We start from the raw sequence: 67,577 nt of genomic DNA on the forward strand, positions 1-67,577 counted from the left end.
TCGTTTTCCTCTCGTTGACAGCGCTGCCCCTCCTTCCTGAATTTACCCGGGGTCCTGCTCGTGAAAACTTATAAAGGTGACAGTAAAAAATAACACCGCCCCTTCCCTCAGTGGCAACGTGCTCAGTGCGAGGGCTGATGCCACGCGAGGTAGAACTGCCGCAGAGCGCCGGTAACGAGTAGGAGAGCTCACAGAGGGGGGGCATAGCATCATGCTTGCTCTTCTCCCACACCTGGGCGTTTCAGGGGTGTTATTTAGCACCTCCGCAAGCCTTTATTATTATTATTATTAATATTATTATTAATATTATTTTATTTTCCCCCGCGAGGAATGTGAGCGCAAGTCAAATTTGGGTCACAAGAATTTGAGTCGCATTCATCATCAACATAAATAAATAAATACATAAATAAATAAACACATAAATAAATAAGTAAATGATAAAAGCCCTTAGCCAACACCGTCGGTGGATGTTTTTATTTATTTAAAGCCGCACAGTTTTTACTTAAGGCCCCACCTCCCTCCCCCTCCCCTCACAGTGCCGCGGACGCCGTTGGCGCCTCCCGCGCCCCATTGGCTGAGGTGCCCGGGCGGTGGCGGCGCATGCGCGGGGTGGCAGCGGGCGGGCGGGCGGCTCCTCGGTGGCCGCGGGAGCCGCGCGCTTCTCCACCCTCCTCCCCCCCCCCTCCCTCATCCGCTCCCCGGGCGACCGTTAACCGCCGCCCGCCCAAAATGGCGGGCAAGGAAGGTAGGAGCCGGGCGGGGGGGGGGGGGCACGGGCGGCATCCCTGAGGAGATTTGGGGGTGGGGGGAGGGGGTGAAGGCTGCCGGTCCCCCGGCTCAGCCCCTGGTTCCTCTCCCCCCGCTCGCAGTGCTGGAGGACACGGTGGAGGAGCGCGTCATCAGCGAGGAGTACAAGATCTGGAAGAAGAACACGCCGTTCCTGTACGACCTGGTGATGACACACGCGCTCGAGTGGCCCAGCCTCACCGTGCAGTGGCTGCCTGACGTGACCAGGTGAGGGGACCGGCTGGGCTTGCAGGTCGGGAGCTGGGCTTGTCTGTTCTGGGGTTGTTTGCCTTGCGGCTTCTGGCGCGGGTAGCCGTGCTGCCCGAGTGTAAAACCGCCGGAGGTTTGGTAAAAAACAACCGTCGCTTGCTTTGGACTCCTCCTTAGGAGCCCGTCGCAATTTGTTGTGCTTGCAGTGGTCAAAACCCTTTGGGTATGCGGGAGTTTTGAGGAAGAAAGTCATAATATGACACTCTAGGGAATGCTCGGTTAGCTAAACAAAAGATGTCTTGAGGCATGAGGGGATAAATCTCTACCACTTTATAGATAGGAGACACAACAGTCTTCTGTAGAGAATTCTCAGAAAATGAAGAAACAAACTCAACTTCTTGAAGATTGTTTTTCTTAATTTGCATTACAAATTATTTGGTAGGAGCTGTATCATCTGTCTGTTTTCTTGTTTGTTGTCATTGTTCCTAGTTTGAGCTTACTTAAGGGGTTATTTTTCTGGTAAGGCTGATGTTTGTGCCTGGCTTGCTGTTGGCTTTTGGTATTTTAATTTTCCCATTTTTCCACCTCCCTCTGAAAGTTGTATGCTCACCAGTTAATTTCTTAAAGAGTTTTGGAGATGAACATAGCTTCTGTTCATGCATCAGCTAGTAGAGAGTTTCAGTTGTCAAAGTACCCACTCAGGATTCCAGCTGTTGTAAACTGGATGCAGCCAAGTTTTCAATGACCTTACATGTAAAGTTCATGGGATAACTGGAGGATGGTCACTTCCCGCTTTAAAATTCCACCTTACATAAATGCTAGCTTACTTAGTGGCTAGATAACCAGCTTTGTGTACCAGGATGTTTGGGGGAAGACGTTGAGACATGTGAGCTAACTAATGCTGGCATGGAGAAAATGGAGTGGGGATTTGAGGGTGTGGAGCCCTTATGAGGAACACTTCTGCTTGCCTCGTGTTTTGCAGATTGACTAAATGTTCAGTTTAAAACCTGGTATTTCCAATTATCCAGTGTCAAAATATGTAAGCCATTTAAGGCAAGGACTGTCTCTTTATATGGCACCTGACATGATGGGACACCTGTTCCTGATGCAAGTAAGTGCGCGTGCATTCTGTGTGCATTTCTTTTTTGCTGTCAAAACGTATGTATTGCATTGCACCGCCTTGGAAGCGGTGTAACAATACCTACAGTGGTTTATGATTGCTTAAATGACTCCTGCTTGCTTGGATTCAGACAGCCTAAGTGTTTTATTATTATTATTATTTTTGCTTTCAAGAATGCAGAAGCTGCTTGTTCTTGACTGTTCAATTCTTTCCTTTCAGAAATAAATGACACTGCCCCTCCAGCCTTTTACTGATTACCAAATATTGCATTTAACTGCCAGAAGAGGAGTTGATTCTGGTTAGGCAGGTTTAGCTTAAAAACAAGCGTCTGAAATCTCTAATGAAATAGTAACCAGTAAAAGCACATAAAAGAAGTAACTAAAATATGTTGCCACTTTCCTCAGTATGTATGTCTTACAGAACATAGCATCAATGGCTTTCTAAATCAATACCGTGCAATTGCTGGGAGAATTAAAATAGAAATACGTGTTAGGATCACCCTGTGGCTACTGTGCAAATTTCAGTTGTCCCATTCAAGTAACAGTGGCAGTTTTTACTGACTTGTATCCTCACGCTGGGCTAGCTGGCTGTATCACTGGATTGCCTATGTCGGAGTCTAGCTCACTGTACTGCACAAGTCTCTCGTGACAAAGTAAAGGACCTCTTACGTGAGTCTCTTTTTTTTAGCTGCCTGAAGAAGTTTGCATCTTGAGTGCTATTGATGCTAGCTATCTAGATTCCAGAACTAAGCGTGTAATTTTATTCCATGAATTTATTATTCCGAACAGGCCAGAAGGAAAGGATTATGCACTGCACTGGCTGGTTTTGGGAACACACACCTCTGATGAACAGAACCACCTGGTTGTTGCAAGAGTCCAGATTCCCAACGATGATCAGTTTGATGCATCTCAATATGACAGCGAGAAAGGAGGTGGGCAGCGCATGAGTTCTTAAATTATGTTTTAGCAATAATAGCATTAATAACTGTCCTGTCAAATGCTATTCTAACTTGCTGTTAAATACTAAAGCTGGTGAATCCTTACCAGTTCAAACTAATTCTAGATCATTAATGGCAAATAAAAAGAGGGGACTTCTTATTTTGGAAGAATTTATCTGATGATATGATATGCAATCCCTACTAGCATTTCTGCCGGCTCTTTTTCTTATGATGAAAACTAATATACACCTACCTCTAACAGACACTAAAGCCCTGAAAGAGTTTGCATCAGAGAGGATTCAATGTACCTAAACTGTCAGTGGTGTTGTGCCATGTGCTGTGTGTCTTTCATAGGCTTTCCTGTATTGTTAAGATTCTTAACGCTGTTTCTTGGGGTGGGAGAGAGGCCTGAAATGCTCTTCAACCCATTTTAAGTAGCTGATATGATCAACTGACTTTTTTTTTTTTTTTTTTTTTTTTTTGTGACAAATGTAGAGTTTGGTGGCTTTGGATCTGTGACTGGCAAAATTGAAACGGAGATTAAAATTAACCATGAAGGTGAAGTAAACCGTGCTCGTTACATGCCACAGAATCCCTGCATCATTGCTACAAAAACGCCGTCTGCTGATGTGTTGGTGTTTGACTACACTAAACATCCTTCAAAACCAGGTGGGTCAGACTCCTTGAAGCTAAGCAAAATGCCTTGTACAGCAAGTTAAACTAGTATTTAACTGTAACTGGGAGGAGAAGTGATGGGCTCTGCAAGCAGAACATGAAGCCTCAGATCTTCAGTGACTGTAAACGTCTGGTTATGCTTAATGCCCTCAATCTCCAGAGTAGCACTCTACTGTGAGGCTGATGCATAAAATATGATCATTGTGACAGAAACAGCGATAAAGATTCTGTCATGGATTGATGTGCAAGAAAAAGTAAATGAAGGGAATTTCTTCTCTTTCAGACCCAAGTGGAGAGTGTAATCCAGACCTTAGATTAAGAGGGCACCAGAAAGAAGGCTATGGTTTGTCATGGAACTCAAATTTGAGTGGACATCTTCTCAGTGCATCAGATGATCATGTAAAAAACACATCATTTCCCCTTTTAAAAAAAAAAAGTGCTGTAACAGATAATTAGAGAAAAGCTGGCTGAGTGTAACTTCTGTAGGAAAGTTCTAACGTGTTATATTTCTGAAGGATGTTGGTTGGCTTTTGGCTGTAATCAACAACCAGTTCTTTGTAATAGTCGGGATGAAGTGAGAACAGAATGTTCTTACAGATGTCTGCTGGAAGAAATTGGTGTGCAAAAGCCCTCTAAACTAACTTGGATCTGAGGCCATGTATTAGAATGAAACTGATCCACTGCACTAACAGCTAACAACTTTTTTTGTGTGTGAGTTTTCTAAGTAAATCACAAGGTACTGAAATAGGGATGCTTTTTGTAAGTTGCCATTGTGACCTCAAAAATAATCTTTGGGCCTTGACTTTGCAGAAAACTGATCGATAACTCAGTTGACTTCTCATTTACGGCATATGAAACGTTTCTTTTAAAAAAAGTACTGTTTCAAGAGTGTCATCTGTGTTTATACATAGAATGCAATCCTTTTTTTAAAGATAACACAGTTAAAGTCCAGATGACAATACAACATGGTTCTTACTTACAGACTGTGTGTTTATGGGATATAAGTGCTGGACCAAAAGAAGGCAAAGTCGTTGATGCAAAAGCCATCTTTACGGGGCATTCTGCAGTAGTAGAGGATGTGGCATGGCATCTGCTCCACGAATCTCTGTTTGGATCTGTGGCTGATGATCAGAAGCTTATGATGTAAGTTTGGGTTAAAGCAGTGTCTGGGTAGTACCTGCTGTGTGCTGTCAGTGTACCAGTCCAGAGCACTTGATTTGTTACTAAAAAAATAAAAATAAAAATCTGCAATGGTCTGATGCAGCTTTCTAGTGCAATCAACTATAATAGTGCTGCAGATTCTTCAAAATCTGCATCTCATTTGAAAATAAACTGTAATTAATATGTGTATCAGCTTTCTGATGAGAACTGCTTGTGTACAGCAGGCAAAAATACTGAAAGGTTTTGAAATAAAAACTGTAGCTTCAGTCTTCATTCAGTAAAGTAGTCTCTTAAACTAATGTGTAGTGTAGTTTAAAAAAAAAAAAAAAAACTGAAAACTTCATTCTTGTTCTTTCTTCCTCCCTCCTCCAAACCCTTGACTCTGACAGCTGGGACACAAGATCTAATACAACATCGAAGCCAAGTCACTCTGTAGATGCTCATACAGCTGAGGTCAACTGTCTGTCCTTCAATCCATACAGCGAGTTCATCTTAGCAACTGGTTCGGCTGACAAGGTTTTTACTTGTTTACTTTAAATATGTACATATTCTTAAATGATATTTCTGAAGCCATTATAGGAAAAATAATGTATTTTCCTTCTCCCAGACGGTGGCTCTATGGGATCTTCGAAACTTAAAATTGAAACTCCATTCTTTTGAGTCTCATAAGGATGAAATTTTTCAGGTGGGTAAACTTTTTACACAGCCTGTAAGAAAACATAAATTAGTTACTAATTACTGACTGGGACAAGAACATGGATTTTCATCTAGTGACCAAGCACAATGAATTCAGTGCCTAATATTAAGCACTGAATTTTGGTTCAATTGATGCAGACTAGTACGTAGTTTCTTTAACGATTGACAATGAAGCAAGTAGTCAACAACTTACTGCTATAAAGATACTGGGAGCCTGTAGGTGCCCTCAGTGAAGGTAGAAGTTTTCTCTAAAATGTCTTGCTGTGGAGAGAACTTAGGTTCATGTCTAATATTGTGAACTCTGCCTTTTTAGTAGTGTCCAAGTAACACTGAATTTTAGGCAATTAAGTTTCATCACAGTACAAATCTGTAACAGTGAAATATGTTGGCTGCTCACTTTGGGAAATTAAGATTTTAAGGCAATCTATTTGTGCTGTAAAATGTCTGATGTATTGGAAGAAACTAATGTGTTGAGTCTAGTTGAGAATTGGTGGTCAGGTGGTGTTTATTCAGGCCATCATTAGAAATCAGTAACCATGCTACAGTCAAGTTTTCTCTTGCAATAGGTTCACTGGTCTCCTCATAATGAAACAATCCTTGCTTCGAGTGGTACTGATCGTCGGCTTAATGTGTGGGATCTAAGGTGAAGAATGTTTCTTTTCATTTCTTGTTTATGGACAATTTTTTTTTTAAAAAAAAAAGCCTTCAGAAAACACAAAACAGTTTGTTCTCTATCTGTGGCTTGTAACTTTTTGACAGTGAGGGAAACCAAAAGCAATAGCAAATGCTGGAAACAAAGGCTAGGAACTGATAAGTTAAATTGATATGGGTTGCAATTTTCCTTGTTAATAAAACGTATGAACTACTTTCTTGCAGTAAAATTGGAGAAGAGCAGTCTGCAGAGGATGCAGAAGATGGGCCTCCTGAACTCTTGGTATGCTTTTGTACAGGTTTCAACTGCTGACAAGCCATATGGCAGTATGATGCCTTATGACTGCTACTAAAACTGCAGCAATTCTTGCATCTTCTCACTTACCTAGCTTCTAATCCATTGTTGTAACTTGCAGTGGCTTCCTCTGTTCAGTTCTAAAGACAGTGATTTACAAAGCTGTACTAGACATGATCTACACATCTTCATTTTTGATCATCCTTAGTTTGGCCATGTGCTTGCCAGTACTCTTACAACAAGAAGCGTATAAAGCCATGACCTAAGACTGTTTATCTTGCCTTAGACCAAGTAGGTCCTATGTAGCTAACCTTAATGATGTAGGAAGTCCAAAGCTTAGGTTTTGTTCTTGTTTCCTCAGGAAATAAGCTACTAAAAATGCTTGTACCTCGTTTTCTCTGTTTCCTGTGTAAACTGTACAAGTGCTAGTATAATTAGATGAGAAAGTGGTTATAAGGTGTCGCTGGCTTTCATAGCCCAATCTCGTGTGAAGTAGCACCTTTTCAGGGATGTCATTTGGCTGTTGCTATAACATGAGCTGCTGTCTTAAATGCTGCCTCAGCAATTGCATCCATGTCCATAAGCAATGAATAAAACGTGTTATTTCACACACACCTTCTTTACATCTGCATTGTGAACATCAAGCAACCTTTTAATCTTTGTGCAGTTGTCAGCATAACATTTATCTTCTGAATCTCTGGTTTTGAACAGATTTTTCTCTAGAGATTAAATGGCTTGCTGAAGCTTGTGTTCTTTGTTCATTTTTTGTTGTTGTCTTTAACAGTTTATTCATGGAGGACACACTGCCAAAATTTCAGACTTCAGTTGGAATCCTAATGAGCCTTGGGTGATCTGCTCTGTATCGGAGGACAACATAATGCAGATATGGCAAATGGTGAGTGTCAAAACAGCTCGTGAGTTCCTCTGAAGCTTGTTGCATAAATGAAACTGAAATGGCTTGTTCTTCCTAGAACAGCTTGCGCCTTCAGTGACTGAAAGCAGTCTTTTCTCTGTCTTTCTCACACTGTGATTGGAGAGTAAGGTTTTCAAAAGAAAAAGAGTAAAACAGCCTGATTAAATGCACCAGAGATCTAATTCGTGACCCTGAGACTTAGGTACTAGTTCATGTTAATTTTTGTGGCAGTTGATACTAGCAAAGACTTGACTTCTTTTGCCTGTCGACTGAACCAAGATGCCTTTCAACTCTCCAGTTAGTTCATAGCATGTCACATTACAAGATAACTGATCCTATAAAAATGGAACAAAATCACTTGGCAATAACTGAAGTCCCATCTTTAACCAAAAAAAAAATTATTAGACTTAAATTTGTGTCACCGGTCAGCCTTTCAGTTAGCTTTAATACCTGCTCTTTGGTTTATTTTGTGTTCAGGCTGAGGTGGAAGTATGCCCAAATAAATAAATGGTCGTGTTAAGGAATTGAACGGCTAAGGCTTATCCTACTGAAATAAAATAATGTGGGAGAACAACTGCTGCAGTCTGGCCACTGTATGCATGTTCCAGAGTTTAGCTGTCCTTTAAGAAAAGGCAGGGAGAGGTCCCCTTAAGGAGGGGATGATCTCTATCTTCCTGGTATTATCACCTTTTGTTTTTATGTTAAATGTAGAGGTCTGCTTAAAAGCAGTTGTCTACCACTTGTAATGTAACATTTTGTGTCTTTAGGCAGAAAACATTTACAATGACGAAGAACCAGATATAGCAGCAGCAGAACTGGAAGGTCAAGCGACGTAACTTCTCTTCCTTAAGGAAATACCGGGTGTGACATAGTAACATAATTTGACTACTGTATAAATTGAAGGGGAAAAAAAAAGCAGAAGCATTGCATCAAAGCAAGAATATCCTTAATTGGGCACACAAAGGTTGTATAGTCAAGTTGTCATGGGATACCCTTGGTTATTTGGGCACTTTGAGCTATTGTATACTGTACAGCAGTTAGCATTTAGGGAAAATAAGAGTGACTGAATACCCGTGTCTATATTTTTAAACAAACTTAGTGGGTTCCTGTAAATAAAACAGTTAAGTCTTCACTCTTTCCACAATGAAAATGCAAAAAAAAAAACAAACAAGTTTTTATTAATATGTAAAAAGAGCTTTTCACTTTTACATAACACTTTTGGATTGGCTTTGCATAAATAAAATTTATTAAGTAAAATGTGTTTGTTTATTGTCTGTTAACATGAGGTAAATGCCTTCTTGCCTGAATTTGAGACCTCCTCATAGAGAGGAGTCTCACTTAATTTCTGTAAAGGTATATAAATTCCATACTGCATCTCGTAACTAGAGGTCTGGGGCCACGACGTGTGTTAGTGATGCAGAAGGTATGGAATAGGTAACTATATATAGATATTTTTAAGGGAGATTTAAAGGAGGAAGAGTTTTGATGTAACTTTCTTGTGGTCTGGAGGGGAAGGCTGTAGGCTGGCTGCTTCCTATGTCTAGTAGCTTCATGTTACATTCCATTCTTCCAAGCAGTGATGCTTGGAAGCAAGGTAGGAGGGAGTGAAATACAGATTCAATGAGTGACAATTAACTTTCATGAGACAGTTGGCTACTGGTACTGTACTATTGATTAATGGTTAGCCAAAGCTCGCCCTCTTCATGATGAATGTGGCAGCTGGGATGTGGCGGCTGTGGTTCAGCATTTTGTTCCTCAGGAAGACACGCTTCTGTATACCACGGAGAGCTAGCTTCTTCCCACCATGTCTTCTGCTCGTTGTCTCCCTGTGCTGGTACACAAAGGCACAACAATAAAGCTGTACCGTGAAGACCTCACTAACGTCCTTGTGCACTGCTTGAACAGTGGGCTTTCAGCTCAGAGTCAACATCTGTTGACAGTACATCTAAGCAGGCCAGCAGTCATCTTTTTTGTCCTGCCTCTCGTGCTGTTTGTTGGAGCACAGGAAGAATTCCACAAAGACAGCTGAAGGGAACTGTTGCTAGTGTGGATGTTAATTTAATTTGCAAATGGCTGCAAATTATAAGCATTAAACGTACTTAACTTGGGTATGATTTTTGCTCAGGTCTGACTTCCTTTTGACACGCATTTTGACATATGCAGCTTTTGAAAAATAGGAACTGAAGCACTCAATAGCCTGATTGTTACAGGAAAAAGAGAAAAGGCAGGGTAATGGCTCTTCAGGTGCAGATACTGCTGTGGGCTGTTACGTGACTGCTCCTGTTGCTGGTGCTCTTCAGCATTTACTTTAAGACCTACTGGCTGCTTTACACCAGCATGTGGTGTGTGCTTCATTCCTGTTATTTGTGATTTCAGCTTTGTGCTCCAGCTGAAGTTATGTGTCTTGCTTAAGTCTTCTTACTGCCTTAGTAACTAGAGAGAGGGAGGAGGGATGAATGACTTGGTGCAGCTCTCTCTTCATGGCTCATGTGCACCTTGTTTTCAAACTCCCTACCTGCTGTTACCAGGACCTCCTGGAGTTGTAGGCACTCAGTTATCGTGTGTACATCTCTTTCTACACCTCTTTCTGGAATGGCTCTTCTACAAGTGCTGCAGGCAAGTGCAAAAGCACTTGAATATTCCAGCAGAAGGCAGCTTCAGAAGATAGGCTAACATGCGAAGTCACAGCTGCTGGGGGGCAGATGGAGCACTCCCCAGTTAACTCCACTTAACTCTAGTGGATGTCTGTGGGAGTTTAAACACACTAAAATGTCACGTCCAGGAAGCGGAGGTGAACACGCTAAGTGTGGTTTTGGTCTGACTGAACTATCACAGGGGGCTTAGGGTGGCTGCTGCTGAAGGCAGTGATCTAGCCTGAGAGGGCTGTACAGGGGCTGTGCTCACAGCTCTGCCCCGGCTGGGTGACTCACCAGCTCCAGAAACATCTCAGACTCCCTATGGAAAGTGGAAGCCAGTGCTTCGAGAGCCTGGTGGTGACTCTTGCTGTACATTTACTTCAGCTTGTTCAGGTTGGAACAACACTGTCTCCTGGAGAAGGAGGAAAGCCCCTTGAAGCCCCAACATGTCTGACAAGATCCTGACAGATGGCTGCTTCTCCACTCTTAAAAGCTTGAAAGGGTTCTATTTTTTAATGACTTAGTTTTGCAAAGGGGGTAACTGGGTAAAATACTGTAAAAGCATACCTACTTTAGTACTGATAGTGCTATTGTACAGCTGATTTTAAACCAATATAATCACAGAAACCTTGAATGTCCTGAGTTAGAAGGGACCCAGAAGGCTCATGGAGTCCCCCCATCCCTTGGGTCCTGTCGCTGGCCCCAGAGAGCAGAGCTCAGCGCCTGCCCCTCCGCTCCCCTTGTGAGGGAGCTGCAGGCCGCCATGAGGCCTCCTCCTGGAATTCCAGTAAATTCAAGTTGTCACAAAGCCCCACTGCTCCCTGTGGAGCACTGGAGATTCAAGTAACTGGGGCTTAGGGATGCATGCACTGCTCACTCTCACAGCTGAAAGGCAAGAGTAAGGAGTGGCAGCAGGCTGGCATATGAATCAAGTAACTCATTATGCAACAAAACGAGACGACAATTTTTTTTTCCTTTTTTCCCTGTTCAATTGTCCCTATACAGGGACAAAACTACGATAACATGTAAAATTACTTCATTTTGTCTCAATGAAACAATAAGCAATTTCAGCATTTTTCCTTTACTGTGTATGAAGAAGTGTGTTTGTTTTACTTGCACTGCTTTTATTATTGCATGCAAGACCCTAAAGTATCAACTGTTTGATACTACGCAACTTTTAATATCTAGTCATTTGTTTCATACCTTTATCCATACTACACTTCAATATTATCAGAGGTGTCCATGCTATAGGTTTTCACTTCAGCCTTGAAATAGCTGGTAAGCTCTACAGGGAATGAGAAATAGTTCATCAACACCTAGTCTTTGGCTCCACAGCCACACGAAAGCCAAAGGTGAGAGAAGCTCTTGAGTAGCTTTTGTGAGGTAAAGCCTTAGAAGCTGTATCCTTGGTGTAGCCTTGAATTACATTTGATCCCAGATCATTGTTTTAATGAATCTAAAATAAGATGCAATCTCAAAGCTAGAAGATAAGCGGGTTAAAAGGAAATTAAAGAATCCTTATAGGAAGTACAATAGTCTTAAATTACTTAGAGGTGCAGGTTAAATAGGTGCCAGAGTCAGTAAAATCAATGAAAGCCAGTATGGGTAGATGAGACTAAGGCAACTAAAAGAAAATAAGCATTTATTTCAAGAAGACAGGTCTAACCAAGAAAAAAAAAGGTAGGTAATCGGAATTTTAAATGTAAAAAGTCACAAAGGAGGAAAAAGCAATTGTGAGGAATAACACATAAAAAGCAAGTACCCTTTCCAAGTGCATCAAGAACACTTGTCCATCTGCCAGGGAGCAGGGAGCGAAGCCCAGGCACAGGTGAACTTGAGGGCTCAGGCAGCAGCTGGTGAAAGAGGTTCTCACAGGAGAGCTACGCTTCACAAGAACAGCTCAAACGTGTGCACACATGTGCATGCACATGTACCAGAAGGGACTTCACATCTAACAAAAAATTAATACTCAGAACAAAATGACTCATCTATTAATCGTGATATATATGCAAACTTACCTCCAAAAGGTTACAAATACGCCTTTTTTTTTTTATGTAACAAAATTAGCCTAACAGGAGCAATCAATGCACCTACTGACAGCAGCTTTGACTTCATATCAGTATAAAGGATATAGAAAGAGTAGAGATTTTTATAGAGGCAGCGCCTTTTGTGGAAACAGGTACTTTGATGGAGCTAATTAAGTATAGCAAGGTCAGCAATTCAGCGTGCCTCAATTTCCAAAATACTTGGCACATCCCTAGAAAAGGCTCAGGTGTAGGACTTGTACTGCTCAGCTTTTATGAAATGCTCCCCCCCATACTATTTCCAAACAGTCGGAGTACATTATTACAGTGCATTGATGTACAGAAGAAAAATGAACTTAACTATGATGTATTTTTTTCCTAGGTAGAACAAAACCCACAGTTCTTACAATTTAGGGAAGCTGTCAAATTTTAAGGAAGATGCCAAAGAGGCAGTAAGAACCCTGATCATTATTAGGGCACCGAGAGAATTCTGCAATATTAGTAAAGCATGATGCCATGAGGAACACTTGCAGTTACTGGACAACCCACTGAAGTTACTAGACACCACCACGTTGTTCATGCTGCACACAGTCTAACTGTGGTAGATAACCAACTGCAGCACTCAAGCAGGCAGCCACAGTCCGTGCTGCTGCTGTCTGTGCTCAGACATGCCACCCTCCTCCTCCTCATGCCCGCGGCCTGCTGGGCGCGCATTGCAGGTACAGCCCCTTCTCCGACCACTCTCTGCCCACGAGACTCCTGGTAACAAGCAGTCCTCAAACATCTCTGCAATGCCACCCTTTGTGGAGCACTTAACTTGAGCAGTACGCCTGAACTCACATTTCACATCTTTTAATTTTCATTCTCGAGTTTTCACACATACAGAATGAGTTCGGTAGAGCCGGTCAGACACGAATACGATGTAAAAGAAAAACTCAGAGTCCAATATATTAAGCATACTTATTTACTTAATCTATACAGAATTGAGTAGATAAAATTTCAGATTCACATTAGTGAAAAATCTCTACAAAATGTTTTTGAAAAGCAAAACAAAGACTGCCTGTTCATTTATCATTTTTTCCTCATGAAAGCAGACATGGGTTGTAAAAATAAAGCAGTGTGTTTAGCACAAACTAGATTTCTGCATCACTTTTTTTCACAGTTATTTCCATCTACAGTCCAAAGAGGTAGATTTTCTGCAACACCTGAGAATTGAACTGTAACGTAACCAGGTGTAAATGTAATGAAAGGAAGGACAAAACACTAGATACAGCCCTAACTTACCTGTGTATGTATACACATACTCGGGTCTTGCATCATGTATAATTCAGCTTTTTCGCAGCTTAATCATGGTGAAACTGTCAATCAAGCCCCAGAGTTTTGACAATTAGACATACTTATTCCAGGCTACATCAGCTTACAGCCCTGATTAAACAGTTTATGGTAGTGGAAGAAAGGCATTAATACAAGTTTACTTAAAAACCCTACTGGAGCCAATTTGGCTGCAGACTGGCAGTGCGATAGCCTGCTGTATGGCAGATCAGTTAGAGTGCTGAGCTTATCCCTTAATAAAAATTTGTATGGGGGTGTTATTTCTTATTTAAAACAACACTCTTTAAAGCAATGCATGAAAAGGTACTGACTGGTTTCAGGAAGCAAAGGATAGCTCACCTTGGCCAGATGAAAAGTTGATGCGATACGGGAACGTTAAGGGTAGGTAAGAGAAAGAGATATCCCCATTTTAAAAGCCTCTCACTTGGGGCATTCTGCTTCATTTACAAATTAAGTCAGTAACAAATATAATTATATTGCTGTTCTATACCTCTGTCAGGTCTCTAAAAGCCCTTTAAAATACTCTTGCAGCAGGGTCCAAAATTCGCTCTTGCCCCCATATAGAACAAGCACTAACGAAAGAATCATTAGATACAAATGTCCAAATAATAAGTCGTAAAAATAGAAAACTTCATGTCCTACCTTGCCAAGGGTATGATGCATCAGATACAAAGTTTTTTCACTTTCCCTCAGGAAAATTATTTCATGCTTAGTGTTAGCTGAAAACCAGTTCTTGCAACAACTATTTTTTTTAAACAGTTTGATTCTACAAAGCAAGTCATTTAAATCACAAGTCTGAAATACTTCTTTCTAGTACTTTTAGGCCATATGGTTAGCATGATTAACATTTCAAAGCTCTGAGCCTTCCTTGACTGACTGCTCACTGCTACCTTCTTTCATTCCTGCATTGTGCTTGGACCACAAACACAAAACTTGCACAAATCTAGGAGAAAAATGGCCAGCCTCCATTTGCTCCACCATTAAAGAAATGTCAGTTTCACACCGTTCCTCTCAGTGGTATGAGCTACAACACATTTATCAGGCCTTACACAACCTTACTCTCTTTAAGAGACAGCTACATTATTTCAATGTACATCACTACAGGAAAAGGATCAGGAGCTCAGTGCAGCCTGAACATTCAAGTAATTTAGCCACTAAACTGTCAAGGGCAATGAGGGTGGGAAGCTCATTGAGATGTGCTTGATTCAGAAGTCCCCTCCCAAGTAAGTGCAAAGAACTTTAAGTACCAGAAAAGGCTACACACTTTCATATTCCTTAAAATGACAGCAACCAAAACTAGAAAGTAAATACATGTGAACTAAAGTTAAGGGTAGCTTGTAATTATTTCACACATTGCCTTGCCAAAAAAAAAGTTGGTCCCAGTTTCTCAGAATAAAGTCAAAATATGGATATGACTTTTCTTTTTAAAGGAAAAGCCTACATGGCTTAAGGTTAACAAGGGTGCTTTGCTTGTGGCACGTTAGTGTAGGAATTTGAAGTACCAACTTTACCAGATAGCCTAACTGGGAAGGCACTCTACCAACTGGTACAGCTTCAAGGTTGAGCATGCAATATATTCCACGTTGTACACTTCAGGAGAAGTATCTGACTCTACATGTTCAGTTAAAACAAGTATATACGTTAACTAATACTTACATACATTGCATATATGGCTATTAAAAGCCTATATGCTAGAGGCTTGTGTCTTCTACACATCAGGCAGTAAATGTTATTTTCCCAGCCCTTCAGATAATCCACAGATGTGTCTCAACAACATGTGATTTCTCTAGGCAGCATAATCATGTTATGGACACACCGCAGCTAAGAGGGAAGAATGTGACCAATGCCTGTGTACCAGGACACTACCCAACTGCAAAATTCCACTCCTTAACATTGCTGTATGTTTCCTGACACATTTCTATTTAGCATCCTCACAGGTAGGGCTAATAGTCCCAAATAACCTTTACAACACAACCCTGAGAAGTCTGCAAAGAAGTTGTACACCCTGTTTCACCAGCTGCAAATCAACTTATTTCGAAGCTGTTGTTTTTCCATACCACAAAGTACAAAAAAACCCTTAAACATACATTACTATCTTCTGGACCTTTAGTTTTTCATATATATGAAAACATACTAGAGGGGAAAGCTGACATTTTTTACTGGCCATTAGACATCCTCATGTAGATAAATTTACTGAAAAACTTGGTAACTTTTAGTATATTGAGTGCCAACTCAATGAACAAAACCAGAATGCTGTTCTTTAAACCAAAAAAGTGACAGGCTGTCACTATTTTCCCCCTAATGATGTTACGTCTGTACACAGTCTTCAATGACAGTGATTTGTGTTGTGGGGAGGAAATGCACATGCATCCTTTTATGGAAAAATATTTTCTTTTAAAAAATGAGGCAGATGTGCAACACAGTTGTGGAAAATTTATAGTTTAAGCTATTTAAAGCTGCTATGCAGCTTCCTGTACCACATAAGTCCAGTAGTTCTAAGAAAATACAGATATGGTAGAAAAAGTAAGAAAATTTTCACCACAAAACCAATAGTTACCACCAACAGAGAAAGTTATACACAAAATATATCTCTCAATACAGTGTTTACACTTCATTTTAGTCTACAGATTCAGTGCCAGGAACAGGACTTGTTGAGACAGTCTTTTCAGAACGATTTACCGCTTGTGATTCAACACTGGGCTGGATTCCTGGTTCCGTGTCAGTGGGACTTTCCAGCTCCTCGTGGGAATTGAGCGTGCAGGACTGCAACACCTGCACAGCTAGATCCACATCTGCTTCTCTGAGAGAAACCTGCTCCTTAAGGATCTCCACCTTCTCATTCAGCTCATTCCTTTCTGTCTGAAGGGCCCTGCATAGCTTCTCCAAACGCTCCAGTTTAATTTGAAAGCCTTTGTATTCTTTATCTCTTACTGTTTTCTGAGGGACAAAAAACAAGTTTCAGGATGCAACTATTTTTTTTTTTTCCTAAATTAAAGAATCACCATTATGTAATCCTGGAAATTAAGTGTTAACTAATCCAGTAGGTCAAATCATTGCTCAGAATACTTGACACTGCACTTCAGACAGTTTGCCTAAGACTGGCAACAGACACCTTTAGAAACTTAACAGTGAGAAACATGTAACTCCATAATGCTACTTGGGAGGGCTGAGTATAAGCAGAAATGCTTACTATGAAGTCCCATGGAGCAGTGAATCACTACACAAATAATGGCAACTAGAGGGAGCAGAAGGGAATATAAATGGGAAATCAACAATTCAGCAACAAAACAGGTCGGAAGGTACTACATTCATGGCTCTTCAATTAGCTCCTTAAAAAGGTAAAGATAAACAGTGCTATAGCAGAACCTACAGGAAAATTAGGTATGTCCCAATATAGTTTAGCAAGATCATAAATATAATGGAACTAGAAATTAGGAAATGGAGGAGAGCAACTCAGAACTATATGCTTACAGCCCACGTGAAAACTGTTCTAGGTCTTCCGCTGGACTACAATAAAGTAATAGCACCTCATGACCTCAGAAGCAGCAGCAATGCATGAAAGTAAATGCTTTCTTACCCACAGGTTATTTCCTCCATGTGGGTCTTGCATACTTAAAATATATTTCTGTTGCAGCATTGATTGAATTTTGCATAACATATTTATATACTGTCAATTCATTCAACTTACATGATTTCATACACAGTATCTGACTAATTGTGGGCAAATTGAGCAAGGAAAGATAAGGCTGAGGTTTTTCTGGTCATGAAAAGCTACTACCTAAACCTAAACTCATTTTCCATGCTGGTGGAGAACAGCAGCATCACACAACACAAAATACAATGGAGACAGTCCCAGAAGAGGCTACCATCTCTTACCACAAGTCAGCTGTAATCAAAACACTGTGTGAAGTTCTCCAGAGTGCAGACTCTAGTTTAGCTGCACAGCTACTTGAAAGACAGAAACATTTACCTCTTCAGCCATTTGTAGAAGAGCCTTGTTGTTGTTTTCCCATTTTGTACGCCAGACTATAGTTTCCTTTTCCAGTTTCTTAATCTTCTTTGTCATCTACAAAAGACAAAGGGAAGACTTATGTGTCTTGCTTTATAAGAGATAGGTATACATTAAAAATTTGACTTGCAACATTGCTTTTGAAGTCCAGTTTCAACAGATTATTTTACAGAAAAATCTTTCCGCACAAAATCAACTCCACAAGTACCAAGCTTGCTCTCAAAGAAAACAAGACTGATTCATAAAAGATTACTAACCTTCAGGAACAACTATTAAAATACTACAGGAAAATAAGTTTTAAAACATAACCAAAACAAAAGAGAACCAAATATGTTATATGCCATTGATAAATCATTGACATCAGGATTTAGATATGTCAATTAAAAAAAGCACTTCTCTTCCACAATATGACAAATCCCTATTTCCTATCTCAAAATCCAAAAGAAGTGTCAAAATAACACACAGTTTCAGAAGGCGAACGCTATTATAAGATACAAAATGCTAACTACTAACAGCATGCATTTATATATATATATGTATATATAAATATAAATGGCGTTCTAAGTAATCCTAAAAGTACCTTTTCCATTTCTTGCCTGAAGGTTGTAAAAAGTTCATTACTTTTTGCCATGGTAGTCTGGAATTCCTCAAATTTATCCATGTAAAGAGAAAGCTGTTGGTAAAAGAGCAGGAACGTTAATTTGTAACAGCTGTACATGAATACAAAAATATCCATTAAGGTACAAGAGAAAATGAAACAATATAGAAGATGAACTACTTTTAATCTTTTCCATACTATCCCGCAATTTTCATCTGAGGAGTGTGCAGAGCTTAACTGAAAACACGCTATTCAAATTATATATGAAAGGAGAGTGAACTGTATTAATAGAACAGTAATACATTCTAAAGAAAAGGACATAATTATTAATAAAAATATTGGAAGTCACTGTATTTAGTCGTCACTACCATTTTTGCCTCCAAAGTGAAAAAAATCTGAGGACTTTAATACAAAGGAAATACAGCACAAGAAAATCTACAAGAAAGATCTACTTTTCCACCTTAACCAGCCAAAACTAACAACCAAGGCTTGGATAAAGTAAGCATAAAACCTGGAATTCAAAATATACATTCACAGCATACAAAATTCAGCTAGTGAGCAAAAATTATGGGAAGTGAATATCAACAAGAAATTCATTCAACATTGAAAAGCCCTACTTTTAATGAACTAAGAGTATTAATATTCAGTTACAGAAAAGTTTCTTGCCCTGCACCACAAGGTCAGTCATCAGAACAGCAAAATGTATTAAAGCATCATTTTCCACAAGAGATCTTAACATATAAGTTATTTTTACATTTATGCTTTATAATCAGTGTGTAATACACCATTCTGAGAATACAGAAGTTTGAAATGCCAAGACAATTTATTAGGAACTTTTTACCCAATCTCAAAAAGTAATCAGTTCTTTCAATGCTTACATCAAGGATTGCAGGACAATTCAGAACACAGATACTGTATTTGTCTCTAAAAAAAGATTAAATTTCCTAAGAAAAATTTTCATAAGAAAAGTTAGCTGTCAGATTACGACTCTGCCATTACTGTGATTGAACTTCTACCTAAATTAAAAAAAAAATCTGCTGGCCACAAGAAAGCACAGATATATCCATTGTTTCTATAAAAAAAAAAAGGCATTGGGATTTTCAATGGAAGGTAACTAATTTGAAGATAAAACATAAAAGACTACATGTGGTAAAAAACCTTTTTGGAAAACAGCAAAAGAAGTATTTGGAGGAATCTGGACATTAATGAGTCCAATTTTAGTGAAGATGTGCATGTACAACTACTCTTAACTACACATGTACACTTTAAATGTGACTGTTTGGAAAGCTGGGAAAAGAATTAGGTACAGTAAGTATGAAAAAAGGGCACAAAACAGCTTTCAAGGAGACTTAATACTAAACTCAAAACTGAAGCAGTAACAGGCATACAGTGAAAGAAATAGCTGCTGCTTCTCAGATGTTACAATGTTAGCTTAGCCTACCATTTCCCTTTGCCTTATGTGATGAGCTCACATGTGGCCAATGACTGCAGGTGATCCAGAACAGCAGCACAAAAACTGGAGACCATCTCTCCACTCAGAGAGGATTTGGCTGTAGCATTTACAGCAAGAAAACAATTTGAAGACAGTATTTTTATTATGTTTTTTGTGGACACTTAGATTTAGGTTACAAAATCAAGGATAAACGAAACACTTCTTGCTCCCATTCCCCTACAAAGGACAGGATGGAAACAGTAACAAATTTTAAAACCTATGGGGATAAAAATCACACCCAATTCTTTATAGAAATAGACACTAGGGTCTCTCCAGTCCTGAACAGCTATAAAGAGGATAAAATACCTTTGAAAGAGAGAACAGTTTCAAAGCAGGCAAGGAATAGGAAAAAATAACCATAAAAAAACAATATGCTTTCTAATATTTTTGCTGTTAATTTAAAAGGATAGCACCTCTAGCAATTCAATGTTTAGCACCTTCCAATTAACAGAACTCTCTGGAGGTCTTAAATAGCAACTACTAAATGTCAAGTCTCTACTATTTATGCTTCATACAACATTATTGAAGAGTTACTTGCTGAAAATTAAATTTGAGATTTAATTAAAAAACAATGTTTTTTGTGACAAGTACTTGGAGTATACAATGAATGATAACATGCATTTCTTTCACAAGTTGTTTCATTTCACTAGCCACATTTTCTTTTGGAAAAACTGTTATTGAAGGGCATTCTATTTCAAAAAGTACCTGCTGCTTGAGCTGAGCTTCCTGTTGCTTCATCTGCTCACACTTGTGTCTGGACTCAGTAGCTTCTTTTAGAAGCTAGAAAACCCACAAAAAAAAAACACACAAAGAAAATACTGGTAAGAATAGCACAAAAAACTTAATCTATGAAAAAAAGTAAACAAAGGTTAACATCATCGACGGGCCATTCAAACCTCATTTTCCTCACATGACTTTTTTGAATTATTACTACACTATACTTTGATATATATTATCTAAAGCATATGCTGACATATAGACAATTTTACTGAGACTTTTTTTAGTTGGTACGTGATTCAATTACGTTTCTATTTTGGTATCAACTTTGAACTGCTAAAATTATACAAGTAATTCATTATGATCTATATGTAATTTGTGTTTTGTAACTCTTGTAATTTATTTTCGACCTCCATTTCTCTCGTCACTAATATTAGCTTTATAGATTAGTTCAAACCAATTTTGATTCAATTTATGACCATTTCGTAGATTCATCTGTGAATACTCATCAGCTTAGGATTCCAAAATTTTTTAATAACCTAACATTGTATGTTCTGTTTAACACTGGATGATCATTTTAAGATTATCTAGGCAAGAAGTCTTGCTTTTCCTGTAAGTTACAGCTCCATTAAGAAAAAAAGCACTGCTACTATTTTTAATTGAAAACTAACTTCTTGAAAGACTGCAAGTAAACTGCTGATTACCAACACACAAATAAAATAGTTTTGGGAACAGGCAGTTCAGAAGCTTCAGAAGGCTTTATTGTGTGAGCCTACACTTTTTGTTACTTCCTATAGCATAACACCAGAAGTTAGAACCACACAACAGCAAGAAAGTACCTTTGGTGTTTCACCTCAACAATTCTCCCAATCTAAAACTCCAAATGATATCCAGCACACTTGCTGAGTAAATGCAAACAGTAACATTATTTGCCTGTGTATATGGACACTAACATTGTATGCATCATTCATGCAAAGCTTACATCTCAGTCTTGATGTTGAAAAACTGTCCTAAAATACACTCCGATACATTTGCTGTCTGTTGTATTTATTTTAAATCATGAAAAATGTGCTTCAGTGGGTTATTTCTTTTAACATGCATAGAATTCACTTACAAATTCCCTTTCTCGCTGATGTTTTTCCTCTGCTTCTTTAATAAGTTGGGTAGTTTGTTGTAGTTTGGCATCCACAAGTTGCTGCTGCAGTTCTTTATGTTTGAACACTTTGTCAATATGCTGAAGAAAAAAAACCTTATTGGTTAAAGATAAACAATGCACAGGTCAGTTAAGGTAAGTTTTTGTGTATGGAGTGGGGAATGTATATTTTTGAGAAGTTTCATGCAAAAAGATAAAGAAGTAAAAGACTGTTTTACGTGCTTTTTTCTCTATTATAACTACACTTTTTTGTTTTTAATGGAAACCTTGGATAGAAGCATATTTTATTAAATGGTTAGAATACTGTATGTCACTGCACACTAGGTGCTTTCAGAAATCCTATAACAAGTAGCCTACATCCTTTCTCTTTAAGCTGGTGCATCTACCCCATCCCTTTAAGTACTTTGAATGTTACTCTTAAAACCTCATCTTCATAAATTATAAAAAACTCCAAACAAGCAAAGTTCACAAATCGTTTGGCTCATGATACTCCACAAATGAATACGCATGCACTGTTACTTCGAAACATGAACTAGCACAAGGTAACTTCCTACCTTTTCTCTTCCCCAAATTATCTCATTGTATATACAAGTATTCCACGATCACAAAAGGTGGAGAACCAGAGTACACAGTGAACTTTCTCATTAATCCAGATTAAAAAAAAAAAAAGCAGCCATATTCCAAACCTCCTATGCCAACTAGCAATGCTGCTTGTTTTTTTCCCTCCCACAAACTGTAGAACACCTTGAAAATTGGTTCTCACTGACAAGAACAGGCCAACCCTGCATTTCCACGCTACTTTAACTTACACTGGCTAGCCCCCACACTATTAAAAGCTAGCTCAGCCCTAAAATAGTCATTTCCCTAATACCACTCCATATATATTCTGAAAGCATGATTGCTTAGGATGCTTGAATACCAAACAAGAGCTACAAAGTAGCTCAAACAAAAAATCTTGATGAACCAAAACAAGAGAACAACTTATATCCTCTCACATTATAAAGTGAAATTATACTTTAGAAGAACTTCAAGTATTAATGCATATGTATGTTGGAAATAACCTCTGGAAGTAATTCAGTCCAACTGCCCCCTGAAAGCAGGGTCAACTTCAAAGTAATCAGGTTGTTCACACCTTGTCCGGTTGAGTTGTGAATACTTCCAAGGACAAGGATTCCACAAGTTGCCTCCGGACAACTTATTTGACCACTTTCACTGTGAAAGATTTTTTCAATGCACCTTAAATATAGGGATGCAAAACCATGGAAACAAAAGGCAGATAATAGGCCAAACAACTGCATAATTTTTCAAGACAGTCGAGAACAACATGTTTTACATCATATACACAATGAAGTAATAGTTTTTTTTCCTCCCTTTAAATAATTATCTGATCCTTATAGTCAAGGAACTAAAACACTCTCGTCAGAAGCATAAATTAAGTACCTCTTCTCGCAACGCATACTGCTCAATGAGCTTCTTCAGTTTTTCCCCAAGTTCAATATTTTCCTGACGGAGCTTGGCATTATGTATATCATGCTGTTCCAGTTGAGCCTGAATTTCATTCAGTGTAATCTGGAAGTGTGCAGTTGCTTCTTTTCGCCTCTCCTCTTCTTCACGCGCTTGCTGCATGTTTTCTTCCTTTTATTAGACGGTATGAGAAAGTAATGGTGTTCAACATAGACCACGTACCTTTTTCCTATTTGTGTAGGGTTTAAAGTTCTAAAATGCTAGAGCTAATGTAAGCCACAATTGTAACATCATACTGATCTACCTATACAAAGTAAATGGAACAAAGAATCTAAAAGTTCCAAAACTTTTAGAGAATCTTGTTATTACCAATTCCACTGGCTACATGATTACCTATGCTAGAGTGAGAAATACTCAGATGTTAAAACCACAATCGATACTATAATGTGTACTTTCCTACACTAATTACAGATAAGAATCTCATGGCTCTTCCACCTCACTCCTAGCAACTGCATTCTAACACAAATAAGCCTTTTTTGATACACTGCCATTTCATGCTGCTGTTATTTAACTTGTGCTATTTTTTTTCCAGCAGTCATCATTAGTGTTCCCAGAAATAAATATGGCAAGACCACACACAGCAAGTAACACGATCTATGAACCAGTCTGAGGAAAAGGTTTTAGCTCACTTACTATCCCCATATTCTTTACCTTAAAAATCAGGAACACCTACGCCATACTTATCTACAGATATCAGTAACACAGACATGGGACAAAATAATAAATGAAGTCAGCAGCCCTGATTTTAAGCAATAATCAATAACCAGGAATTCAAACCACCTCCCCCCAGCACTGTGATTTATGTCAATAAACTAACCTTTAAAGTCTTGTTATGACGCTGAAGCTCCCGACAGAGAGATTCCAGTTTGCTGCGTGCCAAAATGGCCTTGCTGTGCTCACTCTGCAAGTGGACTTTCTCCTTCACAACTTGTGCTTGCTTTTTCTGCAGTATCTTCATCTGCTTTTGAACATTCCGGCTCTCCTCCAACTAACATTAGAGAGTATATTTATGAAATAAATATAGCCTAGATTATATTTATGCATCTTCACAAGCAAGCCAAACAAGCATTTAAACATTCCAGATGAAAACAAAGGAAAACAAAGAAATCAAACAATTTCATTATTTGACCCCTTACACTGATCTTAAAAGAAACTCCCATCATCTTCCTTACAATTCTAAGTATGTAAGCATAAAAGAAGAAAATATACACATTCCAGTTTGACAAATATTTGTCACTGAGGACAGGGACCGCAGAGCTGTTGACCATGGGCTATCAGCTTGAATTCAGCTACAGGGGTAGAACTAGGCCTGAGAAAGGAGGATGGGGCAGACAATTAAAAGCCAACTGAGACTGGCATTTCAGCAAGTCACAACTGTTTCCACTCTTATCTGTATGTTACACAAAATTATGTATCCAGCAGCTCTCTTCACTGTCAAAAAGAAAACCCCACGGAACTGTGCAGATTTCTTATCAGCAGGAGCTCCTACTGAAGGAAGCCATAGGCTACAGAAGTTCGAAAATTGGCAAGTTACTTCAGAAAGGAAAGGATAAAACCTGCAGCCCTGACACAAATCATGTCAATTATTAAAGCTGCACAGCCCAGGTTTAATATTGACTTAAGAAATCTGTAGTCTCAACGATTTGAAATAAAATATTGAATCCATTTCCTTTAGACAATTTAGATGGTAGCTGATAGTGCTAAACTTTTTACCAGTGCAGACTTCAAGATCTATTGTATGAATATTCAGTGAATTGAAGAGTTTCTTGCAATAATACCTAGTTGCGAATGTGTTCCACTGCATTTGATTTTTGGGCTCCCCAAGAAACCACGTTATAGTCTGATCTACTGTATAGGTGGTAACAATATTAAGTGTAATACTGCTCCTTATTAGACAGTGCCTCAGCCTCAGGACACCACAGGAAAAGGCTGGCAACCAGGAACATCATAGTGACACAAGAATACAATAATGGTTTTCTGAAAGAGCTCAAAATAATGCTAAAGCATAAAAGAAAGAGTAAGTTAAAAAAAAAGTTAAGGACCTCCTTGACAACAGTAAATCAAATTTGTATCTGATCCGGTTTGGAGTAAATAAACCTTAAGGAAGCATTCTGATATCCAAACATGGAAAGCCCCTTTCTTGGGTGGCGAGAAAAAAGACTTCAAGTGGCTGTGCTGTCTGCATACCTATGAAATGTCAGGCCTGTAAAAGTATGCCAGTGGGAGACATATCACCAAGGATGCAAACCTTCCTGCATCACAAACTGATCTCCTGATAGATTCCAAAATAGGAAAAAAAAAATTGTGGAAGATCTTTTGCCAGGAGAGTGGCATTCCTACCTTTATTGTACAGTCCTTTTCATGAGACACCACTGAAAAACCTGACAGTGAGCTTTAAAGATGATGAATCTTTAAAAAAAGAAAACAAGCATTGTAGGTGCACTGTCATAACAGTTCAAACCTTTGCTGGCATTAAATTTGACACCTATGCCAGTGGTTCACCACCATAACCATGGAGAAAATAATGCATCCTACTAGGAGCATAACCAGATCAAACTGAACCTAAGGGGAACAGAGTACCTCTGAGTACTAAAACTAAGCTACACTTTTACCTGAATGAACTCCCACCCAACTTCCCAGCAGTTCTGAGCATCACAGAGAGAGCAACTGGTTTTCTAGAATTGTAATTCTAACAACAGACCAGTAGACTATGGATCCTCTACCAGAAGGAAAAAAAAAAAAAAATCAAAACATGAACAGGTCTCTCCTGATTGCTGAACTTCTGGAAGGAAATTACTATTTATTTAGTGTGGCAGTTCCTCAACTGGTTCGAAGTCTTTCCTTCAACAACATAAATCAAAAAGTAAAGATGGAGCAGAATGTTTTCCTTCTGCAGAATTAAGGAACTCACCCTAACCTAGCTCCTCACGTAGGCCACCATCTTCATCACTGACTTGACATGGGAACTGCCTGAAAAGGCACCCCATGCACAAGCAATTGTTCATAAGATCTAACTCATTTACTACATTTTCTTTCACCCTATCAAAGCTCATTTTTATGTGGGCTTCCCATCCTTGAGTTGCAGTATGGAACTATTGTTTCTCATTTAAATGGAAGTGGTTTCTTAGAGAAGCTGTTGGTTTCAAAGGAAATTCACTCATGTGAACGAGAGCATGCATGTGAGAGCAAGAAAACAAAGCAAAAAATACCAACAGACCTCCAAGGAGGACTCCAGAGCTGCAAAAACAAAACTAAGCTAAATAGTTATTACTGGCTGTGTGACTAAAGAGACTAGGTACTAGCTCATTCTCTAAGCTCTAGAAACTAATCTCAAATGAAAAATTAATATATTTCAGAAAATACAGGCCATCTTGCACAGCCATTATGTTATTTTTAGAAACATGCCCATACATAACATACCTGACAACAAGAGAGACAATCCTTGTCTTTTTCAAGCTATTCAGTTACCTATTTACTTTTGCTTTCATTTTATATCTAAATATGGTGGGAAAACACATACACAGTATTTCCATTATTTTCTGTCCTGTCTCAAGACGAACAAGTGAAGCATTTTCATTTACAGACACATACTGAAACTTATGAGCTGATTTTGCCACCAATTAATTTAGAGAATATATTGTCCTTTCTGCTATTTGGGGTGGGAATGCACTCCATGATCAATAACTGCTCATGTTTTGCCTTTTTGGTCTGTTGCTGAAGAAATACATACTTTTCTAATGCATTTCCTTTGTATGACTGCAAATCACAAAGGAAGATTAAAACTACATCTTTCCAACTCCATCCCTAAGCAGTGAAGAGTTAAGTATAACTGATTTTTTTTTTTCAAAAAAAAAACCACTATGTTCTTTCCCATTACCCTAAAGCACATAAGTTATAAAATGCTAGCACAAAAGCACTGTCAACAGACAGGAGCTAGGAAAACATTTACTTTCAAAAGAAACTTAGCTTTTCTGTTAATCCTAACGTTATGCTTCAATACTAGGTTAACAAAAAGGTATCATAATCCAATTTTATTGGATTTAGGCAGTCATGTAGACATGAAAATACTACACACAAGTTTGGCTGAAGCAATATTTGTAATAAGTCTGTGTGTTTATTTTCATTTCCCTACCAACACTATGAAACATTCAAAAATGTTAACTGTCCTGTATTAGAAGTTCTTGCACTCCACTGTTAGTATTAACACATGAATAACTCTTGCTATCTTTACAAATTACTTACCAGATCAGCATACTTTTTGCACAAAGCTGCCAACTTTTCCTCTGGAGTAGAAAGCGTGTTCAAGGCTTGCATTAATAATAGCACTTCTTTTCCTATGAAAAAGAAAGGAAGACAACCATACTGAGAAAAAAATGTATCAGAAAAGCCACCCTGCCCTTAGCAAGCAAATATAAATCACTAATTTCTCATGCTTCTAAGTTATTCTCTGGTTTGATAGCTGCATAATATCTAACAAGTGACAAATGGGAAGTCATCACAATAGGAACCATTTGTTTTGGCTATATGCCGTTACACAACTTGGATAGCAAAAGTTACTTTAACCTTAAAACCACAGTAACATTTTTGTTTTATGATTTATAATAGAAAAGAAAAACTTGAAACAAAGATATTCAAAAAGATAACAAAAAAAGATATTCAAAGATAAAAGATATTCACACAAGTGCCTTTAAACATACCTTTTGGAATTTAAATATCAGCACTGACCACCACAATCACAAGTTCAACAATGAATCCAACAATCAGAAAGTTTAAAAAGCTTATTAGTACTGACCTTTTTTTTTTAAGGCTGCTATAAAAATAGCATTATTAGCAGAAGGATTCTATGATACGTATAAGAACCAACCTTCCTTAAGCAAAAAGTACACATTTTGTCATCTTTAACAGAATATTCTGAGAAGTTTTGGCTACAAAATAAATGTGAGACGTAAGAGAAAATGCATAGCTGTTTTATGAAAATATTAAAGCCTGACTTTGAAATTAAAGCCATTTACATTTTTAGAGTCAGAATGCCAAGAAGAACACACCTAAAGTTTTCTCTTTGTGTTTATCACTCTCTGGATCTTGTTGGCCGTCAGGTGGATCAGTACGGGCTTCTTCTCTCCCAGGAGTCTCCTCACGAGACTCTTGAGAGCAGCACGAGGACCCCAGGAGCTTTCTGTTCTTTGTGATGTACTCAGCTTCTTCCAGCGTGCCCGTGTTTTCCAGGCCATCACAGTTGGAATCCATACGCTGCAATGCTGCATCAGATGATTCATTGCATTTGCTGTTCACCAGCTGATCCTGGTTATTCATTCCCATCTCCTGAGATCCAGCTTCTTCCATTGCACCAATAACCAGCTTCTGAAGGGAAAGGAAAAAGATGTCAAGCAACCACATTGAAAATGAAAACTTCCATCCTTCTTTAGTATGGAAAAAAAGTAAAATTCCACTTTTATTCATGCTGATCAAGATGATGCTCACTGTTGTCAACACAGGTATATAAATAAATGTACAGTGCGTAAGCCGAAGAAGTGATGAAGAAAGCAACACACAAGAGCCCAAAATATTAATTTCTATTACATAACAATTTCAATATCTTGTCACTGCAAAAATATTTACATACTAAAAATTAAAAATTCACATGGAAATCTGCTCTTTAGGCTCTGCAACTAATTTGATTTCAACTCAGTTGTTAAATCACCCAATCTTAAATGAAAATATTCCTCCATCATAGTTTAAAAAGCATTATCTCACAAAATCAACGCTAAATATAGGAAATGCTATATACTGTAAAATGAAAAATAGGATCTACAATTTTAAACAAGGACACGTGATTAAGGACAGCTTTATTACGTACTAGCTTCAGAGAACTGAAAGACTTTGACTTTAAGATAATTCAGGAGCAATACCAGAAGAAAAAGTGAAAAACATATGGTGCTAGGAAATCTAAAGAAACCCATAGAAATATATTGTTTCAATAATATACAAGGATAAGAGCTCAAACTACTTCAACCAGAATGCCAAACATGATTGTCAATTTACATTTGGAGAAAAACAGTTTCAAAAAGTGATAAACAAGACCAGGAAGACACCTATTTTTAAAATATTACAATTTACCTCTATTAAATCATCCCGGAAAAACATGAATATTAGCTGGCCTCAGATTTGGAGGTCTACCACCTATGTTTTGTAGCTTTTTTGTTTGTTTGTTTTAAGCAATACATCACTTCTGGCCAATTAAACAGAATTATCTTAGGAGGTTTCTTAAATACAGGAACACTTATTTAGCCAAGAAGCTAAACATCACCCGTTGGTTGTTTTAACGCTGCAGTGATACATGCATACTTTGGAACAGAATACATGCTGATATCTCCATAAAACTTAAAAAGTAACACCAGAATCCTTCCTCAAGCATAAGAACAGCATTCTTAATCTCTAGAATCATTTAAGAGTTTTATGTATGTTTTAAAAATACAGGGGTCAGGACTAAGGTGACCAGGTATTTTTTGCTGTCCGTTTGCAATCCTACTTTACAAAGTGCATACATAGCTTAAGTATGATAAGCAGAGTTGAAGTCACTTTACTGCCAAAGTAAAGTGATCATTCTCATCAATTTATTCAGTGGACTGAGAGAAAATTTCCTTAAAAGTTACAGCCAAAGTAGTTATAAAAACAGGGCTTGAGTGATGCTGTTTATGCATAAAACAGTTCAGATATTTTACTATTAAAAATCTAATTTGTAAAAGCAGGAGTTTACATTGGGTTGTATATTCTGCACAGATGGATCATTTTCCTCTTGAAAAGAAATTAGCGAACATCAAAGGAACACAGCCAACAATAATATTTTGAGCAATAGTCCAACTCCCTAGTTCTTTAGCATGCTTGGTAGAGCTGTTTAAAATCATTACACAAACATGCATTAATATTGTTAAAAATATTCGCAAGAGCTTAGTTACTCTCTATGCTCAAAGCAAGTCCCCTGCTTTAGAGCTTAGCTCAAGGCAGATTCGTTCTCCTGAAGGTGGAATTAACTCAACACCTTTCAGGAAGGACAGTGAGCTTTGTAATGCAAATAATCTACGTAGACATTAAGGAACAACTTTTCGCTTATCAAAGAAGATTTTGACTTCGCACTGCTCTTTGTAACTGTTGAAATGATGCATCTCCTTTATGGACAAACAAGCTCACTGCAGTTTTTATCTTTCTGCAATCATGCCAGACCATGTACTTGATGAATGCCTCTGAAGGTAACGCAGTAAGAGAATTGCTGCAACAAATGATCAGTCCCAACACATCACAGCTGATTTTCTCTTCAAGCTGTAAAATTTGTAATTTTTCCTTAGATTGTCTTAAGCTGTGAGGCTTCCATTGGAAAGGCTCACTGCTCCAAGTTTAGCAACCAGAAGCTTCTTCCTAAACCGGATAAGAGATAAAACTTTATTGCTCATTTCAACTTTTTATACATACCAATGATTGAAGTTATGGCACGGATGTTCTCTACAAAACAGAATTCTTTCTGAAGCTGAATACTGAGTACTGTAGGGCTCACATTAGATCGAAGAGACCGGAAAGATCAGAGGCAACTGAGCACAATATGACCCCAAGGTAGAACTGCAGAACCAACACACCAGCTGACACTTGCAGTTTTTTTTTCCTGTTACATAGGACAGAAACTTCCAATTCAGGTTCTTGTGCCTGAGAAGCCCAGTGAAAGGTAGGGAAAGCCTGCCCTAAGCTCCAAGCTTCTAGTTTGGGACTTTCTGAAATCTATAAGCAAACTCAAGGTTTTCTCTCTGCAAATCAAGTACAAAATTTCTAGGAAGTAGGCAGCTGAGGAGGCCTGACTGGCTGCAGCTGCAGGCTGAACAGGAGCAGCACTCTTGCTGTCATTTCTCACTCCCCTGCCCCACATCACCTCTCCCTTATGCTAGCAATGAGGTTCACACAACTTGTCCTAACAAATTTCATAGCCAGACCAGTACCTCAGCCCAGTTCACTGCACAGCAATAGGCAATTCTGCCAACCCAACAGAAGAGCTAGCACGATGGTTGGAGAGATGCCAAGACACAAGAGAGACTAAAAAAAGGCGGTTTGATCACAGCCAGAGCACAAGGAACCAAGCCAAAAATACTATATCCTAACCACACATGTGTAGGTAACAGACCACTGCAGATCTGGAGCACTGTCAGCAAAAAAACGCGCACAAGAAGCATCGCTTCAAACTTAGGCAACCCCAAGACTTTCAGCAGCTATTTTCACCTGCAAAAAGCCTGCCCTTTCTGGGGAAAAATGGACAACTGGCAGGGGCACAGATGTGATCAGTGATTGAGAAATGCACACCCCTACTAGCAAACTGTCACCGTATCTTGAATACCTGTTTTTTCAGAGCCAGCAATTAATCTGTGCATTCCTGAGCACCTGGAACTTTCCCCTAGCAAACACCGCCACCTTGGTAATTTGGCACAGCTTTTTGTATGAGTCTGATTCTTTACTGACAATAATCATTTCTCAACTCCATTATTTCTCAATTCCTTGGCCAAAAAAAAAACACAAGGTTTTTCAGATCAGACTCATCCTCCAAAGTTTAGCAGAGAATGGAGAAGTCACCCATCAGCTTACTGAACTGATGATCAAGGTTTGTGTACATGTGCCTTGCACAAGTCAAATATATTTGAAAGTAACAGCAATAGCAGAAAAAAAAAAAGAACTTTTTTTTTTTTATAGAACTTATCCCTCTTTTGGTTTCCCGGTTTTCCAATGAATACGGAGCAAATTTAAGCTTAGTGACATGCAAGCCTGTTCCCTCCAAAACTAAAGAACAATGTGGCAGTACAGTTTTTGTAATATCATCCAATTCTATTGTCTTAAATATAATGAGAAATTGGTGACCACAGGCTAGAATACTGTATTCAGATAAAAGGTTCTACCAGCAGCTAAAACAACTTGATTACAGACAAGGATAACAAAAAAAATAGTTCAATTTCATTAAGTTGTCACCCATACATCCTGGTAGGACTGACAGGCAGTGGGACAACGTATTAAAACTCCAAAGTGTTTAACCTGGATTGGAGAGCCTTTATTCTAAGTACTGACAAGTTTGCTATTGCCTGACAGGCCACAAACAATAATAGCTAGATGACCTCCTGATTATGATTAACAAAGCGTTTTCTGCATTAGTGTTCTGAGCTGTCACTTCAGATATTAAAAGCATATTCTTAAAGCACCAGATAATTTCAGATTTGATTTGTGTCAATCTTCATGTTGAAGCGTAACAATAAATGCCACAATGAAAATATTACACTGCACTGTACCAGTACCACTGAAATTGCCCCCCTGAGACAGACAGAACAACCCCAAATATTACCTTTTATTTTTTTCCCCTCAAACACATGCTAATCAGACAAATGAACTTCTCATTTAACTTTCCAGCCAGAACAGAGCACTTCCAACAGCACATTGTATAACAGTGCTGATTCAGTACTGACTGAATAAAAACACAATAAAATCACCCCACCAAAGACTATCTACTGAAATCGCTGCTACCTTTTTCAGCTGCTGCCACGGTCTCAGCTTCCAAACAGATTTAGCAATGTGTAGCTTAATTTGACAGACCAGAGTTGGATAACATACCTAGAAAGACTTTCATTAAGGGATATCACAGAATCACCAAGGTTGAAAGAGACCTCCAAGATCACCCAGTCCAACCCCTGCCCTAATGCTAACAAATCTTCCAACTAAACCATATCACTAAGCTCTACATCTAAACATCTTTTGAAGACCTCCAGGGATGGTGACTCAACCAAGAATATTTTGCACCATGTGGCACTTTGCAGCACAAGATCACAAGAGTTACTTACCAAAACTTAGAATTCAACCATTAAGAAGTAAGATGCTTGCTACATACCTAGCAGCAAATCCAGCTGTTACAAGACACTGACATTTCTGCATAAGCACGTCATCTTTAATCTATTTCAGAGTTACAGACCAAATGGTTTGAGGATGCCTGTAGGAAAATTACTGGTAACATCACTCCTGCTCACCCTGAAGTATTAGGTCAGTAGTCTGCTCTGTTCTCTCAACTCGTACCTCGATCAAAAAGGTACACATCAGAACAACTCTACCATACTTCATACCTAAAAGATGAGAGCACAAAGACAGGCACCCTATTTATGAAACTGCCCATGATCACAAGAGCTTAAGCCAACTTTTTCCTGCATCAAACAGTACTGCTTCAGCAACACGCACTACGCAAGAACACCTAGACAGAGTCTATCCTACCTACCATGGCAAGCCAATCACATTTTTTTGTTGTTGTTTACTACCCAAAAAAGTCTCTAACAAAACTTTCTGAAGCTACAGTGTGCATAGCGTTGATATTATGTGTACTAAAGTGCCTACACTTTACACTTTTCACACAAGCAATACACTTACTGTACACATACACATTCTCAATCTCTTCCTCTCCACCTGAAAATGAGGTACCTCTCTGTGCCTCTTAATAAAAGATAATTAGTAGCTATCCTAAATATTCCTAATATTTAAATTATCCTTAAAATATTAATCTATCAAAAGCATTTCCTACACTCCCCATAGTAGTGGTTGGTTTATGCTGTAAAGCTGCTTTTACAGCCTTAGCCTTCAGTACTGTTCATACATCAAAAAATAATCCTAGAAGCTTTAGGAAGAGCAAATGCATCATGTCATAAAGGTTTATAGACTGGAACAAATTTTAGGTTTCCCACATCCCACCAATTTACTTTTGTCTGCTAACAGAGGAAAACTTGGTTCTAAAGAACATGTGTGTAATATTTTCTTCCTTGGTGTAGATACTCAATAAAAATATTTTAATATAACTGTATTATGATTAAAAAATCAGCTTAAAGTTATTCTGGGTTCCAATTTTATCCATCTCCTTCATAAAAAATAGTATTATGGGATGTCATAAAATTTGAGTTTCAATTTTATAGCAGGTGTACCTTCATCCACTGGTCTAGCAACAGTAACCCGGGTGCTTGTGACCACATGACCAGTTTATTAAGTTTATTTCTTCATGCCACACTTCCATATAGTGCACTCACTGACCTAAGTAACCATGCAGCCTAATTATACCTTTCTGAAAACTTGAGGCCTTTTGAGGTGGCTTCCCCAAAGATCTGAGATCTTAGTTGTTTGAAACGACCTTCTGATCTCACAAGCATTTCACCCTGTTCTGCCATCGCATTAAAAGCAACCTTCTGTGTGCTCCTTTATCTGCTTTCAAAAGACCGGACTGAGGCGTCTTCGGTATTTGCTCATCACTGGTCCCAAGGCATTGCAAAGTTAGGTGTCCCAACACAGCAGAAGGAAGATTGAGAAACAACTCACTTGAAAGCTTGTATTTTAACTTTAGAAAGGTTAGAAATATTCTGCTATTAATACTGTTGGCCTCCCATTCGAGTCTTTAACAGTGGTTCGGACACTTGTATTTTCACATGACCTGTTGCACTTTCTCATGGCCTTGCAACACAGACTCCTGCTTTTTAAAAAATGGCTTTCTTTTTAATTTACCTTAAACGCCCTTAGGGAAAGAAGAGGCTAGGTTTCTACCTTCCTTTTCAGTGCTCCAAAAGCGCTGTTTTATCACAAAACACTAGAAAACGCTTCCTGTGGTTCTAGCAAAAATCTCACCGAAAGAACCCGGAGCTCAAGCGGAAACTTCCATCGCTCTCACGGGCAGGGCACGCGGTGCTGCACATCCCACCAGCCCTTTCAGACGCGGGCAGCCGAGACAGGTGCTCGTTAGGAGCACACTGAACGCGGCGTGAATCACTTCCCGCAACGAGGTTTCACTTCCTCCTCACTCCAACCCCAGCAGCTCCCCGGCCGTCCCCTGAACCCTTCTGGAAGGAGCGGGGCGGCCGAGCCCCGATCCCCCGCGTACCGGAAAAAAAAATAAAAAATAATAAAATAAAAAGTTAAGAACCGCTAAAACCCGTTAAACGCGGCGCGGGGAGAGCTGGCTCCCCGGGCTGAACCCGGCTCCCCCACGGCGGGATTCGGGACCGAACACCGGCACGACGCCTACAACCGCCGCCCCCCACCACGTGCCCTCAACGGCTGCCTCGCGCCCCCAACGGCCCCCAACGGTCGCCGCGTGCCCGGGGCAGGCCCCGCCTCCCCCCCCACCTCAGCAGCCGCCGGCCGCGCAGCGGAGCCGCGGCTCCGGGGCCCCGGTTTCGGGCTGCCCTCACCTCAGGGCTGCCGGCCGCCGCCTCCTCTTCCTCGTCGTCGCCCCGGCCCTGGCTGCGGCGCCGGCTCCGTGCCTCTGCCGCCCCGCTGCCGCCGCCGCTGCCGCCTCCCCGCGCCGCCTCGGCTCCGCGCGTCGCCATGATGTGACGGCAGCATCCAAACAAGCGGCCCGACCGCCGCACACCGGAAGCTGTACCCCCCCCGCCGGCCCGCCCTTTTCTGCCTTCGGCGGCCAATCAGCGCGCCGCTCCGCGCCTCACGAGGGGAAGGACTACGCTTCCCAGCGTGCTCTTGGCGGCTCCACCGTACTTGAGGCTGACGCCGTGCTGTGAGGCGTGCCGGGAGATGTAGTCATGGCGGCGCTACCGCGGGGCCTGCTGGCACAACACTGCGGGCGGGGGGCGGCTGTGGGGCGAGGAGGAACGGCGGGTGGCGAGCAGCGGTGGTGGGGGGAGAGGCCTCCCATGGCCTTGTGGGCTTTTGGAGGCACGTTGCTTTAAATAAAGTCGTTTCTGCCTAAATTACTTTGTCCTTACATCCTAAATCTATGCTCACCAGACCCAGCCAACTGCTGATCTCAAGATAATAAATAAATACATACATATTTGGCGTGTATCCTGATCTTTAGATGGAGTTTTTCTCCCCCAAAATAAGACTTCTTCTTTTACAAACGTGCACAATGCTGTTACAATTCTAGAAAAAAAGAAAAAAACAAAACAAAACAAAACACAACAACAAAACAAAACAAAACAACAACAAAAAAAAAAAGAAAAAAAAAAAAAAAAAAAAAAAAAAAAAAAAAAAAAGAACCCTTCATTCCCATTGCAGACTTGTGATGGTTTAGGATTTCTCTCCCGCACCCGTTCCATTTGAGACTAGCAAGAGGTCCATGCTGAGGTGCTCCCAGGACAACCCCTGTGCAGCCAACCCGTGACTATGGCTTTAGTAATTTCTCCCAAGCGTTGTTTGAAAGTATATACATGGCAAAACATCAGTGAGTCCCGCTCCCTCCTTCCCCTTCACCTGGTAAGCACTTTTTGGAAGAGAAGGAGGACTTAACTATAAAGATGAGATAGTTCGATAGAGAACAGAATCGAGAACCACAGAGTTCCTGTTGGCTGTAAGCCTTTACTGACATAAAATCCATTATAAGGCATGTTTCAATCAACTCGGGTGCCAAAGAAGTTAGCATGTGTCAGGCAGCAGAAGCACATGAGGGAGCCCATTCCGTCAAGTAGAACAAAGTTTTCTTGAAAAAATGCAAGATGTTGGAGTGTATATTTTCAGCAGTAATTCTTTTCACACAGGAACTGGAAGGTGTTTTTTTTTTTTTTTTTTTTTTTTGTTTGTTTGTTTGTTTTGTTTTGTTTTTCCTGCTGACACAGTGACGGTGACAATTTTAATCACTTTGAGCTTCCAGCTTCCAAACTCAGTCACAGATCTCAGATGCAAAGATTGCGTGCTGTGTTATTGCCCTCTGAAGAATACACATGTGAAACTGAACTAACTACTTTCAGTATTTTCTCTTACACTTACCGTTCTCTCCTGATGTCTCTTCATGTGTTTTGGTAAACTTTTTTTTTTTTTTTTCAAAAATGCACCTAACAGTAAAGTGCATATCAAGAGTACTTTAAATTAATATTCCAGTCTTGCAAGTAAATACAAGTATTCACAGGAGGATGAGGACACGTTTGCACTGATGTCCTGTTAACAGCGTTCCTGGAGATTGCTCATATGAGGGATGAGCAGGTAGAGACTATTTACTAGGAGCAGCCAAGAAAATTGTGTGGCTTTTATTTTTATTTATTTTTAGGATATAACTAAATATATATTTTAAAAAATCTTTTGTCATCAACTTTCAATATTTTTTTAAAAATGTAATTTACTAACTACAACAAAGTTATGTGGTTGTTACTGTACCTATAGGTAGTCTGACTTCATGACACCTCTCAAGTACTTCATTACCTTCCTTGTATTGGGGACTCCTAGGCAACTTGGCAAAAAATGAGTTGCTTCAGTATTTGTTTAAAAACATCATCAAGAATACTGTGATGATAACTAGAACTAGGTGCTTAAAAATCTTATCAATGACAATTGAGAAACTATGAAATAAAAGTAGTATAAATATATTTTTACAGCATTGTTACAACATGTAAAGCAGGGAGACAGCTATTGAAACGCAGCACTAAATTTCATTGTGTCCTTTTTGTCAGGATTGCTTTTATTGTAAGTGAAAATGTCACGATTGCTTTTATAAAATTTTTCAAGAAACTATGGACTACCGGATTTTTTTTTTGGAATACTTTCTCCCTCATATTAGATAGAAAACAAAATTCTTCCAGCGTTACTCTGCACAAAATAACCAATCGAAAATGAAAACGGAGGAGGGAAACAGAAGGGAAAAAAACAACCAACCAACCAAATCACCACTCCTATACTTCACAGAATCCTAAGATTAAATGATGGCAATTAAGGGAATTGACCTGGAACCTCATGTGGACAATACTGTAAACATGTATTGGCTTAACATATTGCTATAATTAAAATATTAAATAAAAAACAAGATGTCAGGATGCACAAGGAATGGGATGAGGAGTAATGCAGAAAAATAAAACCCTCATGTGTCAGCTGGGTGGTGCATTCACCTACATGCTTGTTGTGTATGTCACACCTCCATCCCTGCACAAGGATGCTGAAGGTCATGAGCTCTAAGGAAAGCTGGCAAAAACTACTGGAGGCATAGAAATGCTCCTGTGTGACAAGAGTGAAAAGTCTGAAATTGGTTGGTTGTCTCAGGAAAGAAACAAGCAGGACACAATGAAAAGAAGAAAAAATCAGGTTCTTCAGTTTTACTTTGTAGGGCAAAGTTCAGTTAAATTACAAAGTGGTACGTTTAAAGCCAATAAGAAGATATTCCCCCCACATACATTAATAGATGAATTACCCCATAATACCAATGAAGTCAGGGACAAGACTAAAAAAGGAACTGGACGTTTGTATTGACAGGAATTATAGACAGGTACAGATTATTGAAAATGTTTTTTGAAAGAGAATAAAGATGTCATTCATGAGGGTCCAAGGGCAAATCTTCTGATCATCCTGATCAGTCTGGGGATCTGATTAACCCTTCTCTGCCTAATCAACACTCATGTAAACTTTTACAGCAGCCAGTACCGAAATCAGGATACCCAAGCCAGAGGCTATGCTTGCAGTAGTGAGTTAAACCTGGTTGCAATTATCCCCCAGCACAAAGACCAACAGGATGCAGACCATGCCCCATCATAGCCCAGGTGCTCTGTCTCCAAAGGTGGGTCAGATCCACTGGGAATAACTCAGTGGCCAGGAATGAATGGAGAGAAAGCCAGTTGGCTCAGGGCAAGCATTTTTAGGGGTCTTTCTAGCAGATTACCTCTATAAGCATTCGGTGTCAGCATGAGCTCAAGCACTGCTCAGTGGACTAACGCAGACATAGCCAGAAAGACCAGAAGTGTGCCTGTTTTGATGCAGGTGTGTTTCCTCCACGTTACAGATCCTGTGCTCCAGTATTTTTGCCTGCTTAAGCAATGGTTCCAGGTCTTTCATTCACATTCCCACTACTCCTTTGAGGCCACGTCCAACCGAGAGAGATTATTGTTTCCACATCCACAGTAAATGTATGCAGAGGCTTCTCTCCACCCCAGCAATGCTCTTACAGTAGCACTTTTCATCCGCCCAGCACATGATGGGCTTGAAAGTCCTGTTATACATGGTACAGGATGCAAGCTGGTGATGATACAGCAGAAGCAAAACTGTTTGATGTTTAAATTGCAGGCATCGAAGTCAGACGAAAGAGCACGTGGCCAGCATTAACATTTCTGAACTAGGTGGGAGAAGAAGCTAGATGTAATCAATCTATTCTCTGTTCATTATTTGACTGTTACATTGGGTCATTTCTCCTCAGGAAGGAGAAGATACAGAGAAACGCTAGCTTTATCTGGCTCTGAAACCTCCACATTTGAGCATGGAAACGATTGCTTAAGAGAACAAATAAATAAAAGTACTTGTAGAATTAAGGTTTGGTGCATGCATGCAGTTTAAAGAACCCACACAAAACATTTTTTTATAGCATCATATGTCAAAGCAGGCATTGGATCTTTACTCCTTTAATTTTATATATATAGCCCTTAACTAATTTTGTTTTTCTTTTGGCTTTCCCTACTTTGCCAGGACCTCTTGCCTGGAAAAAAAACAACCTTCCTGCCCATGTAGTTTTGGATTAAGCACACCTCCTAAGTATATCTGGAAAGGTTTGTCATAGCCTCACGAATCCCTGAATTAGCACATGAAAACGTTCACAATCTGTCCCATAATGAAAACCATGCTTTTATGAAATGAAGCAAGTGATTCATTCTTTAAGCAAATTTTTGCAGGGTGCTGTCTCATTAAAAATGACAGTGACAAACTAATGACAATTATTTTAGTTGCTCCTCCCCTTGCAGTGATATTTAGTTAGAAGTAACAGCTGAAAAGTACATTATGAGTTTCTGAGTATATTTAGACACACTAGTAGATTTGTCTTTGCATTTACATATATATATATATACTTATATATATGAAGACCAAGCAGTAATGACTAAACTGAGAAGAAAATGAAGAGATGTGAGTCTTACAGTGTTTTACAGGAATTGTCATTTTCTGAACTAATGAACTTCAATATAACACAAAGAAAATACAGCAGGAAATTCATTTGCCATGTTGTTAAAAAAAAAAAAAAAAGGCAACAATACTGATCTAAAAATATCAATATCAATATCAATATCAATACTGATCTAAAAATATTAAAAAAAAAAAAAGGATTGAAAAGGAGTAGCACAGAACAAAAATCTACTAGTGGATAATATAATTTGATTCTATTCTACAGAACAATTATTGTGACAGAGGTATTAGTCAACATTTACTGAGACATACAGTTTCAGGCCATATAAGACTGGACATTCCTCAAGACAGAAGTCTTAAAGGTGCAGGAACAGGCTGTCCCTGTGTGCCATAAGATGAGCCAACGGGGAAGAAGAATGGTGTGGCTGAACAGGGAACTTTCGCTGAGTCTCCAGGAGAAAAAGAGAGCTTATGTCTGGTGGAAGAAGGGACAGGCAACTCAGGGAGAGTACAAGAAAGTTGCTAGCATATGCAAGGAAAAAATCAGAAAGGCCAAAGTCCAGTATGAGCTCAACCTGGTCACTGTGGTAAAAGATAACAAAAATGTTTTTACAAATATATTAACAGTAAGAGGAGGGGCAAGGAGAATATCCATCCTTTACTGGATGCAGTGGGGAACATGACTACTGAGGATAAGGAAATGGTTGACGTTCTTAATGCCTTCTTTGTATTTGTCTTTACTAGCCAGACCACTTATCCTCGGGGTACTCAGCCTCCCAGCCTGGAAGTCCGGGACAGGGAGCAGAATAAATGCCCCAAGATTCAGGTGGAAACAGAGACCTGCAGCTCCACCTGGACTGTCACAAGCCCATTGGGCGAGATGGGATCCACCTGATGGTGCTGAGGGAGCTGTTGGATGTGATTGCCAAGCCACTTTCCATCACTTATCAGCAGTCATGGTCATCCAGAGAGGTCCTGGATGACTGGAGACTTGCTAATGTGACGCTCGTCTCTAAGAAGGGTCATAAGGAGGACCTGGGGATCTACAGGCCTGTCAGCCTGACCTTGGTGCCAGGAAAGATGATGGAACAGATCATCTTGAATGCAATCACACAATGTGAGACCACTGGGGGATCAGGCCCAGTCAGCGTGAGTTCATAAAGGGCAAGTCCTGCCTGACCAACCTCATCTCCTTCTATGACCAGATGACCTGCCTGGTGGATGGGGGAAAGGCTGGTGACATAGCCTACCTAAACTTCAGCAAGGCCTTTGACATGGTCTACCGCAGTATTCTGGATAAGCTGGCAGCCCATGGCTTGGACAAGTACATGCTTTGCTGGGTTAAAAACTGGCTGGATGGCCAGGCCCAGAGAGAGGTGGTGAACAGAGTGAAAAACAGCTGCTGATGGGTCACCAGTGGTGTTCCCCAGGGATCGGTGATGGGGCCCATCCTCTTTAGTATCTTCATTGATGACTTGGATGAGGGAATTGAGCGCAGTCTCAATGTGTTTGCAGACAACACCAAGCTGGGGGGGAAGTGTGATCTGCCGGAGGGTAGGAAGGCCCTACAGGGGGACCTGGACAGGATGTGTCAATGCACAGAGGCCAATGGAATGAGGTTCAATGTGGCTAAGAGCCAGGTCCTGCACTTTGGCCACAAAAACCCTATACAGTATTACAGGCTTGGGATAGCGTGGCTTGAAAGCTGTGCAGAGGAGAAGGATCTGGGGGTGCTGGTCGATGCTCACCTGAACATGAGCCAGCAGTGTGCCCAGGTGGCCAAGAAGGCCAAACAGCATCCTGACTTGTATCAGGAATAGTGCATCCAGCCGGGCCAGGGAGGTGATCGTCCCCTTGTACTCTGCTCTTGTGAGACCTCACCTCAAGTGCTGTGTTCAGTTTTGGGCCCGTCACTACAAGGACATCGAGGCCCTGGAGCGTGTCCAGAGAAGGGCTACAAAGCTCGTGAAGGGCCTGGAGCACAAATCCTGTGAGGAGCGGCTGAGGGAACTGGGGTTGTTCAGTCTGCAGAAGAGGAGGCTCAGGGGAGACGTTATTGCTCTCTACAGCTACCTGAAAGGAAGGTGTGTGGAGCCTCTTCTCAGAAGTAACTAGCGATAGGACTAGAGTGATTGGCCTCAAGTTGCATCAGGGGAGGTTCAGTTTGGAAATTAGGAGACATTTCTTCTCAGAAAGAGCAGTCAGGTATTGGAACAGGTTGCCCAAGAAGGTGGTGGCATCACCATCCCTGGGGGTGTTCAAGGAAAGTTGGAACGTGGTGCTTAGGGACATGGTTCAGTGGGTGACATTGGTGGTAGGGGGATGGTTGAACCAGGTGATCTTGGAGGTCTTTTCCAACCTTAATGATTCTGTGATTCTGTAATACATCTGTCTTCTAAACTTTTGCTGAATCAAAACCTAGACCATTATCACTGTGGGTCTCCATGTTGTAATTCTACAACTAGACTCTAGACCTAGAGCCCAGAAGCTATTGCTTCTCTGCGCACTGATAAGTAACCATATGCACTTCATCCTCCTTTATGTAATAGCTATTGCAAAGTAGAAGTCAATAATATTTGAGTGCCCAACAGTTCAAGGATGCATCTCACAGTCACATGAAAGGGGTTATTAAAGAACAACCCTGCACTTAGTGATATTCTTTAAACGCATGGGGTTAAAATTGACCGACTGTGCTGTACTACATACATAACCCCACCAAACAAAGAGGAAGATAATCAAACAGCAAAGAAAAAAAAATAGTTTTGTGTTCCAAATGAAGTCACAAATTAAGAAATTTAAAGTTTACTGACACAATTCAGGAAATTAAAAAAAAAAATAAAGCTAACTGAAGCTTTAAGAGAACAGCTATAAATATCTGAGTAAAGTCAAACATTTTACTACACTTTTTATTGCAAACTTTTACAATCTTTTAGTTTCTTCTAAACGAAACTTTGTAATAATAGTTTTTTTTTTTTTTTTGCCTTTCCTCAGTGTTTTAAACCACTACATTTTCCATTACATTGTCTCTACAATTTTGTATTACATATATAATATATATATAGTGCATTTTAGCATCTATTCAATTCCAGTGCTTGGAATGTTGTTGTTAAAAAAAAGCAGCATATTTTCTTATTAAATATGTTACAACACATTTGGGTTACAAAGGCCTACAAAATACACTACAAAAATGAAGAGGTCTACCTGTGTTCACCTTCTTGTCAAGTGCAAATAAAAGTGATAGACAATCCTAACACTAAACTAAATAAAAGGTATGGAACAGTCCTGAAGACTGCACAGGGTTACCAAAATCTTATTTCAGCTTTCCAGGTTAAAACCAGAGTGGAGATTTGAAAGTATTATGATTATTATGTAAGTATTATGTATTATGTATTTACTTCATAAAGTCTTATGAAGATGATATTTGACAAGACTTTAAATATCAGAGCTCAGCCCCATTAAGCCTTGCAACATTATTGCCTTTTCAAAAGCAGAGCTACTTAGTAGTATATATATATATTTTTTTTTTTTTAAAAAAAACACTTGCTTTTCATGAGACTTGTCAAGATAAAGCATTGTATGTAGCATTGATCTTTTATGCAATATTAATATATCTATATCCATTACATAGGCTATGTTTACATGAGAAGATGAAGCTTGATGCATAAACTCCATGCAAATAAACAAGTCATGGATTTGAAAATGCCAATAATGATCAGGCTGGTTTTCAAGAAGTCACACATTTCAAGGAAGATACTGAGCTCTGAATCATCCAGGGAAAATTTGCCAGTATCAGAACAGAACTACCTGACTTTTCTAAGTCATGTCAGGTGTCATGTCAGAATGTGTAGTAGACATCCTCATAACTCCAGCTTAAATCTGTGAGCAATTTTGTCAAAATGTAAAAGTAAGAATTAAGCTTTGAATAGTCTAATTTCAGTGAGGATGATGGATTTAACGTTTGTGGCCTTTAATTCCAGATATAAACAGCTCCTAAAGCACCTCTTGTTTACCCCATGATTATTTTGCATCTGTTAACTAGGAGGGAAAGTGGGCCCTAAAGGTGAAAAACACTATTGAAATAAATTTTAAGATGATTTGTAGTTGTGAAAATCTATAGCAATAACAAAATTAATTTCGGAAGCTGAATATATACATGCTTGAAATGATTTTTCATGATGAGAAATACATAAGAGCTTCCTGTCCAAGCTGCTAATTGAAACAATTTTAAATAGTATTTTCTTACAATAACAGCAGTTAAAACTGCTTAGCTCTTTTTGATTCCCACAGAATGAACATCGAATGAATAATTACAGCTACAATCTTTTCGGTCTCTTTCCAAAAATTTTCTGCAGAATTATGTCATTAAGACAGAGCTTTCTGCAAGTAACATGGCTGTAATTCAATTGTACTTAATGGCTCCTACTTCATTTTACCTATTTTCCTTCATACTTAGGACTTTGTGAATGCTTTGTCATGGTTTGTGAAACTGATAACAAATAGAACATTAAATTTTCATTTATATACATAAAGAAACCGAATTAACAATAAAACTGCAGGAAAAACCCATACACCTAATAAGGATAAAAAATCCTTTAAAGAAAACTTTTTATTTAAATTCCACATCTTAAACACTGTGACAAAGAATAGTTTTGAAAACTGCATGAAGTCTGAAACTTTTGTCCCTCACCATGCTCTCCCTCCAAATAAATGAGCCAATTTTATACATATCTACAGTATTTAATAAAGATGTCCAAACCAGCCAAAGTTCTACATAAATGTTTCAGCACTTAAAAAGAAACATTTAATTTCTTCTCACTCAGCAAAATTAAATGGAAACATAGCATTTATCCAAATAAAGAATGCATTCAACTGTTTTCCTCTATGGGAAAAGGCAGTATCTTAATAAGAAGATTTAATAAAAACAACAGGTTAACTCGAGAAGGCAGGAACTCTGTTCTTGTTTAAATGTTTGCCAGTTAATCATACCCAATCAATAATAAACCAGTACTTCTTTTGGAGTCTGAATGAGTATTTTAAACATTATAAGTTATTTGATAGGGTATTCTATACATTCTTTGGCTACATATGTTAAGGAAGTTAAATACACAAGAAAGCTACTAGCCACAAGTACCTTAAAATAATACACATTTACAGATTATACAGGGATCAGAGTGCAAACACAATGCAAGTGTTTTTTTCAGGGACTAAGTCACAACATCCATTTTTACATCCCAAACGGAAGGCTGTAGACAATCTTAACTTCAGATTCTTAGATTTAGCAATCTCCTTGCAGAGCTTCTTGACCAGCTAAGAATGCCTCAAACTAAACTGTTGCTTCATGGACTTATGTTACCATTTTTAATTATTAGATATAACCTGCAGCGTCTGTCTTTTTTTCTTTAAAAGAATGAAGAAGTTCAGAAATTGCTCATATAAAGAACAGAAATACTGGTTGTATCCCAATATGGAATTATAACAATTTTAGATTCTTTTACGTCTTTTGAAGATCTTTAGGAAACAAAACATGAAAGCAGAAATCCATGTCAGTTTTCAGAAAAAGTTTAGGGTTATAGTGATTTTGTGAAAATGCTTAACTTTCTTCTTGCAGCATTTCTTCTATTTCTTTATCCCAGTTTTCATCACGTTTTTCTGATTCTGTCACCACCTCATACTCTTGAAGCTCTTGTTGCAATTCTTTTTCCCAATCAGCAGTCTCTTCTGTAAGAGAGAAATTATTTGTGAGAATAAACCTGATGACATAAAATGTTGCTTATTTATATAAAATGAGATGAATTTGCACCGAGTCTCACTTATGTCCCATGAATTTTACGGACAATCCTCTTTCAAAACTAAAGAAACCACAAGATCAGAAATTCATCTTCTGACTGACCACAGACAGGAGTTAATATACTAGTCTGTATTCCTGTGCACACACTATAATAAAGATAAAACGTAAATATATAGCTTAGCTGTAACAAGCATCCATTTGCTAATTTGTTTCCCACAGACTTTCACTTTACTATCAATGGAATCTCCCTTCATGCTTTTACATCTTGGGGGGATGTGGAAGGAAGCTGTGCTATTTAGAAAATGAATGAAGTTGTAAAGTTTGTTGAATATACTGTTAAGAAAAAAAAACAGGATCAAATACTGTGGATAATTTTGAAGTGAAGCAATTATTCTCCTCACTGACATTTGTAGCTAGGCAAGCCCATTTAATCCCAGTTGAAGGTAATCATATTTCATACTTCAGGGCAAAAAAATGAGTCAGAAGGCACTCCTGTTTTTAATCTCTGTTTAATTAACTTTGCCTATGATACGTAAGAGCATGGGGGAAGAAGTGGGTGTTTGATGTGCTACATGTCGGTTAGTACTTCAGCCTAGAAGGTGGGTAATTCCACAGTCCGAGTCAGTAAGGCCAGCTGAGATTTCTTTGAACAAATTACTCATTAATGGCTGATTGAAACACTTCCATAGAAAATTTAGATGCAAGTGTGGCTATGCATTGGAAAAAATAGCAACTTCAAAAAAACAAGGATTCAGCAACATCCAAAACACAATGAAAAATAACTTCTGAAAAATGTATTATAATTATCTACTTATAAAAGTGTCTTCACTGTAAATAGTTCATTGAGTATGGTCAGAGCCACCGTTATAGATTGTGTTTATGCTTTTTTTTTTTTTACAGCAGTATTAAATCTTCTGAACCACCTTTTTCTTTTATTTTTTTTAATAAACCTTGCTTTTTTTTTTTCCCCTTCTCATTATTGTCAAAGCTGTTGAATGTTAACCATTCCAAATGCACGTAAACCTTTTACAGCAAAGGCACCTAGCAAACTCTCAGTCTGATGCAAATACTGACTTTTTAGCTGGTATCACAAGAAGCCTAACTTCCAAATACTGTACTTTACCTACATTAAATAAAGAAAAAAACACATGCACATAATGACCTATGAAAGAGAATGAAGAGAAAGGTAGACAAAACAATACTTCACCACCACTTTCATAGAACAGCCACCTAAGAATCGTTAATTACTTTGGACTTACACTCTTCACAGATAACATTCCGTACAAGACAGTCTGGTGATAAGAACCATTATTAATTTCTTTTTAAATCAACCTATCTTAGAATTGCTGTATTTAAGATACAGAAGGTACTAACAGTTTTACCTTCTACTACTGAAGTCTCTTCTCTCTTTTTGTCTAGCACCAGTTGTTCCATTTCTTTTCTTAGGTCTTCCTGATTCAAATTACAGGCATCAAAGGCATCACTCACAAATTCTGATACACCTGGACTTGTGGAAATCTCTTCCTCATCCTGTAATAAGATAGTGTTGTAAAAGCTTATCCAAAAAGTGGGGGGATTGAATGTCACCAATATAAACTTTCACTCATTCAAATGACTGCCTTTTAGTTACAGCCAAAAAAACAAACAAAAAAAAAAAAACAAAAAAAAAAACAAGCAAACAAAAACACAACAAACCAAATGCATTACCCTGACAACTCCTTTTCTGTATAGGCTATTTTCCTTTAAGAGCATTTTTTGTACAGTTAAGAACAGTAGACATTTACTCTGAAAATGATCTGCTTTTCATCCTAGGCGCCTTTCTGCATTCTCTTAAAAGCTTTAAAAATGTTTTTGTAGAGTTCAGAAACAATACTGAACTCCTAAGTAGTTTAGAAATGTACATAAGACTGATACTAAATTTTCACCATTAATTCAATAATGGTTTTCTACATACAAATAAGATTAAGAGAAGACTGTTCTTTGGAAATGTTTATAGCTTAATTTAGTCCACTTTATATTATTGCCAAGTGAATGCACAGCTCTGCTTCTGCCAAGACTGTTCTCTGGCACTGATTTTACAATCCAGAAAAGAACAAGGGTCATTAGGTGTCTAAGGTAGTTTTTTGCAGCGTCAAGCAAAGTTCTTCTTGCTGTTGCAAGAAAATAATGTTGCTATGGCAATATGTAATTTAGATTTCCCATATTTGTGCTTGACACTGCTCAGGAGCTGGACAAAACGCAGTACACGTTTTTATGCAGGTATCCACTGTGTCTAAATACAATGCAAACCTTCTACTCTGAACATTTTGGAAACGCTACTCTGAAGAGTGAAAAAATCTTTATTATTTTAATGTGCAGGATACTAATGAAAGTATACTTCAGATAAATTACTATTTCTTCTACTGAAAATGAATATAATGGCAGAACAGCAGCAAGTTAGAACTGGACTGTCAAATATTATTATAATTTCAACTTACTCAAAAGGATACATAATTAACTATGAAATAACAGTTTCACATAATAAATGCCAGATAAATATGTTTTTACCTCTTGAGATTTTATCTGAGGCTTTATTGTAACAGGTGGTGTTTTTGGCCGTATTGTTTCTAGCAGGAGAGAGAAAATCATAGATTACATGTAAATACATTAAGATTTCATTTAATCTGAACAGATACTAAATATAGAAGGAAACATTGTATTTTAAATTTTAACGAATCCTGGTGGTTAGAGGCTGAGTTCATCTATAAGTGGTAAGGCATTTGCAACAAACACAAAACCTAGAGAAGGAAATTTCTGATCTTAATTAACTAAGGCAAATTCAGCAAACCATTTACTTATTATGAATCCAAAGTTAAATCACTGGAACCCCTCTGCCCCGTTAAACAATCCAAAGAACCACATAAACAGGAACAGCTGGAAATGGGGAAAAGCATTTTCTATTAAAAAAAACTCACAAATTGCATCACATGCTGCAAGATCTTTAAAGTACAAAGATGCAGACTTCCTTGGGAAATACAGGTACCACCTATCATGGAACTTATCAAACTTCCCTGGTTGGGTACTTCGGGTACTACTATTGGCATGGGTATCAGCTCTTACATATAGCAGACTATCTGCATGCACACCCCCTAAACTCACACAAGAGTGCTCCAGAGTCTCACCTTCTTTCACACAGGCAGAAGTCACTGAAAAACATAAACCCTAGATGCTGTTCCAGAATTCTTAAGACTCACTGCGCAGTCTCAATTTAGCAGCATGGTACTGGGAAGACAGTGATTGTTTACAAGGAAGTACAGATCTTTTTCTTGTGAGATAAAGGAACACCCCAGCTCTCCTCCTCATGTCACTTGTGGGGTAGAGGGTTAACAATAAGAGATGGCTGCAGGAACAAATAACATGCTGGGCAGGTTGTAGTAGTGATGGAGTGCTTGCTTAGCAGCTTATTTGTTTAAACGTGCAAAGCAGCTGTGAGCTTGCAGCTGTGTTTATTGCAGTGTAGCTGGGTGGGTCTTTCCTGCTTACTCAGTGATTTCTGAAGAGGGAATTTTTTCAGGTTTAATTTCTAAAATTAAGATCAGCTCTAATTAAAATAATTCTCTAATTGGTAGCTGTCACAGCTTATACAGTTCATCTGTTAAATGGCTACTGCTCTGTCACATCCTCTTTTTCTCCTTCCCCTCCCTCAATCTTCACAGGATCTGTTCTTGTACCCAACACCATGTCCAAAGAGGCTCTGCTATTCCCAGCCAGGGGAGGCTGTGGAACTCGGCACTAATACTTTTGCAGCCCAATGGTGAGTGCTCAAAGCACTGGGCAGGAGAGGTGCCTCAAGCTCCACCTCCTTCTCTCATGCAGAAGCGGCACAGCACCGCTGAGCTGGGCCATGCACCAGTCTAATGCGACTAACATACCATTGGCACTGTTCTGCATCTACTGGCCTGGCGTCATCTCCTCTGCTGCTGCTGTACTCTCTGTGTTACCCATGTGGTAACTTAGTTCCCAAGTAAATAGCTCTGCCTGAAGGAGCAGAATCTAACATTTTGTTATAGAACTTATATGCACAGAGTTTCTAGGTCAGAACATGAAAAGCTTTCCATTTGTTCCTTTTTTCTCCTTTGCATGAATCATGCTAGTTAAACTTTGTGAAAACAACATGTAAGGGAGGAGACAGATGGAGATAAAATGAAGGCAATTAATTCTGTTTTGTAGACCTTAGCTTTACGAGACACTCTGAATATTATGAAAAGTTACCAACAGGCAAGTACTTCCAGTTTTACCCCCCCACCCCCCCGCAATTAGGGAATCCAACCTTCAAAAAGGCCATACAAAACAAAACCAACACAGATGATTCAGAGCTCCCTACACCTATGAAGTCTCAAAATCAAACAAAACATATTTACTATAGCTTAGTAAATGTATCTTTGCCATTACGTAAAATATAGCCTTTAGGACGGTTAACCTATCTGCATATTCCTATAGCAGTCTTCTGAATCGTACGAGAACCTTCAGAGGCCAAAAGATGCTGTATATTTCCCACTCCCCAAATGAACATATGTTTTGTTTTCAGTCACAACGGTAAAGTTTTACTGGAAGAGCTCTTTGGGTATAACTCAGCAACTTTCTCTAGCAATTTCCACGCGTTTGGATGACTCAAAGATGACAGTTTTGTTGTTCAGTAAGTTCAGTTGCCCTGACTCTCCTGACTAGAACCATGGCTTGGCAATTTTGAGTACTGTACTGTCTAAAAAACAAGGTTGTAAAGGAAACCTTCAGCATTTTAGTTAATGACAGAAAAACTTCTATTTGGCTAGCCAATCAGCCACAACAGCAGCAGCTTTCTTTTTTTTTTTCCTGAAATTGGTTTACTGAAGTAGTGCTATTCAGAAACAGAAATTGAATAAAAAGCTCAGTGGTAAGGGGAAGCTTACTAATAGTAGACAGACTTTGCAAGGAATATGCTTATCAACAATACTGAAGAAAACCTTTTGGCAGAACTTACGTTCTCTACTCTTTCCAAATACAATCAAAAGGACTAAAAGGCAGTAATAAATGAAAGGATCCAATATGAAGATTTACTGTGAGGCATTACAGAAACCAGAGAAGACCATTACCACTCTTAATAGTCTACAATATAACCCTATCAGCTGGTGTAATGAAAAATCCAAAGGAAAAGAAATCTAAAAGGTAATCCAAAAGAAAAAAAAGGAACAAAATTACCACTACCAACAACAAAAACAAGCCAAACCCCCCCAAAATAAAGACATCCAAGAACAAACAAAATTATACAAATGCATTTAGACTGCAGTTAGGTGCAAAGGTTTATGAAATAGTGAGAATCCCAGCAATTTCCTGAGCTGGATGGCACCTATACAGGGTAACAGTAAACACAATTTGCTCATAGAATACAACAAAAATGGGAGCTGAATGTGGTGAGACTGTAAGGAGTGCTATGACACAAACAGATGATTAGAAAACAAACTTAAGTACAGCCTGCACCAGAAGCTAAAGACAGAAATTTTCTACTTTGATAAAAGAGTTAGCACAGGGCATTGAAGACCAGTTCTTTTACACAAGGAAAAAATAAAGTTGAAGCTTCCACAAAACCAAATCTTGGGGGATTCTCAGTTAACGCTTAGTAAGAAGTGACTTTATGTTTTCCTTTTATTTTTTCCTTCCATCTTCCTTTTGATTTTTTTTTTTAACCCAGACATCTAATTATGTGAACTTTGTCAAGAATTGCTGACCATTTTATGGCTTCCTAAAGAAAAGGCTTTTTCGCCCATATTTTGATAAGCATAAGGGTTAAGAAATGCATGAACACATGAAAAATGTTTTATGAAAAAAATAAGAAATTCTAAATAATACTCGTTATCAACAGTATTACTATATATCTTGTCTGACTTCCAATTAATGCAATTAAGTATGGAAAAAGTATAAAAAACGAAGAAAAACAAGGTTCATGGTTTTGGGCCAGCAAAACGTAAACCACCTATGACAAGATGCTAGATTTACATGAGAATACAGAACTACATGACGCGAAAATCAGAGGGGTAGACTTTAGTAATCGTTGCTAGTAAAAAAAAAGTACAGAATTGAAGCTATTTATGCAGGTAAGATTAAAGAGAATGCAAGTGCAATTGATTAGGAGTCTGTCAAATAGACAGACAGACGAAACAGACAAAACTATACAGCACAGCACAAAAGGGCAGGAGACTATCCACTGACACAGTTGCCACAAAGGTAGGGAAGGTGACACCAAAAGGCAGCACCTTCAGCAGTGTCAAAGTCATCTGTCAGAATACAACTATGGAGTAAGGACTCCATTGACTCCACTCTGCTTTGTTCATTCTAGATGGGGTCTTTGCCTATGCTAACACACACAGCTATGAGAAACAGAATGAGGCAAAGTGACAAAGGCATGCACACACACAAAACAAAAACAAACAAACTTGAGCAAACTACAATCCTTTTTGAAAAAGTACCTTCTATACAACATGCCAGCCCAGCTCTGTAATCTCCCAATAACCTTCCCTGCAACCCAAGATTCAGCTGCCTGTATCCAAGGAACCAAGGCCCAGATGAGTAACCTTGGCTCAGATTGTGTAGAAAATTACCAAGTTGAGCAAAAAAGCTGTGAGAATGTCTGTAAAAAGTTAAGAAAGGTGATATTAGAGACTGAAGTAGCATTACAAAGATGGGATCATTAGCAGTGTAAAGACTAGAGAGGAAAACTATCAGTATGGAAAAATATCTGAAAGGGGGAAAAAGGAGTCAGCTTGACGCTGATCAGCTGGTTGTCAGTCAGGCTGGCAGTGTTATCAGGACATCAGCACTAGTGGATTTGTTTTTTTTATTATTATTATTTTTTTGATCTAGGGATATGCAAATCTGTTCCGAGTTACAGCAAAGGCTTTATCCTCCTGCCCCAGTGCCTATTCCGCCTGTAAAAATTCATTGGAGGTGATGAATGTACCTAGCTTAGGCTATTATTTTATGAGCTACTAGATATCTTCTGTGTCTTAAACAGTAAGTGCTTCGTACTCTTAAACTACACATATTCCTGCAGGAAGAATTTGTTTGCATACAGGTAAAAATGCCCAGTGTCTCAAAAGAGGGTCAGTAAGAATATATTGCATAAAGTGATCAGCATAGCTGAAGAAACATACATTAAGGTGGCTTTTTTATCTCAAGGTTGAATCTTGGATAGCCTTATGTACTGATCTTCCTCCATTTCTGTAACATACTGCATGCCTTTCCATATCCTACGTGCCTCTGCCACCACAGTAATTTTACCTCAGTATCACTAACTTCTGTTTGACCTGAGGCCTAAGCAAAAGAACATGTGCTGAGACAAGCGAGAGCAAAGGGCATGCTGGGTTGGCTAGGACCTGTTATCTGTCAGGTGAACCAAAAGTAGCTGGGACTTCTGACAGGTCAAAATAGTGCACCAGAAGCCACTGGTGGTGGAGAGCCATTATAAGTGAAGTACAAAATTTCATCTCTTGAGACTTGCAGTCTTCTGGCAAAGTTAGCTGAAATTGCAAAACTGGTTAAAAGCACTGGGAGCCCCCTCCCCCCCTTCTAACAAACAGACTGAGTATGATGAGAGAAGTCCTGATTTCATAGAAAATCAAGGATAAAAATTCTGTCACCTGGTGTATACAGTCAGTGGGCATGACTTTAACTTAATAACCTGTGCCAAAACAAATTTCTTCCACACCTGTCAGTTGACTATCTTCTTCTCTGCCTTTGTTCTCTTCTTTTCCTACTGCTTGCTGTTGAGCAGCAAGTGCGGTGAGCTGTGCAGACTGTTTAATTAGGGACACTCTGTAGAAATAATTTCTCCAGAACACCTCCTCCTTTACACTAGAGAGAGAAACAGATATTGATTACTACATTTGGAAATGTTTGCTTTCACCATCTAGCAATGAACTAAAAACAAATATGCATAGGAAAGGGATAAACAGAGTTGCCTTAAGTAAAAACTTAGAAATTTATGATATAAGCAATTTAAAAAATCCATCATTATAAAAATTCTTGATCTCTTCTACAATGGTTACATTGTCTGTTCAAAACCAGTTTCTCTTGCTTGCAATACCACTGTTTTGTATTCTTCTGTCATTTCTCCAAGGGGCCCTCTGACTATCTGTAATCATCTCTTTGGGGTGTCAATTACACCCTTGGATATGAAGTTTGTTGTTCCTGCATTTACCTTTGTTTGAGAAGAAGGTTTTCAATTATTTAACATACTAGATTTAGAAAAAAATAAGACTTCTCCCATACTTAAATCAACGGGTCCTTAGTAGTTCCGAATTTGTAAGATTTCTTTTCTTTCCTTTAATTGCTAAACTGCAATGCACATGCAATCTCCCATGTAATTGAAACTGGTAGATATAAAATACATAAAGAGGAAGCACAGGAAGAATTGAAGGAAGTAGAAAAAAAGGAGTAAGTTAGGAATATTTACAGATACATTAAAATTACTGTGTTATACAGTTACCAGCAAAAATTACTTACTGTTTAGGGACCAGATCAAACCTCATCCTATTGAGAAGTTGATCTTCTTGTAACATCACCATCGCAACAGGGTACATTTGATCAAAGTCAAAATTAAACTGAACACCTGCTGGAGGATCCCTTAGAAAGTTTCGTTTATCCTTTGAAGAACATATGATAGTTGTTAACTAATATCAGAAAAACGTTATTACGTTTCACACACAGCACCACCAAATCCCACTTCCGACATAATTCTATTACAGTACAAAGCTGTAAAGCTTTTTATAAAAATGAAAAATCATACTGCTGATCTACTTTGACTCAAGTTAATGCTGAAATAAATCTTCCTTACTTCGCGCAAGATCAGTACTGTGACACACATTTTAAAAAGTATTTTGAAAATAAATAATTTAACAATGTCAGACAAACTTGCTTTGGAAAAACAAAAGCAGTTTTAATCTTTCCAACTAAAAAAAAAAAAAGATAAATACTTACTGCTGATAAGGCCAGTATTTGTTGTTGAATTGTCTCTTCTTCATTGCTGTCTACCCATGGAGGAACTGCTGCTTCTGTTATTGAAAGAAGGAAAATATTTGTATTCGTACTACTTTAAAAAATGAAGGTCACAAAAATAAGCAGACTTGCATCAGCAAGTTAGTTCATTGTTCCTTTTTCCTAAACTAAGCTCCAGGCATTAGACATCCATAAGATCACTACAGGGCTAGATCTTTGCTTATCAGAGGTAAAGAAAAACTTTAAATAGTTGCTGATTTCTGTAATTATAAAACAAAAACTGTGGAGGTTTTTTCAGTGTCAGAATTTACTGCCTCTTTGTTTAGTTACTGAAGTAAAGCTGTATAACTGGGTAAGCTGCCTGCAAATAGAAATTTCTAGACACACTTTAAACATGTAAACTTTGCCTACATTAAAATTTCAAAATATTTATTAGCATATTAATTTTCCAATAACCAGAGGACACCAATTCTTCACCTATGGAGAAAAAATTAGAGATTTATTACAAATTACAATGAATTATACATTGAAAAAGCATACTGCAGCTGACCTGATTTACATCTTTACACAGATGTTTCCAGAATAAGTCTGCAGAATTACACAGAGAAATACACAGAGAAAATAAACTATTCTAGATGTATAAAAATCTTTTAATCTCTTCATTGCCGATGCAAATTTAGCCTGCAGCGATATCATAATTCATCTGAACGAGTTAATACAATTCTTGTGCACTGAACTATCTATGCCTACTTGCCTATTCATTTGACATCAGCAAACTTTCACCCACGTGGATTCACATGCTAATGCTTCTTTCCATTAGGCCATCTGTCTCCCTGTTGTCAATCTAGCCACCCATTTTCATGAAACTTGTGGGAATATTTCATCAGATTCCAAAGTTTACTCACAGATACAAGATTAACAATAAAGCCACTAATTATTCAAATTGTAACAAATTATTATATCCAGGTAACACATTAAAAAAGATATAAACCAAGTGATGAAGAGTAATGTAGAAAAAAGTGCTTATTTTAAAGTCTCAGATAGATCCACTTGTCTTAATAGTACATGGGTGGATAACTCACGGGATTTAGATCACAGATAATTACAGAGCAAAAGAGTTATGGGAAAGCAAAAGAGCAATTATGCCTTTAATGTAAGCTACTCCTACAGTGACTCATTAAATATTACAGTGCAACCCCTAACCCGTGTTTTTCATTTCATTATAAAAACATGACACGATTGCCAAAACTCAAAAGAAAGGTAATCAGCATGACTGTTTTCAATAAATACACAGGCTTAAAATTCAAAACAACTGTAAGGCAGCAGCTTTGTTAGCACACTAATATTTCAGTTGATTTCAAAAGTTGAATTTAGTTAAAAAGCCAAATCTAAACGTACAAGATAACGTAATGTAATGACATCGCTTAAAAATGTCATCTTCCTATTCCACTGAAAATATCGAAGTTCTGCCATACAAATGTTTCATTAAACAGAGATCTGATGAATTAGGCCTTGATATAGCTCAGTTACCAGCCCCCTGAAAAATATAGTTTATGCAGTATCGTGCATTATTCAAAATAGCGTACATTACCTGATTTTTTTGTTTGCTGTTCTTGGACAAACTTCTTTTGTTCCTTCTGAAAGTCTCCGATAATTGTCTAAAATAAAAATTAGGGAACCACAATAAATAAATTCACTTCCTTTGTTTCGTCTGTTCAGAAAATGCTTTCAAATGCTTTTTAGTAACACATTCTCATATCTCTTTTCTCAGGCCCTTTCTGTAAGTTAAAGACTCTGTAGCAATCATACATTCTGCTTTACTCAAGCATTTCATTTTGTCTTTAAAGTGAACTCTTTCAAAAATAATATTTATAGCTTTATCAAGTTCAGGGGACAAAGATCACAATGGAAAATCCTAGCGTAGGGACTTAATCTGAACATCAGCATACTATGCATACCCTTACCTCCTTACATATCAGACAGACAGACTGTTTAGATGTATTTAAACATGTTTTAAGAAAGACTAAGAACTTAAAGATATCCTTGGTCTTAGAGTAAGATTCAAGGTTCGACTAAGAAATATATCCATTGCAATAAATCAGGAAACTGTCACTAAGTACCTACAGCATATTTTATGAGTGCTACTGCTTGTGTAATAAATGATCAAATAACCTTCTTAGTCTATTTTTCCTTTTTTCCCCAGCATCATTAAAAATTAAATCATAAATTTAGAAGTGTCTTTTGATGATTAATTTGGAAAAAAAAACAAAAAACGTATTACAACAAAAACTGAATCTCATTGTACTTAAAAAGAATTCTTTAGTTTCTGGGAAGGGGTATCTGAGAGTAGCAGTAGGATGGGGCTGGCTGTATCTCCTACACCTGGCTCTACTGGATGCACAGTCCTACTACAACTGGCTTGGTTTTGGCCACTTCCCTTCCAAGCTACCTTTGCTCTACAAAAACATTTGCTGCAGAATTAAAGCAACTGAAGCCTGCAGCCAAGAAACGGGAGGGCAAGAGATGAATGGCAGGGTGAGGGAAAAGAACAGGACCATAGCAAGGTGTTTCATTACCTCACTGGGTCTTATGAAAACATATCTGTATAGCTCTAGGCCCTTACTACACAATATCCACAAAGCTGACCTCATTCTGAATCTTGCTACAGAGATACGTTTATGAGACATGCTACAGCATTTCCTCTTCCCATATAATTGGAAAAAGAGAAAATAACTACACATCTCCCAACTGTCTCTAATTCTTCCAGCCTTTTCCCCTATTTTATCACTTTGTTTTCTGTTGTTCTTTCTCCAGTATATTTACATCCTGAAGGAAGTAAACACAGGTGCAGCACCTAGTAAAGCAGGGTAGTCTTTTTTTTTGCACACCTATCCTGAATGAACATTTCAGTCACATCATTTATCATGACAGGAGATACCTGTAATTGAAATATGCAATTCCTAAAACCAGCTTAAAGAAACGTTATCACATGCTGGATTTGCTACGCATTACCACAGCAGTATGCAAGCAGATCTTTCAGATCAAGTATCGAGAAATAAAATACCTTATCAATGATACTGTCGATTTTTCCTTCTTCTACAGACTTCTTTATGGTCTGTGCTGTTTCGGCAACGGATTCAGATATCTTTTTTGTGGCAGCAGTGGCAAAATTGAAGAGGTAACCTTTCACAGATGAGAACAAGAGCTGAAAAGAGATATCTTTACATCCAGTCCTCACACTAAAATCAAATTTCTCTTTATACATTTGGATACCTACTTCAAGTCCTCTTTAAAAAACATTTAACCCAGCTCTGACCTCCAAAGAACTACTAAAATCTTATTTTTATCCCCTTCTAGTTCACACGTTCTCTAGTGACAACAATCAAACCATATGTTTGATCAAAATTTTTTATAAAATAAATTGTTATACTTGAATGTTGATTACCAAATCAAACACTCCTGATAGCTCTTGATACACTGCTTTCCAATCAATATTTTGAAACAAAAGCTTTCATAATTTCACTTCAATATTTCTGAGACCTTAAGCAATTAAGTTACTCTAGCAACAGTATTAAAACATTTTTTAGAATATCAACATGCACAATAAAGTCTGAGGAAGCAAGACAACTAAATGCATGAAAAAGTCGTGGTAAGTAACACTTCACATTCCTTCAAAATTCTTAAGACAAACTTGCTCTTGGTGCTTGCCCTTTTCTATTTCCCACTGTGGTATTCTTCCACCTCCATTAGAAACAGCGTCACAACATTTATTCTTCTAAATACGTTCAATGGGAGAACAGCAATAACAATTACTTTAAAAACTGCAACTACCATGTGTTATATCAGCAGTGCTGAAGGGAAGAAAGGTGGCAGGGAAGGAACTATGCAGCACAGGAACTATGCAACACAGCCTTGTGTTGTTAGCTTCCAATTAAAGGAGTCAGAACAAAGGCAAGCAGTAAGGCATCTACCAGGAACTTTTAGAACATTAAATACCAGTGTATTGACAGAGGGTCTTAAAAAACAACATTGACACTGCTTATTTCTCAGATAATTACACGATGTCACAAACACTTTATTATGTTTAATCAGATCTATTATTATCGTAATATCACTGCTGTGGTATTTACAATGTCAGTAAGTGCCATAGTAAATAACATAATTCTAGGGTTAGAAGGAGGGAAGAAGTAATGGTGGACCTAAATTGCATTGTAGCTACTGAAGATACATTTGAGGCATTAGTAATAACACAAAGCACGTGGGACAATAAGGATCTTTCAGTTATCCCAGAACTGACCTGGACTTATACACATAAGGCTTTCAAAAACAAACATCACTTCTGTTTAAAAGAAACAAATGAAAAAGCACCTTCATTTTCAGGAGGGGTCTCACAAAAATTTAAGTTCCTTTTCAGTTAGAAATGTAACAAATAACCCTACCATGTAAAAAAAAATATGTTGTTTTAACACATGGTTGCTCACCACTGGTAGAATGAGTTACTTTGGAATATTCATGTCACCTTCTGGAAAGTTGACTGTTGTTCTCTGAAGCAGATAAAACAACAGTTTCTAATGATACTACCAAATTAATACTGAAAAATGGAGAGGCCTAGCCAGCCCTTAAGCTGGCCAGTTTTTTCACATGCAACTTCCTTCTGTAAGGCATTGAATGGTGGCAATCAAACTTCCTCCAACTACTTGCCTTTATCTTTGCTGTCTGTTATCAGGCTTTACATCCCATCACGTGCTTCATAAAAAAATGCCTATCTTCTACCCTTCATATAGAGAGAAATATAGTATCCCTCTTGGGACAGTAGAGGAAGCAGCAGCCTACTGAATTGTTTCCTCCTTGCAAGCATTTATTGGTTATTTTATGTATCCATGGAAGCTTCCTTTACAATGCAATTGTTTTGCATTTGATATGCAATTGTTTTAAGTGCAAAGGACTCTGAAACAATTGCTGTCTGGCAACTTTTTGGTATTGTTGAGCAAAGCGCTTTTGGCCAGTCCTGAAAACAGTCTGAAGAGCAAAATGTTTTTTCTTTCCATTAAGGATGAATATTTTTCCTATGCCAAGTCATTATAAAACCCCTGTATGAGGTAGTACTTAACCTTGGAATAGAATTAGTGGTGGAAAAACACTCTGACTTTCAAATGAAAAAGAAAGTTTCAGTTCCTCTTACAAATCTATGCCTATATTAAGAATGTATACCTAACAATACGTTAATTGTTAATTTGTAATGACGCATTCTCCTATCCTTTCTAATGACATAATAAGCAAAAAAAAAATATATATATAAAGCTTCAGTTTTATTAGTAGAATACTTTTTAAGTGCTAGGGGAGTCTTTCACACAGCTACCTTGGTCATTAGTCATGCAAATGTTTCTAGGGTTATCACATGTTATAGTGACATCCAAGTTCTTACAAGAGGACCTTTCCATGACAGTCTTTTCTGGTGTCACAGGCAATGTATGCATGCATCTATTTAGCAAGTTCCAGAGCAAATTATAGAATAGACGTTTTTATCAATAACACTCAATACTTATTCTTCTGAAAATTCCAAGTATTTTTCCCTCCTGGATGATGAGAGGGTACAGCAGATTAAGATCTATTTACAACCACCACTGGACAAGCATCTGACCAAATTACAGAGATAATTTACCGTGTTTCAGAAATCCGAGACAAGTACATTAAAGAAACAACTCAGACTAATGTCACTGAGGATCGGGGCGCCAGTGAGAAACACCTTGCCTGCAGAGCTTTGTTCTGAAGAAATTTTAGAATCTACAATACCAGCGCAGAATTCTCAGCTACAACCCTATCTCGTTAAGGATAAGCTCCCCAAAATCATCAAAGAGCCATTATTTTCCTAGGAAAGATCACAGAAACCCCACGTACACCGCTCCTCCTGCAGCGACAACAGCGCAAGCGGCTAGGCAGGCCGCGCTTAGGCACCAGGGGGACGGGGACACTCGGGCCGGGGGGTACCGGAGGGGAAGCGGGGCGGTAGCGGCAGCGTGTGGGGTTTTCCCCCCCAGCCCCCGGCACGGCGGCGGGCGGACACTCACTGCCGAGTCCCTTGGCCTGGCTGAGGAGCGCCTCCGAGTCCGCCCGCTCCTGGCTCCGCACGGCTTCATCCTCCTCCTCCTCCTCCCGCTGCTGCTGCTTCTGCTCCTCCTCCTCAGCGGGACCGCCGCCCTCCTCGGCCGGCAGCAGCAGCTTCTCCTCTCCCGCCCGCTCCAGCCCCAGCCAGCTGCCCAGCCCACGCAACATGGCGGCCGGCCCGTTAACGGCAGTTAACAGCAGCCCTCCGCCGGCCAACGGCCGAGCCCCGCCGCTCCTTCCGCATACGTCACTTCCGGGTGGGCACGGCTGCGAGGCGGGGGCGGGGCTCGTAAGCCCCGCGGCGGCGGCCGCGCCCCCCCCTCCACTCCCCTCCCATTTCACGTGCGCGTGCGCGCGCCTCGCGTGGACGCCGCGCGGAAGGTAACGGCCGCGGCGCGAGGCTGCGCCTGCCCGGGGGGAGGGGCCCCAACGGCCGCCCCCCAACGGCCGCCCCCCAAAGGCCGCTCCCCGCCGCGGCTGAGGGAGGGGTGGGGGCGAACCGCTGCCCTGGGGTGGGTCTGAGGGGGTCCCGGTCCCGGTCCCGGTCCCTGTGCCCCCGGCCGGGCCCTGCAAGTCACGGCCCTGGGGCTGTGTTTGCTGCGAGGCAGCGCTGGGCTTCCTCGCGCTGCTGGGGTCTGCCCTCGGGGGCGTCAGGTCACGAGGAGCTGACAGGAGGGTGATGGGCTTCGTCAGCTTTGATTGGCACGTAGTCAAGGTTTAGACCTGCTGATGAAGTTTCTCCCTCTTTTTCCCTCTCTTTTTTTTTTTTTTTTTTTTCCTTCCTTTCTATAAACAGCTTTGAAACTGACTTATGTGATTATGAAACGTTAACGTTGGCAACTCCATTAGCTGATTCACAAAGTCTGAAACAGAGTGTTTCCAAACCTTAAAATCTCTGATGTTAAAAAAAAAAAAAAAGTTATGTATTAAGACTAAATAGCAGGGAAAAGTTATTTCCTAATTATGCGGATTAGCATTTGTTTTCCTGTGGAGCGTGCTTTCGTGCTCCGTGGGTCTTTAAAATTTGTCTGAACTGCTGCCTGGTTTGACTTCTTTCAGTAAATTATTTTTGCATGTTTTTCATTTCTTGATTTGCTTTATATTACTCTGCAGTTGTATTATGGGCATGATTGCAGGTAACGAGGGGGAAGGTAAGGAAGCTTTGTCTCCCCCCTTTAGTGTTTGCTGTGTGTCCACCTATAGTCTCTTTCTCCAGTGTTAAGTGCTTTTGGTGGCTACAGTCTCCCTTTTGTCCACAGTGACATAGAAGCAATGCTTTATTTCTTACTATTATTTGTAAGAGCATTGATAACAACGTTGTTACCTCCTTGAACTCTGCCTCCTGAAGCTGTGGGCCATATTTATTTATGTTACTTAATAACTTAATAGGAGGAGCCACAACACTCATTCACAAGCTGCTGCTTACTACCAGTGTGTGAAGAACTGTACTGCTTGTATTTGTTGTAAGCACTGTTAGATCGTGTGCTGTTACGTGCTGTTTTGAACAAATTAGGTACGTAGGTAAGGAAAGGTGATTATTGACCATAAAATTTTTGCTCTTTCGGGCAAAATGTTCAAGCATTATTGCAAGGATTAGCCCCTCATGTCCTCATGTTTTTTTATTGTTCTGGGTCTGTTACCATCCACACTGGTCTTGCTCCCATGCAGGCGTTCATATATTTCTGTGGTCTGGCCTAGTCTTGCCTAAGTGCAAGTCCTTCTAGAGAGTAAAGTTCTCCACCCCAAAAAAAATATTTTTTCCTCTCACTAGTTACTTGGAGAATAGGTAGGCATGTGAAGAAATTATATGATTAATAATGTGTTATTGTGTAAATGTGGATGTTTAGGTTCAGTTTTTCTCTCATGTTCCATTGTTCTGTAGGATATTGCAAGACCTTTGGTGATACACTTGATACAGTGTGAATCGGAGAGAGGAAATCTACTGAAAAACATAGCGAATGGTATAGGGTTCTGATTTTATTATATATGGTTAGCTACAGAATTTTTGGAAGGTAAATAACTGGAGAGAGAATGTGACTGTTCTGGCTGATGTAGCAAGAAACAATCTTTGAGCTAACTTCTCAACACAAATTAAATTTTTTATTTCTCTAATTTAGAAAGAACCTAGGGTGAGATTCATCTTCACAAAATCCCAGAATGGCTGAGGTTGGAAGGGACCTCCTAGTCCAATCCTCCTGCCTAGCAGGATCACCTAGAGCACGTTGCACAGGATGGCATCCAGGCAGGCTTTGGGTATTTCCAGAGAAGGAGACTCTACAACCTCTCTGGGCAACCTGTTCCAGTGCTCTGTCACCCTCACAGTAAAGAAGTGCCCCCTTGTATTGATCTGGAACCTCCTGTGCTTCAGCTTGTGTCCATTGCTGCTTGTTCTGTCACTGGGCACAACTGAAACGAAACCGGTTCCATCCTCTCGACACCCTCCCCTCAGATATTTGTACATATTGATGAAGTCTCCCTTCAGTCTTCTCTTTTCCAGGCTAAACAGGCCCAGCTGTCTCAGCCTGTCCTCTTGCCTAACTTGTGGTTCTAAAAGGTAGCTGGCTATTCCTGTCATAGTAGAGAAATAGGTCAGATGAACTATGCCTGTCTTTGGCATCTCTACAGGGCAGTACATCAAAACGGTGCCTCTGTTTTTCTACTGATTGTGGAGAGGACTTAGGCATATAGCTTAAATACAGGTGTATAAGCTGGGAGGGAATGATCCTACTCCCAGAATCTGAAATGTTATTTTTTTTGTCTGTTCCTGAAGGTCATTTCAACTTTGATTCTTTGCATACTGAGACTGTTCTTCCATGGCATGAATTTGCATTAAGTAAATGTACCTCTTTGTCGTTTTAGATTTCCACCTTGAGATCTGTGTTCTTGTGCTGATTTTCCAATGAAGTACATCCTGGTAACTGGTGGTGTCATCTCAGGCATTGGCAAAGGAATCATTGCAAGCAGCATTGGCACCATACTGAAATCATGTGGTCTGCGTGTCACGGCAATCAAAATCGATCCTTACATAAACATAGATGCTGGAACATTTTCACCATACGAGCATGGTATGAAAGACTGTGCTGTTACCTTTTGCGTAATTATCATGAATATTTGCGTAATATTCAAAATCATGCTTATTTCATTATTTCTTTTCTTTAAAAAAATGTACTATGGTAGTTATTAGTCATTTTATCACCTATTTGGCAATGCAAGTTTCTTCTCTACTGCATGTTCTTAAGGACATTGTCTGCTCTAAGTAAAGAGAGGTGAAGCCTGGTTGGTGACGATACTTTGAAGAGTAGCTGCTCACTTTCTATGAAATTTTGCTTTGTTGGAAAAAAACCTAGCTGTTGGCCTTATTCAGTCTATGCTATCTTTAGTTCAACTTGATAAAAAAATTGGAATGGTACTGCAAAACTTATTTAAAATTGTTCTCCTGACAGTTCCTTGTGAACGTTGTTACTGGGATGTCAAGTGTCAGTGTCCCTAGTGTGAATGTCTTCACGAGAGTTAGATTAAGCTCTAACTTTTGACAATGAGGATCTAGTCAAAACAATCAGTGGAGCTTAGAGAGCTAGCTGTTGTGTCATTTTAAAGTAGATGCTTTGTTTGGTTGGCTCTCTACATTGCTGATGAGCTGCAAGACACTCTGATGGGTATTTATAATGTTGAACATTACTTCATCTGTCATGTAAGTTACCTTTGGTGGTAAGATTCCTGCAATGACTTGAGATTGTGAGGGTGTATTCCTTCTGTGGGTCACATATAAGGGACAAGGGGGCAAATGTGGTATCTTAATTCCCACATTAATTGTTTTTTCTCTGCTTGCAGAAGAATATTCATATTGCTTCTTAAAAACAAACAAGCAAACAAAACACTACACAGGCTTGTAGGATAGTAAGTAGAAGTTCACACAGGCCAGAATGGCAAGCCTCTTTTGTGAACATTTTGGGGGAAAGCTGATTGAATCAAAGGATTCTAATTTAGAGATTCCACTTAAAGGTGTTTTTTATTTTTTTCCTTCATAATACATTTTTATTCCCCAAAGGCCTGCTTTTGAGAAATGTCAGTTCCACTCTGCTTCTGTTGGCTTTAATAGCAAATTAGTGGTAAAGAGGAGGAACTCATTGCCTCACGGGATCAGGCATAAATCTTCCTCTCTGTTGCATGCATTGTGGTGTTTTTCTTTGTTTTTGCTAAACTTCTCATTGGATTGTGGTATCTAGGTGGGATGTATATTTTTTCATAGTCTACAGCATTCCCCTACCTTCAGGGGAATTGTTTCTTTTCTCTTGTGCAGAGTTTTCCAGCTTTACCCTAGCATCTAGCAACTTTAGATCCTTCAGAGGTTGATAAGCTTCAGAATTGTTTAGAGACTCTTTCCTTTAAGAAGTCTGAACCCTGAAGAATATTTTCATTAGATTTTCCAGAGTCAGAAATAACCGCCGCTGGGGGCATAATGAACTAAATATATGAGATGAAAGAACTGAATAATAAATAGTTATCACACTTGAATAAGCATTTATGTACATCATAACTTCACTCCTGGTCAAAGCCTTAATCATTAAAATAGTTCCATACAACAAGAATTTATAGTGAAACACTTGAAAAGCGGGTGATAATTCATGCTTATAAAAGCACAGTTTTTGTCTGCCACATGTAAATTGATGTTTTATTTATTACTGATTTATGATTCCTGGAAATTACTGTCATCTGACTGGGGATTGTAGCAGGCTGTTGAAATACTGGTTAAATATTTTTAAGTCACTTAAATATTTTGGCAATATAACTTTCATTTTCAAAACTATTGGTGACTGAAGGATAGACATTCAGTGTAAAAGTAATGACTTGGATATTAAGACAGAATGACAACGCAGATGCAGTTGCAGCATGTGCTTTATTGATATGTCATTGCAACATGTCTTTTAAAATAAATGTTTCTTCAATTTGAAGATACGTTTGTGGTACTCCTATGTATTTATTAACTTGTGGTTATTTTATTGCTTTTCTGTCTGTTATGATTTTCATCGTAATCTTTCCTATGTTATTTTTAATTTTTTCACTTTTTTTTTTCAGGTGAAGTTTTTGTACTGAATGATGGTGGAGAAGTTGACTTAGATTTAGGAAATTATGAGAGATTCTTGGACATTAATCTCTACAAAGATAACAATATCACCACTGGAAAGATATATCAGCATGTTATCAATAAAGAAAGACATGGTGATTACCTGGGAAAGACTGTTCAAGGTAGGATTTAGAATTCTGTGGTATATTAATCCATTCAGACTTTATAAAAGAGTGGGAAAAAGAAGCTGCTTCTTGCTGCATCAGCTTATTCCTTTTTCCTTCCTAAGAGATCTGGGAATATTTCTGTAATGTTGGGCTTCTGGAAATGAGGAGTATAAAAAAAAGAGGCTGTTTCCTTTTGACTTCCTGCTTGTTTTTTCCTCCTTGCATGCAAAAACTGGTATGTGTACATTCGAGATGTGCTTGCCTCGGTACTTTTCCTTTGTCTTGTAGTTGTTCCACACATCACTGATGCAGTTCAAGAATGGGTAATGAATCAGGCAAAAGTTCCTGTGGATGATGACAGAAAAGAGCCACAAATCTGTGTAATTGAGGCAAGTATAGAATCTTTTAGGATCTATATCCATGGCGAACAAAAAGAGCTAGCTTGGTTACTCTTTGCTATTTACTGTAAAATAAAAAAAGTCAGACTGAAGTTTTGTGGTGAGCAATAATACAGAACACATTTGGTATTCTTTATGATTTGTTCTGCAAATGATAGGCATGGTCTTATTCCTGTACAGTTTCTGTTATCTTGACTAAATCCCTTCCGGAATACTGCTGAAATTGAGTTGCTTAAGAGTTTATTAATTTATAAAATTCAGGCAGTCAATCACTGTAACATGAAGTGTCGCTTCCAGGTTACAGACATTTGACTGAAGCTGCATACTGTTACTAGCACTGAGAACACATGTAACACCTGAAACACCCATGGCCAGAAGGAGAGCCTGTAGCATTTAGCTTTCTGTATGACTTCAAATGCTGCACATTGTTGCTTGTGGAATATTTCCAGGGATATATTTAAACATTGTATAAGTTAGTTTCCCACTTTCTGTTTATATATTTAAGATCTCTGGAAGTAACTTTGTTAATCACTTAACCCACCGATGTTCTGTGCATTGGAACTAACGAGTTTCACCCATCCTTAGTAGTGCATTGAGAAAACTGGAAGAAAGGCAGTCATTAACTACTAAGTATTACTATTAGAGTGGAAAACACAGGAAAAAAATCATACCTGAGAAGAATGTGTCATAGATTTCATGCCTGAAGCCACTGCTGTAATCAATAGGGTGATAAATTTCAAGACCCAGACTATCAAGATGCTCAGGTTTTCTTACACAGAAAAATATACGTTGGTTAAAATATTTATATAGCTATAGATCTCTTTTATGATGAGGACAGTGACTCAAATGTTCCATTTAAAGCAAATGTAAAAGCAGTAAATATAGAAGTTGCTCAAGAACATTAAAAAGAGATGAGCTTGTCAGTCCTTTAACTTCAAACATAATTTTGTTTCCTTCACTTTGTTCTGTTTTTTTTTTTTTATATATATATATATATACATATTGATACACCTCTAGCCTCATAAAAATATCTGTCTTTACTCTTAACAATTCTAAAGAATTCTTTTTCCATTTGTGGTGGTTTTACTTAGGCGGGCGGCTGAGCTCCACCACAACCACTCTCTTGCTCCCCCTCCTCAAAGAGGAACAGGGAGAAAATATGATGAAAAGGGCTCAAGGGTTAAGAAAAGGACAGGGAGATCATGAAGTAATTATTGTGACGGGCAAAACAGACTCAGCATAGGGAGATAGTA

At 38.9% G+C, this 67,577-nt stretch overlaps 4 protein-coding genes across 5 annotated transcripts in view; 2 read left to right on the top strand and 2 right to left on the bottom strand.

The window, feature by feature from the left end:
* Positions 1-609: 609 nt before the first annotated feature.
* RBBP7 (RB binding protein 7, chromatin remodeling factor) lies at positions 610-8,701 on the top strand. Its single transcript, XM_035325652.1, has 12 exons — positions 610-745; positions 870-1,014; positions 2,905-3,047; positions 3,549-3,722; positions 4,012-4,127; positions 4,711-4,871; positions 5,279-5,405; positions 5,497-5,574; positions 6,152-6,228; positions 6,462-6,519; positions 7,316-7,426; positions 8,212-8,701. Exons 1-12 carry the CDS (start codon positions 730-732, stop codon positions 8,278-8,280), a joined length of 1,275 nt encoding a protein of 424 aa, XP_035181543.1. The 5' UTR covers positions 610-729; the 3' UTR covers positions 8,281-8,701.
* Positions 8,702-13,054: 4,353 nt separating this feature from the next.
* On the bottom strand, positions 13,055-38,288 carry TXLNG (taxilin gamma). Of its 2 annotated transcripts, XM_035325545.1 has the most exons (11): positions 38,283-38,288; positions 35,160-35,185; positions 27,975-28,287; positions 27,172-27,263; positions 23,747-23,917; positions 22,846-23,040; positions 21,367-21,486; positions 20,241-20,315; positions 18,026-18,118; positions 17,407-17,502; positions 13,055-16,373 (listed from the first exon to the last, which is right to left on the bottom strand). In XM_035325545.1, the coding sequence occupies exons 3-11, from the start codon at positions 28,270-28,272 to the stop codon at positions 16,053-16,055; spliced, it is 1,461 nt and encodes a 486-aa protein (XP_035181436.1). In that variant the 5' UTR covers positions 28,273-28,287; positions 35,160-35,185; positions 38,283-38,288; the 3' UTR covers positions 13,055-16,052. The 2 variants fall into 2 exon arrangements, with proteins under 2 accessions (XP_035181436.1, XP_035181368.1); XM_035325477.1 differs by lacking the exon at positions 38,283-38,288 and having other exon boundaries at positions 35,160-35,338.
* A 6,079-nt stretch (positions 38,289-44,367) lies between these two features.
* On the bottom strand, positions 44,368-60,945 carry SYAP1 (synapse associated protein 1). Its single transcript, XM_035325775.1, has 9 exons — positions 60,658-60,945; positions 57,654-57,772; positions 56,181-56,247; positions 54,572-54,645; positions 54,098-54,237; positions 53,301-53,446; positions 48,128-48,186; positions 46,963-47,110; positions 44,368-45,510 (listed from the first exon to the last, which is right to left on the bottom strand). Exons 1-9 carry the CDS (start codon positions 60,860-60,862, stop codon positions 45,383-45,385), a joined length of 1,086 nt encoding a protein of 361 aa, XP_035181666.1. The 5' UTR covers positions 60,863-60,945; the 3' UTR covers positions 44,368-45,382.
* A 97-nt stretch (positions 60,946-61,042) lies between these two features.
* Positions 61,043-67,577, top strand: part of CTPS2 (CTP synthase 2) — a 70,609-nt gene continuing 64,074 nt past the window's right edge. Inside the window, exons 1-4 of the mRNA XM_035334154.1 lie at positions 61,043-61,178; positions 63,551-63,759; positions 65,771-65,941; positions 66,215-66,424. Of these exons, the coding sequence (XP_035190045.1) occupies positions 63,594-63,759; positions 65,771-65,941; positions 66,215-66,424 (547 nt within the window). The 5' untranslated portion in view covers positions 61,043-61,178; positions 63,551-63,593. The remainder of the gene's footprint in view (positions 61,179-63,550; positions 63,760-65,770; positions 65,942-66,214; positions 66,425-67,577) is intronic.

The sequence above is a fragment of the Oxyura jamaicensis genome, chromosome 1 (assembly GCF_011077185.1).
Source record: "Oxyura jamaicensis isolate SHBP4307 breed ruddy duck chromosome 1, BPBGC_Ojam_1.0, whole genome shotgun sequence".
NCBI classification, from domain to species: Eukaryota; Metazoa; Chordata; class Aves; order Anseriformes; family Anatidae; genus Oxyura; species Oxyura jamaicensis.

Coding starts and splice junctions, on each gene's coding strand:
- RBBP7 (XM_035325652.1), top strand. Junction 5,406..5,496: donor CAACTGGTTCGGCTGACAAG/GTTTTTACTTGT, acceptor TCCTTCTCCCAG/ACGGTGGCTCTATGGGATCT. Junction 6,229..6,461: donor CTTAATGTGTGGGATCTAAG/GTGAAGAATGTT, acceptor ACTTTCTTGCAG/TAAAATTGGAGAAGAGCAGT.
- TXLNG (XM_035325477.1), bottom strand. CDS start 35,297: ATGGCGACGCGCGGAGCCGAGGCGGCGCGGGGAGGCGGCAGCGGCGGC. Junction 23,918..27,171: donor GCAAAAAGTATGCTGATCTG/GTAAGTAATTTG, acceptor CTCTAATGTTAG/TTGGAGGAGAGCCGGAATGT. Junction 18,119..20,240: donor AAGCTCAGCTCAAGCAGCAG/GTACTTTTTGAA, acceptor TTTTACCAACAG/CTTTCTCTTTACATGGATAA.
- SYAP1 (XM_035325775.1), bottom strand. CDS start 60,862: ATGTTGCGTGGGCTGGGCAGCTGGCTGGGGCTGGAGCGGGCGGGAGAG. Junction 56,248..57,653: donor TCGACAGTATCATTGATAAG/GTATTTTATTTC, acceptor TTTTTATTTTAG/ACAATTATCGGAGACTTTCA. Junction 48,187..53,300: donor AGAAGATAGTCAACTGACAG/GTGTGGAAGAAA, acceptor CTCTCCTGCTAG/AAACAATACGGCCAAAAACA.